The 65,610-nt window shown below is 50.4% G+C and overlaps 4 protein-coding genes across 5 annotated transcripts; 1 reads left to right on the top strand and 3 right to left on the bottom strand.

The window, feature by feature from the left end:
* Window positions 1–9,423: 9,423 nt before the first annotated feature.
* On the bottom strand, window positions 9,424–20,078 carry LOC102687563 (ras-related protein Rab-38). The gene is made up of 3 exons (XM_006632942.3): window positions 17,221–20,078; window positions 14,729–15,009; window positions 9,424–11,791 (listed from the first exon to the last, which is right to left on the bottom strand). The coding sequence occupies exons 1-3, from the start codon at window positions 17,420–17,422 to the stop codon at window positions 11,630–11,632; spliced, it is 645 nt and encodes a 214-aa protein (XP_006633005.2). The 5' UTR covers window positions 17,423–20,078; the 3' UTR covers window positions 9,424–11,629.
* Window positions 20,079–20,193: 115 nt separating this feature from the next.
* rab39bb (RAB39B, member RAS oncogene family b) lies at window positions 20,194–27,684 on the top strand. The gene is made up of 3 exons (XM_006632862.3): window positions 20,194–20,588; window positions 21,859–22,083; window positions 23,898–27,684. Exons 2-3 carry the CDS (start codon window positions 21,869–21,871, stop codon window positions 24,322–24,324), a joined length of 642 nt encoding a protein of 213 aa, XP_006632925.1. The 5' UTR covers window positions 20,194–20,588; window positions 21,859–21,868; the 3' UTR covers window positions 24,325–27,684.
* A 3,345-nt stretch (window positions 27,685–31,029) lies between these two features.
* On the bottom strand, window positions 31,030–36,121 carry vbp1 (von Hippel-Lindau binding protein 1). The gene is made up of 6 exons (XM_006632861.3): window positions 36,011–36,121; window positions 34,034–34,158; window positions 33,550–33,616; window positions 33,344–33,442; window positions 32,656–32,794; window positions 31,030–31,633 (listed from the first exon to the last, which is right to left on the bottom strand). Exons 1-6 carry the CDS (start codon window positions 36,089–36,091, stop codon window positions 31,557–31,559), a joined length of 588 nt encoding a protein of 195 aa, XP_006632924.1. The 5' UTR covers window positions 36,092–36,121; the 3' UTR covers window positions 31,030–31,556.
* A 2,139-nt stretch (window positions 36,122–38,260) lies between these two features.
* On the bottom strand, window positions 38,261–45,257 carry prss23 (serine protease 23). 2 transcript variants are annotated; one of them, XM_015351780.2, is made up of 2 exons: window positions 44,117–45,257; window positions 38,261–40,662 (listed from the first exon to the last, which is right to left on the bottom strand). In XM_015351780.2, the coding sequence occupies exon 2, from the start codon at window positions 40,645–40,647 to the stop codon at window positions 39,481–39,483; it is 1,167 nt and encodes a 388-aa protein (XP_015207266.1). In that variant the 5' UTR covers window positions 40,648–40,662; window positions 44,117–45,257; the 3' UTR covers window positions 38,261–39,480. The 2 variants fall into 2 exon arrangements, with proteins under 2 accessions (XP_015207266.1, XP_015207265.2); XM_015351779.2 differs by lacking the exon at window positions 44,117–45,257 and adding an exon at window positions 41,611–44,109.
* Window positions 45,258–65,610: the final 20,353 nt, after the last annotated feature.

Below are 65,610 nucleotides of genomic sequence, written 5' to 3'. Positions count from 1 at the left end.
GGGAAGAGGACCACCATCACCACATGAAGCAACGACCTGGTTTTCCTTAAGGCAACAGATTCCGACCCCTGCTCTGGGGAGCTCTTGTCTTCTGGTTTTTCCTTCAGCCACGTCTTCAATCACAGGTCTGAGGCGTGGGGCAGAACGGAGGCCCAGGGGTGAGCTTTGCCACCTCGCCCCGCTGGGGCCCGGGGTGCTGTCCGTGTGGAGTTGGTATGTTGTCCCCAGTTCATCTGGGTTTCCTCCCGCAGTCCTAATGCTGGTAGGGTAAATGGTTTCTGGGAACACTGGACCTGGTGTGAGTGTGTGTGCCCAGGATAGGCACCTGCTCCCCCCTGGCCCAGGAATTTAATTAGCCGTTCTTGAAAGTGATGTGACGTGGATTTGAGGGATTTCTTAAACTTTCTTTAGCTCTTGAAAGGTCAAAGGGGATTTGTAATGGGTATCAGCCCTGTAACGTCAGCCCTGAGTTTTACACAGCTTAGACAGAAATTAGAGGAGCGAAGCAGAACAGCTCATTCTCCACAGAACTGCCACATATCACCTTCAATCATGTTGAATGTTGTAACCAAGACGTGTTCATGACTTAATGAATCGCTGCTCCTGCAATAATTAAAATCACATCTTTTTGAATAGCAGAGGTTCTCAATCAAGTCATTTTCATAACTGTGACTCGGCTCGAACACCAAACACTGGGCACTTGTTTCTTTGTGAAATCCCATATCATGAGCTCAGTGCTTTACTCCTCAAAGGAAGTATGCTTCTCAATCGATCAACAAACCTATCTGCTTGCTGTCTAGAATACAAATAACATTATCTGCATACTTCATGAGCTATTGATGTGAAGCTGTTGTCTATTCATTGTGTATTACTACATGTTAGATGAATCAGTGGCAAGCTCACTCAGAGATGCGAGTAGAGCTCCGCCTAGTGTCCTTATTTGGAAGTATCTCCATGGCAACTGGAGCAGGAGCAGTGTTGGTATGTGTCCATGGTAACGCCAGCTGCATTCTGCTACACCAGCCTGTTCTTAAGGAGCAAAGCGGAATAATTAACTAGTCATCCAGTATCAGATCGGAGACAAAGCACATACTGGCTGTTCAGAATATATTGAAACATCTGAAAAAAATATATACGTAAGCATATAAATGTATAGCAGTAAAACTACTAATAGCCCCCCAGTTCATATTTCAACATGGTTAACATAAAAGAATGAAAGAATTCTTTGTTTAACCCCTTTATTTATAATGTTGCTCTGGCCAGGATCTAGTAGTATAATGAAAACAGAAATTTCAGTCTATGTTTGTGAAGGTTTTCTCACCAATATCCCGTGAGAGTGGAGGGAGAGGACTGGACCAGCGAGTTCACTTAGAACTGGTGAACCCCGTGCGCAAGGCACACCCTCCCCAGTAAAAGAAATGGCCCGAAGGGAAAGACTGGTGGCCAGCACAACGTTTCACTGCTGCGCGCTTCTCGCTGGGATCTGGTTCACGCGCCGAGACCTTGCCGGGCCCTGCTCCTGCCCGTCTCTCCCTGCACCCCCCCACTCCCCCTCTCTGCTCCCAGCAGGCGGCCCGGACCCCTGCCTGATCCCCCTTCTCCACTCACCAGCGTCACTGGACCACCCCGGGGATCAGACTGCCCACCTTCCACACCTGCACATGGGTCATCCACTTAAACCCCATTTATTTCTTTGTTAGCTTTTATCCAAAGTGACCTCTACTGGCGTTTACTCACTAATTTTCAGAGGTGGGCATTTGTATATTGGGCTGGCATCGCAGCCTTGCAGCCCTGGGGACCTGGGTTCAATTCCAGAACTGTCTGTGTGGAGTTTGCATGTTCCTCTCATGTTTGCCTGGGTTTTCTCCAGAAGCTCTTGTTCCACCCCCACCCCCCCCCAGTCTAAAGACATGCTGGTGGGTTAACTGGCTTCTGGGAAAACCGGCCCTGGTGCGAGTGTATTTGTGTGTCTGCCCTGCGCTATACAAACTTGTTGTTCACTCTTGTGAAGCCAGCTTTGTCCAACACAGGGTCGTGGAGGGGAGCCAGAGTCTATACTGGCAAGCAGCGGGCACAAGGCAGGGTACCCCCTGGACAGGACGCCCGTCCATCACAGGGCAGACCGACACCAACACACACGCCAGTCTTCCCAAAACCCAGTGAACCTACCAGTACGTCTCTGGACTGTGGGTGGAAACAGGAGCACCGGGAGGAGACATCCAAACTCCACACACACAGCGCCCCAGGAAGAGAGCCCAGGGCCCAGCACTGCGAAGCAACAGTGCTAACCACTGTGCCACCAGGCCCCCTCATTCATAGAGCCATGAAGGCTTATTATATGACTACACTCCTGATGAACTGCAGGTGCCTTACAAGCACATTCTGCAGCAGAACACACACTGAGGTCCTGTGGTATTCCAGTATTACGTTAAACTTCACACACTCAAACCCTGGGCCAGTTGTTCTGTTGTTCTCATAAGCTTTCCACAGGGAGGCCCCTTGTTACAATATTATTTACAGCAGGAGTCCCCAGTTACTGGCTGCTTATAGGCGTTTATTAGCGGCAGTTACAGCAGAGGAGAAACAGACAGCCTATGGAGTCAAGAGCCTTCCGACGCGGAGGGCAAACATGAATACTGAGGGACAAGCCGTTTCTGTCTTCCCCAGAGCTAGTCCAGGTCCGAAAATCACAGGAGGCCCTTCAAGAATCAGGGACAAGAGACTCACGGACACATATCCCTCCTCAAGGCGCGGGCAGCAGAGAACGAAAGGCGGGATCTTAAGCCCGTTAAGAAAAAAAAACTTCTGATGAACGCACGCACGAACGCAACAGAGCCCATTATCTGAGGTGCTCGCAGGGTGGGGTCGCTGGACCCTCCCGAGACACTGAGCATCCGGCCCGTCGCGGACTCTCAGCAGAGCTGCGATCAGTCCCGACTACACGTGGTCAGTGAGGGTCTCCTCTTCCGGCCCCACGGCGCCGGGCAGGCGGCAGTCGGGGCAGATGTAACGTAGCACGCAGACGTAGGCGCTGCCCGACAGCGCCACGGTGACCACCAGCAGCGCCAGGCCCAAGAGCGAGTGTCCGGCGCCGTCCTGTCGCGGGGCGGGCAGGCCCCCCTCCCCGGCCGGAGGACCCGTGGCTGCGTTTTGCCCTGAAAGAGAGAGGCTCTCAGTCCAAACCGAGCGCAGCTAGGTCTCCGTCCCTCACAGCCTGGATTGTCTGCGTCTCTACAGCTCTTTAACTCCTTGACAGCAGGAAGCCCGTGGAAAGTCCTGTCTCTGTCCCTTTGTACCAGGAATGGGCTGAACTACCTCTTTAAGAGCTGAGGTCGGATGTGACCCAACCGCCCAGGACTGGAGAGGTGAAGGCCTCAATCTTCTGTGCGTTAAAATAAGTGGGGGGAGGGGAAATGAAATGATGTTTTACTGGATAGGAGAAATGTGACCTTAGGCCATATTTTTGTTTTTAACTCAGATCCAAAATGTCCATTTTCCTAATTCACACCTGTCAAAGTGTGCAGGTGTGCAGTTCAAGGAACTGCGGTTGCCGCTACTATTTAAATCACTGTGGTGAAGAAATGTGGTTGAGCGGATGTAGAAAAAACCTGAGACTCGACTGTTCCTGGCTGTGAGGTCTTACCGTTCCCATGTCCGAACAGAACCAGCAGCAGGAGGAAACACGGGGTTGCTCGCGGGCTCAGGAGCATCTCGGGGGCTAAGTTTTATCCTGGAATGAAAAAAAAAAGGTTTTTTTTTTTCCCGGTCCGCGATCCTTGAGCGCACCCTAGTGGACACCCGAGCAACGAGCGCTTCCTTTGCGCATTTGGATTAGACGCGCCGCTCTCACGGGACCGGACCGCTGTGAACCACAACACAGCTCCCCTCCCCAGCGTCCATTTTCAGCGAGTTCGCTGCTGCGCTGGAAAGCACAGCCAATAAAACAGATGGGCCACTACACACCCATCAAGTAAGAGTGCGTTGCTTAATAATAACAACAACTTTTATTCATAAAGAACGCTTAAACTGTAATTCGTCATTGGAAATAAAAGTCGCTCCCAGCGGTGATATTAAACGTATATTGTATAAGCGCAATGCTGGTTTTTACGTATATAAGTATAATACTAGTGTTATAGTGTAAATTGGGTTTATAAGTATAAATGATTTATAAAAATAAAGTTATTTATTTAAAAAGTACCTGATTCTTCAGATGACTTCACCCCCAGTGCAGTTTTCCACTGGGAATCGTAGGTCTTGATGTGGGAGTCGCCCAAGTTCAAAGACAGATTTCCTTCAGTTCGGAACTCTCAGTCTCTGATTCTCCTTTCCTTCGATATCACAAACAACAACAACTTGATTTTTGTTATATTTTGGTTATTATATTATCATCCCTTTCTGTCAGCTTCGCAATTAAAACAGTTATTGGAATCTTGTGACAAAGAGCAACACCCATCAAGAAAAAGAAATTCGCTCCTTTTCCGCGCTTGTGCCTCAAGACGCACAGAAAGGGCTTTTCAGAGACTCCAAAAAGAAGATTTCTCAAATGCATTTCAAGTACGGCACTTGGAGCGATAAGTAGCGTCGCTACGCCATAATTTCGCCAAGTGCGCGAGACCATGGGTGCTATATTTGGCTCTCGAGGGACGCACCCTTTAGACGCCGGTGCTCGCGCTGGTTCTACAGGCGCGCGGCTGCGCTGCAGCCCGGACCCCGCGCGCGGGATGTCCGTCCGACCGCCTGCAGAGTTACGCTGATGAACAGAAAGAAGGGAGTTTTACGCCTTGTCTTCATAAAACCATTTTTTTAAACAATTCTACAGCAGGACTATAAAAATCGTCCTTATGGAAGCTCATAAGTCCTTCTAATAAAGGAATTTTCAAGTTCTTTTCAAACAGCAGGGCCCTAGGCCGGTGTTCGAAAGAGACGACGTGATGTTGTGGTAAAAATCAACTAAATATCACCCTGCAACTCACAACTGGTAACGCGCTGAAGCTCAGCAGGTGTGAGCCTGGCCAGTACCTGGATGGGAGATTCCTGGGGAAAACTAAGGCTGCTGCTGGAAGAGGTGTTAGTGGGGCCAGCAGGGGGCGCTCACCCTGCGGTCCATGTGGGTCCTAATGCCCCAGTATAGCGACGGGGACACTATACTGTAAACAAGTGCCGGCCTTCGGATGAGATGTAAAACCGAGGTCCTGACCCTTTGTGGTCATGAAAAATCCCAGGGCGTTTCTCGAGAAGAGTAGGGGTGTTACCCCAGTGTCCTGGCCAGTGTCTTTACCCGTCATGGCCTCCTAATAATCCCCATCTCTGAACTGTCACATCATCCAGGTGGGGCTGCACACTGGTGTTGGTGGAGGGGAGTCCCCGTTACCGTTGAGTGGAGTAAAGCGCTTTGAGTGGATAGTCCAGAAAAGCGCTGTACAAGTGTAATTATTATTATTAGGTTGTTACTTCGTGTGGCCTTCTGTTTCGATCAAACGTGTTTCAACACCCAGCCTGTTCTATATTTTTATGATGTGTCAAGAGTCCATGGCAAACAGTTGTCTGCCGGTACATCTAATTGAGCTAATTCCGATACGGAAACAACCCCCCCCCCCCCCCGGGCTGGTGCGCGGGCGCTCAGCTCCAACAAGAGGTTAACGAGACACCGCGAGGAAGACTGCAATTAGTGACGCGGATTCGTCCGCCCCGCGCTCGCGAAGGGACAGGCGTTTGAACGCCTGCCAAGAAAACCGCTTTCCTGGGTGAACATCCGATGTTTGCGCATTCGCTCCTTCATTAGGATGTCGTTCCCTCCCCCCTCAGTACTGTTTTTTTTTTAAATAAAAAACAGATGACTCTCCTCCTTCAGAGACAGCCGAAGTTAAAACGTCGAGAGGCTCTCGTGAGACACGGGCGAGCTGCACCGCGCCAGCGTGGCGGAAAAAACAGACGCGTGTGTCATCGAAACGACGGTTTTAACACCACGAAGCGCTGGTCCGGTGCAATCAGTCTCGTCACTCTGATGTCGGGGCCCTTATCTGTATCAGCAGGGCCGGATTTTGGTGTTCGTAGGCACTTTCACTCCGAAATGTGCATGAAGAGGGGTGAACGTCAATTGAATGACGTCGATTGACGATGCACTTTCGTCTATTCTCATGCTAAAACCACGTGATGGATGGAGCGAGTCGGGCGACCTTCATTTCGGTCCTCCTGGTTTCTGGAACAGCCGCTAGACAGCGTGAGACTGTTGATCTGGAGCACCTGGAGTCGATCGCAGGCGTGCTGTTTCAGCAAGTTTTTCGTTAAGTCACTATTAGTGTTTCCCTCCTTCGAAGGCCCTAAAAAAACTTCATAGGCCCTAATGGGAAAGCCCGCACTGTGTCCTAAAAACATGAACAGCGCCGCGTTAAGGAGTCCTGGATCATCGCGGCTCCAAGCACAGCTCAAGGTGTCTGCAGCCCTAGACCCTGCAGATGGGGTGACCGTGATGAGGCGCATTTCATGCTCTGATTACAGACACATCGGGTGGGTCCTGGGAAGGCTACGAAGTGGACAAGGGGCACTGTCCCACCCTCCAGTTTACCCCTGCGAGGCTGTGCGTGTGGACGCGGTTAGGACGCGGTGTGGGTTTCTGTGAGGTGCTCCGGTTTCCTCCCACATCCTCGGTGAGATTGTCCCCTCTTAGCCGGCCCTTTCCGGTGCTATTTCATGCCCGGGAAGGCAAGAGAGTGTTCCTCCCAGTCCAACTGGCAGCGGGTGCTGGGAGTTAACACGAATATCTCACGTCTGCGGCCTTCCACGTGCTCTGGAAGTCCAGTAATCCCCACAGCTAGTAAATGCGACGCTGCCCTCTTCTGGCCAGTCCAGGTAATGCACCACGGACTCGATTGCTGCTGTCCGGCAAACATCTGGAGACTGACCCTACCCAATCAGTCCAAAGTAATTTAAGATTTTTTCCCCTTGTTTGCGTTACATGATTTGCTTTTTAATGTTACGTTTTTGATTTTTTTCATCGTATGTGATTTGCTATTGGCATATGCAAAGTATGTATTTGACGCTTTTATTAGCAAAGGAACAAGTAATAGGTTTATTCCATGCTGAAAAAAAGAAGAAAGAGAACACAACGTTTCGGCCGTGGAGCCTTCTTCACCTGAAGAAGCAGCAGCCTACGCATGCTGACGCAGCTACCCACCTGAGCTTTTATTAGCAGACCATTCTTGTAATTAAATACAATGAATTGGTTAGCACTGTAATGCGACTATAACAATTCAGTGTTTAGTCTTGTGGGAAATAATGAATTTCCAAATTAGGTGTCTTTAGGCATCGAAAATAGAATACTGATTTCGTGGGTTTCATACGAGTTTAAAAGCATCATGAAGGATCAGACAAGATCTTCGGAACTTAATATTTTAATACCTTTGCAGTTTTAATCTCATGGCGCCTCACTCGATATTACCCTTGGGGCGATGCATTTACTCCAACCTCTGAAACACGTAAGTGCACGTTCTTCTGGTATGTTTTGCACAAGTCCGCTGAATATTTAAAGACAAGGTAAAAGCTCCGTGAAGTTGCCCCCCTTCAGACAGCACAAAGGTTGGAACCCACCTCATTCGTTAGTGCTAAGCTTGTGCCGGTTTGTGTCGTTGAAAGTAGCGTCTGCGCTGCTTTCATTCTCGAGATATAGAGCCTTGTTTCTCCGGTGATCACGTGACCATGCACGGTGACTTTGACCTCCAGTGACCCCGTCTGCCGAGTTCAAGCGCTCTGTTACAGTTTAGCTCGTACCCGTAATATTTTAAAGTCAATCAATATCCATTAACATATGAGCCTCCTTAGATGTGAATAATACCAACACACGACACATGCCAACAAGTTAACCATCTATGACATAAACCTGTGATTGTAATGTATGTAAAATCACCGTTTGTAAGATCTATGGTTTTTATTTTCTCAGGCACGTTTTCCTTTCTTTCCCTACCGTGACACGCTGTTGCCAAACGCGTAACTGTGGGATACCATCGCGACAAGACCTTCGCAGTATGTCATAATAGGGACCCCATGTATTTCGCGGCAGTGTATATCACGACTGGCGCCTTGCTTCCAGGCCACCCTGGCACCGCTGTCGCAACAAAGGTCTCATATCAGGACATAAACCCAGATAGGACGTGTCGCGATATAGATATAGGGTCAGCATATCCTGTCAGGGTATGTCCTATCGCAACATATGCACTCTATGTCGCGACATGGGGCAGGGGAATTTTGTCAGGGTATGTCATATCGCGATATGCGGGCTCCATGTCGCGACATGGGGGTGGGCATTTTTGGCTGGGCGTGTCATATCGCGATATAGGGCCTTTCATGTCGCGACATGGGGCAGGGCATTTTTGCCGGGGTATGTCATATCGCGATATGCGGGCTCCATGTCGCGACATGGGAGGGTGGGCATTTTGGCTGGGCATGTCATATCGCGATATGCGGGATCCATGTCGCGACATGGGGGCGGGGGCGTTTTGTCGGGGTATGTCATATCGCGATATAGGGACTTAATGTCGCAACAGTGGCCATGACTGTGATGCGCCAGTCGCAATGGGTATCGCGATGTGATCGTGATGCGCGCACTCCTATCGTGACGTGCTATCGGAGTCGTGAACACGCTGTGGATGCCATGACGTTCTTTGTCTGCTATTCAGTTTTGACCTCAGTACGACTTCTCTTAGATTGATTAGCAATTGCAAACGAAAGGATGTGTTACTGTATATCCAGCGTGCTCATACAGCACACACGGTTACCCGGGGCTACAGTATTTGGACCAAGAAGAACATCGATCACCTGTGTATCTACATGTTCTCGGAACTTCCGCTGTGGCGCTTTGCCCAATCAGAGTGTCGATTCTCACTCTTCACCCAATCGCGGCCCGACCTGTTCGGGGGTTTAGCCAATCACGGGTCTGAGAGCTGTTCAAGCCAGCAGCGCCAGGTGGATCGGCTTGTTTACTGTCAATGAGAATCTATTATTAAAACGCTTTACTTATTTGCAAAATAACTGCATCAGCTTATTTTTTAACGTCTTTATTGATTCACCATGTCCCGCACTCTTCGAAATACATTTTTTATTTGCAATATAACTGTCTCCGCTGCTTTCTGTGATGAATACATGGTATTTGAACATTTTAATCGTATATTTAAGGTAGGGGAAACACCTTCTGCTTGAATAGAAATGTAAAGTCTATGATCATTATATTATTATGCTCGTGCTTTCAATTTTGTTTTTTATTTTTAAATTATATCGATCTTGAAACTAATACCTAAAAATGTGAATATGAGCTCTCGTGTTGTACGAGCGGTAATTTGGAAACTGGTGTCGCTTCACCAGTGAAAGGAGTACACCAGCAATACATTTTCGAGAACATGGTTAAAAATTAAAAGAAAACACCTAACCCAATGAACTAACATAGTAACGCCTCCCTAAATGTAAGACTGTTTATTCGCGTAAAGGCTGCAAAATCTGGGGTCAACTGATCAAAAGATCACAACTGAAAGGTCTGGTGGTCGTGACTTTGCTGTTAAAAAAACACGGCGCTATATCTCGGAAACGAAAGCAGCACAAATGCTACTTACAGCGACACAAACGTAGCACTAACGAATGAGGTGGGTTTCATCGCTTGTGCTGTCTGTAAGGGGGGCAACTTCACGGAGCTCAAGGTAAAGCCTGCATGGTATTTTAAATACAATATTTCGGACGGATTTTAAATCTTGCGTTTTGCAATAAAATATTGATTTCAGAGTAAGTCGTAAAACTACTGAACAATCTAAAAGCAGGCATACGAAATACTTAGAACTGTTACCGGCCACAAGTGAAAATGAGCTCGTGCAGCTTTTCTTAAAAAACGTGAAACGCACAGTCAGCTATTAAAATGTAGCGGGTTATTAATAGCTGTGGGAGTAGAAGATAACTTCGTTCTATTGCATTTGAATGTAGGTGATCTAAATCTTGGGCAGACTTCAGCTGCACCCCAGGGGTGAGACAAAGCAGGCTGGACGTGCAGGGTGCCGCTTGGCGCTTCTTGACTGGCAGGGCAGCTGCAGAAATTGTTAATCTGAAGACAACGGGCTCAGGAGCTGTGGCGTGACACTCGGCCAGCCCTCCTCCTCTGCGGGATCAAAGCAGGGACCCGGAGACGAGGCGTTGCAGAGCTCGCCCGGTGTTGCTGTCTGCAGCGGTATGCCAGGACATCCTCGTCAGCGGCTGCCCGGGTGAAGGCCGCATCAAGGCTAATCAGCGGCGGTGGAGTTACAATCCCATTCCGGGAGAGTCTGACAGCTGCCAGCGGTGAGTAGGGGCGCTGGCGGCTCCCGCCCGCCGAGATCAAAGGCCTGAAGCCGCTCAGAGCCTCCCGCGGGCCTGCAAGACGCCCCCGACGAGAGCTGCCCCACCACCAGCGCGGCAAATCACAGCCCTTCTTTTTAACTGCTCAAGTCACAGAGCCCTCAAAAACCCCAGGCCTCCCAGGCTCCTCGATATCCTTCATCGATACTTGAATCAGTGCATGCCCAGATATCCCTAATCAATATTTCAGTGCATACCCAGGCATCTCTAATTAATATGTAAATGCATACTCAGACATCCCTAATCAATATTTCACTGTGCACCTGACATCCCTAATCAATATCTTATTGCATACCCAAGGTATTCCTAATCAATCTATAGTGCACAGTCAGACATCCCCAATTAATATTTCATTGCATACCCAGGTATTCGTAATCAATATTTTACCCAAAGTCATATGGAAGCACAAATAAACTTTCCCATCCACAGAGCTAGCCCACTCAGAGAAAACAGATTGAGGGAATCAATATGACATTAATTGGCATTAATAATATAAGAGATTGGTTTGAATAAGACATTAGTTTGGTCCCAAAAGCTTTGAGAGATTACTTACAATACAGGTATTCAACGTACAGCATTTATTTTCCAGCAAATAGGTGTGAATACATTTGAACACTGTGTAGTTTTTATTATAGCTATGCTATGGAAGTATCCAGTAGTCCTTGATCTAAATGTTTACCACAATGATATCCATAAACGTTGAGAAACCTTAATGTAAACCAGCATTTTCTTTGCTAAATCAATGTTCAGGTCATCTAGGTATATAAAACGTGGAAGGCTCTTCTGGGGAGCGCAGATGCAGAAATTCTAAGCCTTGCTGTACACTTGCTTTGGTACAAAAATCAACATAATAGACCTGAGCCCTTCAGCATTGCCATTAAGAACCCATCGAGCTACTCCACCACAGAATCTGTCTATCGGGGTGCAATATCTCCCAAGCAGTCAATCACCCGCACCAGTCCAGGCAGTGCTGCGGCCACTGGGACATTATGCACATACGTCTCTTTGCAGTGCCAGAGCAGACAGGTTTGCAGCACTGTACACTTGGCCCTCTTTAGTAGGCTGGGTTCCACTTCCCTCATTTTGGATTCTAATACTAATCTGACCTCTGGGCTGAAGTCTTTCATGGGCTCAAGACAGCCTGTTTCAGTTTCCCGGAAAGACTCCTCTCCAGGAACGGTGTAAGGAGCGAATGACTTTTTTTTTGTGCGTTCCCGCGGTCCGGGCAGCCGGGAATGTTGCCCCCCAGGTCTTGAGCTCTTTAAGGCTTGAAGCAGGTGGCACAGCCGCTGGACTCGCGCTTGGCGTTGTTGTTGAGGCCCGGCAGGACCAGTCCCGGGTCCGGGTCTGTGCCGGAGCTCTCCTCGTTGGCCAGGATATTCTCCACCAGGCAACGCGCCGCCGCCTCGATGTTGCTGTTCTCCTGGAAGACACAGGAAGCGGAAGTGAGGATACAAAAAAAAACTCCACAGCAGTTTGGTCATTCCACCCTTTATCAGCACCAGGCTCTTCAGTGTCTGGCAATGGGCAATTCTTGCTTGTTACTTCCTTCAGAATGCACACACATAGACAAGCATGTGGAGCTGAACATCTATAAAACAGGCAGAAAGATTTTGCTTTCCACTTCAGGAGAGCTATTTGTACAGAAGCCCAGAGCTTGTATAGAACCTGAAGTGGCACAAACAGCTTTGCAACAGGGGTCTTAACCTAACCCTGTGCAGTCCAGAGCACTGCCCCCACCTGCTCTCTGCAGTCCAGCCTCTGCAGACAGGAAGACAAACTGTAGCTGGTAATTGCATTGCAGTGCAGTAAAACACGGAGCAGGTTATGTGGGAACAGCTGGTTCTGTGTCATTTTGGGGGACGGGCTGTTTGAAGTGGCAGGCAAACTATTCAGCTACGTCACAGACTGTGACTGCGAAATTCCCCAACCCTGTTTCACCATACCCACACACACAACCCCACCAATCGCACTTGCCCTGAGAGCATTTTGCCGATTTAATTAGAGCCTCCCTGTGACTGGGATGAAGGCCAGCGAGTTTATTTACTCCTGCTTGAATAGAGCAGTGGAGTACAATTTTACAATTTGATCTTGGCTGCCATTCACATGCCTGTCCTACATTCTCTTTAATTAATTCAGCAAAAAAAAAAAAGAAACAGTTTCATGGCTGAGCACTGCAGGGGGCTTGGGTTCAATACTGGACCTGGGGTACCGTCTGTATGGAGTTTGTATGTTCTCCCCACATTAGCGTAGGTTTCCTCCCACAGTCCAAACACATGGTGGTAAGTGAATTGGTCCTGGGAAAATCGGCCCTGTGGGAGTGTGTGTGAGCTTGTATCTGTGTGTTCCCTGCGATGGACTAGCGTCCCACCCAGGGTGTGTCCTGCCTTGTTTCCCCCGCAAACCTGAACTGGATGAAACGGTTAGCCCATGCATGGATGGAAGAAACAGTTTTAGAAAACAGCGGTGCACTTTTACTCCGATCTAGCACCCTGCAGCAGTGAACGAAATCTCAGGACATGAAAGAAGGGTGATGAAACACTGATGACCGCTGCAGCGGTCTTGTTAAAGCATGTGCACGGTTTGAGAATACGATGCCTGTGCCTTTTGCATTAAAGTGGTTATTCAGGGTGTGTCCTGCTTCAATCAGCTAAGATTAACACAGCCCCTCATTGAAACCGAGTGGCTTTGAAGTGTCATCTAACAGGCACGCATGACGCTAGGAGCAGATGTCCCACACATGGTGACGCTTTGCATCAGGTCTCATGACCACAAAACGGTTCTCCCCTCCACCTAGTTTTTGGCCACACACCGATCCCATGTGGAACCGGCATTTCTTCTAAAGCCCCGAAGCTCCAGCAATGACCCCTCAGTGCCCAACTCTGGAGGCAACGTGGGGAGGACTGACCAGCTCCACAGACAGGACAGAACCCAGAGGAGGCATCGGCAGAGCTGTCGATCAGCCACTGCAGACGTCCGTCAGGTCTGAGAGAGCCCTATCCCGGCCCTACCCCTGCGGCGCTGTGCCATCAGTGCCCTGGCACACTGGTGACACGACCCAGCCCCGAGCTCGCTTTCTGGGCCGCAGAGCTTAACGTGCACTTTGGGTCACAAGCCGGCTTTTTGAAGCCCCCTGTGTAACTACCTGGGCGAGGAAAGTGCCGTGCCGATGGCTTGATCTGTTGTCTGCTCCACATTTCAACTTAAATGTTATTTTAAAAAACACCTGGAGGAAGGGAGGGGGCAGCCTCTGAATCCCAAAGGAGAAATTCTAAAGCCCTTCTCCGTGGCTGAGCCCCTCAGGAATGCACAGGGAAAATTCCCAGCGTCACGGGAAGGCATGAGGAGAAACCTTCACCAGCCTGGGCTTCTCCTGTACTGTGACCAAAGCAATATACTGTCCGCTAGGGGATATCATTTGTTTTACACCACAAAAAAATCAGTGTAACACAATACAATATTTCAGAACATAAAATAATTCTTTTCAATTTTAAAGGATTCTCCAGTTCTATTTTCATTACACCTTGCACAGAGGCATCTTCCCGATGGGAGTACTGCGTTCTGTCTCTAATTTCAACCCTGGCTTGTTCTATGCATGTGTAAATGCACATGCCTTTCAATTTGCCATTCACTGCCATGCCGATGGGCACAATTGTCATTTTAAACTGTTGCAGCATAGTTTGCAACGCGAGTAAAAAGGCCACTCGTAATGTTTCAATGCAGGTGAGAAGTCATGAAAGATTAATAATTGTATTAGTAATTGATCATCATTAGATATTTCCAAATTTAAACAAACAGCATTTCGGGGTAGCAGCAGCTGACACCCCGCGGATATTGTCATCTTACAGAGATGATGAGAGACTACATGACTACAGCGGCAGTGAATGTAAGGGTAGTGCTATATATTACTAATAGCATTATAGTTTTTAACAACCAGAGGCTAGGACTAGCACAGCAGCTGGAGGGAATCTGTGTCTCAAACTTGAATGTGCCGATTAAAAAAAACGATCCCTTCTGTTGCACATCGAGAGGGTCCCTGGTTCGCTACGAGGGGGATCAGATTCCAGTATGGACAGCCCTCACAGGGCAGAGCACTGACAGAGCCGACCCAGCGGGCTTCTTGGGAACCGACAATGGAACACGGACCAGCAGGGGGCGGCGCGTCTCCAGCTGTGTAGAGGAGGCCATCCCAGCCGCGGGGAAGCTGACGTCCCGGGTTCTTTCCAGAAAGAAAGGTTGACATCCTGGGCTCAGCCAGCTACTAACAGCCTAATGGCCTGGACGGGTGGAACAGCCTAACCTTTGCTATATCCTCGCGGGAAAGGATTAGGGTCGGGGTGCACGTTGGGGTGGCCCCTACCTTGGCGGAGGTCTCGTACCAGCCCACGAACCCGTTGTCCTTGCAGAACGCATCCAGCCTGGGCAGCTGCGGGCTCAGGCCCTCGCGCGATTGGTCCGCCTTGTTGGCCAACAGGACGGCGGGAACGGGCTTGCCGCCGGCCAGGGTCACCTTGGAGTCCAGGTCGCCCTTCCACTTGAGCACCGTGTCGAAGGTGGACACCCTAGTGACGTCGAACACCACGAACGCCCCCACGGCCTCGCGGTAGTACACCCGCGTCATGTTGCCATAGCGCTCCTGACCTGCAGGGGAAGAGAGGCTCAGTGTTGTGCCACGCCCACAGCCACGCCTACCACACCCTCTCCCACGCCCACCCCACTCGCAGGGGCTGGAGCACTGCCTGCTTCTAATCGCCCACTGTCAACTGCACAACAATTTCTTTCTACTGATGAGGAAAGGCAGAGATGTTGAAACAACCTTTTTTTTCTGGAAATAAAAAACTCTTAGGTCAATTCATTTCTGATTCTGCTTCCCAGGAGCTCTGAAGTGATCAGAACAATGCGTCAGCGTTTCCTCATCACCAGTAATCAAGAGAATGAGGCCAAACATACAGTGTGGCCACAGTGCAAAAGACATACAGTCTGTATCAGGGCCAATACAGCCAGGAAACGCTTTCTAATGATCTTCGGAGCTTGGAGCACTCTCTCAAATTCCAGTTCTAAAAGCTTTATTGGTCTGATCAAGGAATCGCTGTTTACAGTAAAAGCGTTATGATTATACACTTAAAACAACCAATGTTACTATTTGAGAGGCTCACAGTCCTCAGGCTGTGGCAGGAGATCACATACTGAGCTGCAGCTCTCTTGATCTTCCTCCCCCAGTAGGAGTGGGAAATGCTCTGATCCTGGCAGGAAAGGGGATTCTGGGAATAGATTAGTTATTTTGGGGGAAGAATGTTTGTCTAATCCTGGAGAACTGGAGCACTCCTTGCAGTCTGCCTCTGCCTGTGGCCCGACTGTGGTCACTGAGCCCATACTTTGTCAGGGTGTTTCTCCTTATTATCTCTCACCCTGGTTAGTCACTCAGCCGGCATGTCATTTTCATTTCAGCGTCCTGTGGCATTCTGAAGTTTGTTGTCTCCGTGTGTGTGTGTGTGTGTGTGTGTGTGTGTGTGTCACAGAGGGCGAATGAATGTCGTTCGACTTGTGCTGTGCTTTCTCTCTCTCTGTGTGTGTTTTAAGGCAGAATCCTCACACGAGACACTGGGAAAAGAAATGGTAGGGAACTGCTGGCACCACACATCCACCTCATGTGATCACAATCCGAGCACAAGACCAGGCTCTTGCAGATTAACCCGAGAGACGCGCTCCTGCTCCGAGTTCTCCGTGGAAGCAGAAGACAAAGAAACAAAGAGAGGGCAGAGGTCGCGAACCAGGCTAAGAAATGTGTAACACCAACAGCACAAGACAAGAATGTGTGTCTTGTGACTATAAAACCAGTCTTCATACTAAAGGCACTGTTAAACACAGCCCAGGCCAGTGCTGCAATAAAGCCACACTGCAAAAGGAATATGCCCTTCTAAGTTTGTAATAAAAATCTGACTATCTATCGTCCTGCCAGTTGAAAATGTAACTCAGGGTACTCAGAGTCTCTGCCCTGTCCAACCCCACCCTCAGTTACTGGGTTTCCAATGTGAGAAGAGCAGGCAGCTCAAAATCTGGATTTAAATCCAGGCTTATTTCTGGTGGAAAGGCACTTTAGTGCAGATCATTACAAACTAGGTTCCGGACCACAGGAGACTACCCTTTCGGTTCTGTTAGTCAGCACTGTAAAATGCAGTCTTAGAATTGAGGCTTTGAGGAAGTTTGAGGAAATCGAGGTCGTGAGTCACCGGATTAAGGCATGCCGTCTCGTGTTGCTGCTGCCTTTGGTTTTGACTCTTTTGATTTTTAGGCACTTTGAGGTGATGATTCGTGAAAGGCGCTGTACAAAAAGCGTGCGTGATTGATGTCAATAGGCAGATTTAGCTCAGCGAATTAGCTTTCTATGCCTTTCAGACTCGTGATAAATGTTATAAACGCAGGACCTTTGATCTGATAAGAAATTACAGGATATCCCGAACTAACACAGAAGGCGATAACACAACCGGATTTACGCACGATTCATCTTGTGCATCGATCTTTTCAAGAACATTTGATCGCGTCGACTGTTAATATACCTAATACTCGAGTAAGACAATCACCGGTGGTCCTGTTGCGAAAGACGACTTTGTTGGCACTATACCCCCAAATTCCACAGAACTGGCTGGCGGGGGTTTATTGGGGAGGGTCTAGGGGAGACAGGATAGTTAACTTTTTTTTTTTGGGTGACGGTAGCTCGCTTCATCCCCAAAAGTAGCAAATAACGCAAGACGACCACCTGAGGTCAAAACGAGGACGTATATCAGCACGCTGGACTGTAATGCCGGAGCGGGGAGGAAACACGAGGTTAAGAAGCAGTAAGAGTCGCCTCACCTGCAATATCCCAGAGCTGGAGTCTGATCACCGTGTGGTCGTCCCAGCTGATGACTTTGAGCGCGAAGTCGACGCCGATGGTGGCCCTGTAGTGCTGGGAGAAAATCTGGTGCACGTAGCGCTTGATGATCGACGTCTTTCCGACCCCGAGGTCTCCGATCACGAGAACCTTGAACAGGAATTCCTTCTGCGGCTGGTCCATGATCGCTCACCCCTGGCACCTCTTCTGCGCGGGTTAACGTGGAGCAATATCGCCCCAGGCCGGTTTGGTTTCGCAGGTGGGCTGGCGTCAGTTTAAATGCATCTCATGAAGTCACCTTCGCAAGTTTCGAGCAACTTTCGCCTGGTTTTAATTCTCCAGGCACAGATAACGGAACGCGGCGCGTATTTCCAATTCCAGCGTATTCGAGAGTAAATGAAAACTATAACACGGCTGATGTTTATTTCTCCTTTACGTCGGAGGTGTTTATCTGATGGATTTTGCCACAGTTCTTACTTTTTTTAGATTCCTTCGGTCTTTATGACATAAAGTTCTTAACAAATATTTTTCTTGCTTCCATAATGGTACCCGATGTAATCTGCGTATCTGTTTCGTTTATTTTGGAAAATTTAAATTTAAATGTTATTAGGGCTGCTCTCTTTTAGGGCTGCTCTCCCACCGGTATCTAAAACTCTCCTCTGCCAACTGCCACTGTCAGAGGCTCAGCTGCTCAATAGCTCTCCAATACGGCCCCACCCAATTTGGTGTTGAAATGCATGGTGGGAGTTGTAGTTTTGTTTCAGAAAGTCAGCACGGGTAAAACGGAAAACGTACTTCAATACCCAGCATCCACCACAAAGGGCGTGCTTACATCTGGGTTTTTTTTACAACCACGTGTTATGTAAACATCTGGACGAGGAGCCAGGATTCGTCAGGTTTATTTAAACTGCTGGACTGAGAAACTTCAGCACTGAATTGAAGATGTTGTTCAGACTGCGCTTTAAAATTGAGATTATCGTTTAGAACTGCAACACATTCACAGTCACTAGTAAATATGCCAATGTAAAAATCTTCTTTTGCAGCAGCCGCACTGACACTGTATTGAACAGACATGACCGAGGTAGATGCATTTTGCTGATTAATATTTCTCATCAACAGGGAGTCAGATGGGAAAGTCACAGGCTGGTACAGGAGATGCCTCTGCTGGAGAAAATTCAGGAAGAACCCCTGTGACCCCTAGAGTTCCTGCTGTACCCCTGTGACTCCCGGTGAACCCCTGGGGCTGCTGTAGTACCCCTGGGACTACCGGTGTAGCCCTTGGGCTGCTGCTGTACCCCTGTGACTCCCGGTGTACCCCTGGGGCTGCTGCAATACCCCTGGGACTACTGGTGTACCCCTGGGGCTGCTGCTGTAGATTCACCCCAGTCCTCCTGCAGAGCCGGGACAAGCATGAGCCCGTTCTCTGGGCTCTGAGCCCCGGCTGCCACACGTCCCAGCTCCTCCCACGCGTGTTCAGTGCAGCTGCAGTCTGGGGGCTGGGACAGCCGCAGCACAGCGGCCCGGATCTGTTCCTGAGCAGCAGGAGGACTGGAATGGGCTCCCATCAGGAGGAGCTCCCGGGACTTGATCAGTGTAGCGCCTTGCAGTCAGGATACCCTCAGTCACTGCTGGGGGGGTCCTGTAGAGACGGGACACTTCTGCCCAGATGTCACGCTTGGACTTCTCATTGATCTTGGTGAAGTGTCGTAGCCCATGGGGTGCCAGATCTCCCCCGACCATCCACAGACTGTGCTGAGCTGCAATGTCTCGGCAGGCTGTGAGCTCCACAGAGGGCAAGCAACATTCTGCCGATTGGGCCCGGCGTCCAGCGTACCCACGACAGGAAGGCGTGAAACTCTTGATAAATGGGGTGAATGGGTTCCTTTCTTTGTTTTTCCTTCTTTATCACCAGGCCTGACATTCAGCAGACGAGATCGCCTCATCCCCAGCACCCACTCAGCTCTCTCTCACTGGCACGGCGACTTAGTGCTTGTAAAAACAGCACCGCGGGGCACTCAGCCCTGAAAGATCAGAGTGCGCGAATCGACAACAAAACATGTTCATGAACAGCCACACATAACTGCATAAAGAGCACGGTGATTTTATGTTGATGCTCAGTATTCTGCAAAGCTGCAGAAACCAAGCAGGTGAAAGGAAGATGAAGGCAGGTCTGAGTGGTGTAAGAGACAGACCCTGCATTGGGGGAACAGGCTTTCCAACGACGTGATGGAGGCCCAGGCTCTGGGCTCCAGACTCACATGGGGAAGCTGCTGATGCACCCTAGATGTACTGTACCATTTCACTCCCATTTACTGTAGTAAAATGCTCAGTTTTTACTACAAAAATACATTGCTTTGGATAGAAACAATGCCTCGATGTATTAGTGATAAGGCTGGCCTTTAAGTGCCAGAGGCATGAGAAGTTGAACATGAGAAAAACTATTAAAATTTACATTTAGACGGATATCAAAATGCCAGCTCCTGTTAGACCCTCACTGATAAGGAAATTGGAGTGCATGCTCACATCTGATTGTCTCTGTATGCTTTGAACTATCAGATTTGAACTAAATTTGCATGTTAATAGAGTTTTAATTAGAATTAATTCCAGTGCTAGGAGGCAACGCTACTCAATGATTGGTGCTCTGTCTCAAATCTGAGCAGGATTTACTTTAATTTATTAAAGTATTAATTTCAATGTTTTTTTAGCCAATTACTTGTAAAGAAATGTCTGTGGTTAACATTAATTTAAACGAAATTAATGTAATTTGGATGAGACTTGGGGTCAATATATTTGCCCAGGATAAAAAAAAACAGGAAATACCGTTTTCAGAAGGTTGGTAACTTTTATCATGATATTTACGGTAACTGCTTTGCGCATGTTGTGTAGGCGTTCCACAGGAAGTGCGTATTCCGCTTCTATTAGGAGTATTATGGCGCTGGTGCTGATGCTGGATGAGTCAGGCTATATGATGCTGTCGCTGCTGCCATTTCATCAGCAATTTTTCCCAAACATCTCTCCATCTTTAAACATGGGAAAACTGGGATAAAATATTCCAGGTACGGGAAGAGAACGCAGTTTGTTTTACATTGTGAAGAATACATCTCTAAATTCTGAAATAGTTTTTTTTTCCCCCAACAAAATAAAGCTAGCTGGCTGGAGGGCGAGCGTATTTTTCCCTTACGAGAGGTCGCTGTAAGAGTAACTGGATTTTTTTTTCCATTAAACATTTCGGGATAAGCTTTTATGCTTTCCTTTGGACTTCCTAATCTGTGTGCATTTTCCGAGAGGACGTCTGTTCTGGACGATGGAATCTGCAGGCTACACACTCTGAGAAGCTTAACCGTGCACGGTAATTATGTGTAATTATTACATCGTCTCTTATTTTAATGCTTTCGTTGCCACCGTTTAAAGTTAAGAGTGTTGTCACAAGGGGCCTTGTATGTAGTTTCACGGTGTATTAAAAATACTCCCCCAGGTTCTTTGTATTTAAATACACGGTATTTTATAACAAAGCTCTATTATTTTATGTGAAGAAAAGTAGGCGGTAGTTCCGTGGTGTTCAGCAGATTTCGTTCTTGACGTTGTGTAACGTGAGCCCCAATACTACCAAAACTAACATGAGTAATATCGTTGGGAAATTATGCAAAGCTTAAAAATCTTGTGTCCACAGACATTTCGTGCTGCCGATATTTGCAAAATGGAGGCTGTTCTGACCTTGGGGCTCTCCGAGACACATTATCTGTGTGTTTGGAGGCTGAAGGAGCTGTGTCCTGCTCGCATGCGGCCACTACAGCGTCCTCTCTCGCATTTCCAGTTCGGTATCAGCGCACAATAGAGCGGAGACACGATCATCTGGGAGCTGAGCAGAGCATTTACACGTCGTGCGAGTGGCGCTCGTCGTTATTTTCGGGCGAGAAACGACGAGCAGCTTAAGCCATTTCCGCGCCACTTAAACTGGAGGCAAAATGAAGCAAACCCCCCCCCAGAACAAAAAGGGAAAAGGGGGTGTATTTAAAATATCCACACAGCTGTGTTTTCGAATGAGCCACGCGAGGCCTCCAGCATCGGGCAGTAGCTCAATTTTCCTTGGGAGTTTCACACACAGTTGCAAGTTTTCCTTCTTGTAAAAAAAAAAAGCGTCTTTCCTGGATTTAATCGCGTAGTATCCTGGCGCCTGACTGTGGGTCTTGATTGGAACCCCCGCCGAAAAAAAATAATGTAAGTGCTATAACAAAACGTGCACAAGCAAACGGGACTGTATTTCATTTACAAGGTTTAGTGAAGAAACCTCTGCGTTGTGTAGCTGATTTTAATTTATTTGTATTTTTCTTCCGTCGTGCTAAAGCAAAAGCGTACACACGATGTCTGGGGCCGTCTAAAAGTGTCAACAGAGCGCCGTAATCAGCACGGAACAGCACTGGAGTCCAGCACTTTGGCAGTACTGCTGTGCAAACAAAGAATCGCCGTGTTTTTGCTCCAGCCGCCCCTCGTTTAAATTCAGAAGCACCTCTCTCTTTGCTTATAAAAAAAAAAGCCGAGGGTAGGGGGCGGAGGTGGGCTCTGTTGACACTTTTACCGGGCAGCTGAGCACTGCGGGTTTGGTTTGCTCTGTGTGACAGGCTGGACAACATGGAGGCTATATGGCTGTATCAGTTCCGGCTGATCGTGATCGGAGACTCCACCGTGGGGAAGTCGTGTCTGATTCGGCGGTTCACCGAGGGACGGTTCGCTCAGGTCTCTGACCCGACGGTTGGCGTGGACTTCTTTTCTCGCCTGGTGGAGATCGAGCCGGGGAAGCGCATCAAGCTACAGATCTGGGATACCGCCGGCCAGGAGCGATTCAGGTACCGGGAGAAGGGGCGTGTTTCTTGCGTGCGTCTCTTCGCCTGCTTTGAGTTTTGTGTATCAAAAAAGTTGCTAAAAAAAGGTGGTCTGTGGTGCTACATACCCCACTTACCAAATTCTTATATGATTTTAAGCCCCCCCCCCCAAAAAAAAGAACTTGTACGTGTTCTTGCGCGTACCCACAAAATAACTCCGGCAAGCCGGCAAAATGCGTTTGGAAGAGTTTTTCCCCTAAAAAGACGCATTTCACGGTCGCGTTTATAAATCCGGCGACTAGATTTTGTCTCCAAAAAATACAGTAGATTACCTCACCCGTATTTCCGCCGGTCCTCAGCGTCAGCTGATGTGGGCAGGAATTCGTAAATGAAAAGCCGGCGTTTGGAGACAGTGGGGTGATTACGCCCCAAGAATAAATCTTGGCGTCTGTGCGCTAATTAGGACAATGACATCAAACAGCGACAGGCAGAGAACCCGGGGGCGTGATGATGACGTCCGCGGTCGTTTTTATAAGAAATAGAAATACCTATTCAACGGTGCATGGTATAATCGTCTGAGTATTTTTTTTCTTTTAAAACACGAGGTTTCGTTTTAAGGAGCAAAAAAAAAAAGTATTGATTCGTTTTCAGCCCGATTATGCCGGCGATGAGTCCAGCCATTTTTAATACCGGAATCAGTCAGCGTAAAAAAATAGTTTTTTTTTCTCAACTTGAGTAACTGTTACAGTGAGATTTAATTAGCCTGTTCTGAAACACCCTCAAATTTCAGGCTGTCACACTTTACCATGAAGAGGTATTTCCATAAAGTAAGGATAAATCACAAAACCATTCCAGTGGCAAACGCGGTGTTGCCTCAGTGACTCCAGTACTCTCTCCCTTCTGTTATTCCGAAGATTACTCCGTTCAGCCTTTGCAGCGGTTACAGCAGTGCAGATGAAGAAGTTATTCCACCAAGGGCAATATTCTTTGTCGAGTCTCCTGCTTCAGTTCGATATTTAGGGTCACAGCCTGACCCTATATTCCAATAGTCAGCCGTGCTTCGAAAATGACACCTCGGGGCGCACAGAGACCGCCCGCAGAGGCAGAAATACGATGTGAAAACTGAGGAATTCTGCAGTTTTGCGGGCTACTTTTCATAGTTCTATTTATCATGGCTACTGTATATCACCCTGCAACTCACCACTGGCAGCCCACTGGAGCTCAGGGGGTGTGAGCCTGGCCAGTACCTGGATGGGAGACCTCCTGGGAAAAACTAAGGCTGCTGCTGGAAGAGGTGTTAGTGGGGCCAGCAGGGGGCGCTCACCCTGCGGTCCATGTGGGTCCTAATGCCCCAGTATAGTGACGGGGACACTACACTGTAAACAGGCGCCGTCCTTCAGTTGAGACTTAAAACCGCGTTCCTGACTCTCTGTGGTCATGAAAAGTCCCAGGGCGTTTCTTGAGAAGAGCAGGGGTGTTTCCCCAGTGTCCTGGCCAAAATTCACCCCAGGTCTTTACCCATCATGGCCTCCTCATAACCCCCATCCCTGAACTGGCTTCATCCCTCTGTTCTCCTCCCCACTGAGAGCTGGTGTGTGGGGAGCGGACTGGTGCATCATCCAGGTGGGGCTGCACACTGGTGGTGGTGGAGGGGATCCCCATGGCCTGTAAAGCGCTCTGAGAGGAGTTTCCGCTGCCCAAGTGTACAGGTTATTATTTATTATATCACCATCCTTACAGCAGGGCGTTACTTAGGCTCCTAAAGCTGTGCGAGCCGCTCGTGTTTCTCCTGCTGTCCTGCTGACCCCAAGCCCCTCTCCCTCCCCCCCCCCCCGCAGGTCCATCACCAGGGCCTACTACCGCAACTCGGTGGGCGGGCTGCTGCTCTTCGACATCACCAACCGGCGCTCCTTCCAGAACGTGCACGAGTGGCTGGAGGAGGCGCGCAGCCACGTGCAGCCGCTGCAGATCGTCTTCGTGCTGGTGGGGCACAAGTGCGACCTGGAGGCCCAGCGGCAGGTGGGCCGGCAGGAGGCGGAGAAGCTGGCGGGGGCCTACGGCATGCGCTACGTGGAGACGTCGGCCCGCGACGCCATCAACGTGGAGAAGGCCTTCACCGAGCTGACGCGCGACATCTTCGAGCTGGTCAAGCGCGGCGACATCACCATCCAGGAGGGCTGGGAGGGGGTGAAGAGTGGCTTCGTGCCCAACGTGGTGCACTCGTCCGAGGAGGTGATGAAGAGCGACCGCCGGTGTCTCTGCTGATCTGCCGAGCCCCTCCCCTCCCCCCCCACTAAGCTGACCTCTCGGGCCCCCCCCTCCCCGCTCTCCCCCTCTTCCTGAGGGGCCGCAGGCCTGCAAGACAAGGCCCGCGTGGCTGACCCACTCTCCCAGTGCCCCCCAGTGTGGTGTTTTCCTTGCTTCAGCCAGACAGGCTGGGGGCTGCTTGCCCTCTCTCTCCCCCCCTCCCCCACCGAGACCCTCTGATGACTCGAAAGCTGCCTCCCTCCCCCGCGCCCACCGCGGAACATCGTTCACCTGCCCGTGCCTGCGCCGCCACACAGACTCCCATCGGCGCGGACCGCTCCCAGTGCCAACCCCGGCCCCCGCGGCCCGGCCTCGCCTCTCTCCCGGTGCGGCAGGCCTCTCGCTCGCCGGGCTTCTGGGAGGCAGAGGCCCGTGACGGAGAGGGTGAGACTCCCAGCGGGACACCTAAGAGGGCCGGGACCCCCCTCCCCCCCCCCTGCCAACGTGTTGGGCCACTTGGATCCCCCCCCCCCCCGGTGAGGGGGGAGAGGGGCCAGGCGTGGTGATCGTGAGCCGATCGAGGGCGCCAGTCTCTCGCCACCCACGCGCACCGGCGCAAACTCAAGACACCAGCCATTACAAAGCACAGGCCGCCCCCCCCCGACAGTGTAAGAACTTGGGAGACCAACCAGGACTTGTGACCACACCCGTCTTGCAGTTTGAGCGGCAGACAGTGCTGGCGGTGAACCGCGCTCACCCGGAGACTGCAGCCAGTTTTTAAAAGAAAATGAAAACCGACGGTCACCATTTGGGGGGAATCTCACCGGGACGCGAAGAGCCGTGCTTGTTCTCCTGCCTCTGCCTCTGCAGCTGTTGAACACTCATTTCTAGGTTGTTGGTTTTTTTTTCTTCTGGGCTTTTAAGTGGGCTTTGAGTTGGTCATCCGCATGGTACACAACCCCAGCGAGCCAGGAGCGCTGGGTGGCAAGGGGGGGGAGCAGTCGGACCCCCCCCGCAGGCCTGAGGTGAGCGCAGAGCAGGGGAGACCCACGGGCGCCGGCCAGAGGCAGCCTGCTCGCGGCACGGCCCGTGATCAGAAGAGAAATGGAAACGCTGAAAACAAACGTTAAAAGAGGCAAAGGGATTGGTCGGGGAGGTGTGGGTCTGTCTCCACCCCCCCCCCCCCCCCCACCGGAATCCACTTGGATTTTTGGGGGTGCTCAGCCGCCCCCCCAGCCCTCAGAAAAGGCCCACTTTACTCTCCATGCTCTGCGTTGACCCCAGGTCTCCACTGTGGACTGAGTGAACCCGACACAACCTGCCCCTGCCCCTGCCCCTGCCCCTGCCCGTGTGTGTGTGTGTGTGTGTGTGTGTGTGTGTGTGTGTGTGTGTGTGTGTGTGTGTGTGTGTGTGTGTGTGTGTGTGAGACAGCTTAATTAACACAGGTTTCCCAGGTTTGACACCCGTTTGTCACCCAAATCCTCTTTTGAACGAGGAGCAGACTGAGGTGTTCACACGTTTCTGATTTCTTTACTCCTGCTTTTGTTTTGTGTCTGTGTTTTTAATGAAGGCTTTTTAAAAAAAAAAAACATTCTCACAGCAGGTGGCAAGAAAGAGAAACCTCAGCCCACTAAACGAGAAAGATCTCGCTGGAAACCCGCCTGAAAGGACTGGAGCGAGACTACTGTTCTCCTTTTTAAAGAACAATGGCATGGAATGTGAACGCAAAAGAACCGTGAAAGAAAAGGCAAATTTCCTTTTCATCCTCGACGCGTGCACGAATGCCCTAAGACCGATTTGCCTTTTCAAGCCACTCGGCCAGAGGCTGTCGGCTTCTGACAGCCCTCATCTCACGGCGAGCCGCTGTTCTGTAAGGCTCACACCCTGTGCTCGTCTCAGGATCCTTTCGAAAACTTTTCAAAACGTTTTTTTTTTTAAGCGCATTACGAAGTACAGAAACGCATTACCCATTTCCTTTCTTTTTGTCATTTGGAAAAACAAATAGTTCTGCTGATTTAGAGAATATTCCCATCTGTTTGGAAATCTAATACCTCCCCCCCCCCCATTTTACGACTAATGTTAGAGGCATTTTCAAAATCTTTTACCCAGAAAAAAGATCCGTAAATGTGTTAAGTGTGCCTGTGGGTATTTCTGTGCCCTGTTCCACTCTACAGCAGACGCGAGACTGCACTCTTATATAAGAATAAAGATGTGCCCCATACCGGTTGCATGTATATCAACTAATAAACTTCAAATCGCCTTCAAATCAGACATTCCCACATCCTGTTTCTCACCGAGGAATTCCATCTGGGAGTGCGTCTGCCACCCAGTATCAGTGCAGTCTCCCTTGGCCATAACTAACCCAGTGCGCCAACAGGCTGGTGCAGCACTTTCCACCCTCTGCCTGCTCTCTAGCTGAGCCCCTTTCTTGAACTAGTCCTTGTGTGTCTGCGGAGCTGCACAGCTGCCTGCAACAAGGTCCTGAGGATGCCTGAGCAAGCAGGACACGACCAACATACCGACAGCCCTCTGTGGCCTGTTCCCACACGACCCGAAGACAAGAACACAGTCCGCAGAAGCGCCAAGAACTGGCGCCGACGGGCTCTGACCCGGCTGGGCCAAGGGGTGGCTGTAATACCCGAGAGCCATCCTTCTGAAGTACAGATCATAACCGTGCAAGACTGATCAGCTTTGGTGGTGGAGGAGGAGAGGGGCAGAGAGAGAGAGGTTAGGGTTCAAATGAAGGCTTGGGCTGGACTGGGGCTGGCAGGAATCTCTCCCAGAGGTCCTCGCCTCCATTTGGGAGGGGGAAGAAGGAGAAGATAGAATCTGCTTTTTTTTTTTTCTCCCCTCTACAGCCTCGGGCTCGGTGCCGGTTAGCAGGGCCCATGCTTTTGCATCACAGAAATAAGGCAAATTCTGGACTAGACTGGACTCAACACCACACAGCTGAGCCAGGAACTGAGAAAAAAGGAGTTTTATATGTTCATACCCCTTCCTTTAGTCTGAGCAGCACTCTTCTCTGCAACAGCTTTCTTAATTTCCCAGTGGCTTCTGTGTACTTTCTCACAGCCTGGCATCGCTGAGCTTTACCTATAAGATGCTGTGCTATACAGGACTGGGCTCCAACTTGGCTTCCTACAGCAACAGCACGGGTCTGAAATAATGTCAATCGAGAACTTCTGCTTCTCTGCTCTCTTTTTCGTTTGCTGTGTCCTAAGCTGTAGGTCCTGAAATGTGAATTTTCAACTCGAGCTGTTCAGTGTATGTAGCGGTCAAGGGTTTGGAAAAAGTACCTGTATCTAGCAAAAGAACTGAAAACTACTAAAAAAAATGTGACTTGTAAACCCTTTTTTCTGGTTAAAACAAAAAAATGTGTCACGTGTTTTAATTCCACGTTTTAATTCCGCCTAGCGTGGTAAGGCTTATTAGATGGGTTGTTATTTGAAGAAACTGTTCATCTTCAAGGCCTGAACTCTCTTACTGAAACCCATACAGGTCTGCAGTGTCAGCTGCTGCTGTAATTGAAAGGGGGCTGAACTAAAAATCATTGTTTAAAGGAAGCTGAAATCTAGGGCACTTATCTTGATTAGTTTTTCACAATGTCCTAGCATAAACAATTAACAAACAACCAATTGACAAATTACAGTTTTCAAGTTGTGGAAAACTAGCATGGCCCACATTATTATCCAGACTAATATGATCGCATACTCCTCAAGGTTTAGCGTTGTAAAGCATTCAAGTACAACCCATACAAGTACAACACAAACACAAACAAGAATCTAACTCTATACAAGAAGTATAATTTCTGTTGAGCCTGATGGTCATGTCGCTAACATTCCAACACCTATTAAACAAGATATATATATAGCAGTTACTCTCTACCCAGAAACAGAAAGGTTTTCTGAACTGCCTAGCCTTTAGAACTCATCGACTTGCATATTCAGCCCGGCCCACGAGTTTGCTTAAGTACCAAACTAAACCACTAGATGGCAGCAAAGAACAAGTCAGTACTACCCACTCGGGGCTTTGTGCACTTTGGGAAATGAACTCCCAGGGCTGTCCAGTCCTGGACTTGGAGGGCTAATGAATTAATTGCTTACATTTATATAGTGCTTTTCTGGACACGCCACTCAAAGCACTTTACAGGTAATGGGGACTCCCCTCCATCACCACCAATGTGCAGCATCAACCTGCAGACTGGCTAGCCTGTCTGCAGATGTTCTAGGTATCTTTAAAGCAGCACTCATAGGTCGTAGTGTTTGCATTGGTCCAATTACACCAGCAATTAAGCAGACTTGATTAAGCAGACTTAAGCAGATTAAGCAGACTCATTCTTGAATTACAAAGAAAACCTGAAACACACACACTGGACTCACCATAATCATGGACCCTGCCCTAGTCTCTACACAGGACAATGTCAATTGAGCAGTTCTTGCTAGAGAAACAAGTTCACCCAGAGGTCCTTAGGTGTGGTTCTGTAGGCAGCTGAGCTGGTTATCTCACAACAGGACAGGGACTGGCCTTGACCAAACCCCAGAACCAAAACCACAGATGGGTGGAGCTGTAGAAATCATTATTATTTATATTCATGTTGCTGGGCCGCACAGTGGCTAGCATTGCTGGGTTCGATTCCTGGAGTGCAATGTGTGTGGGGTTTGTATGTTCTCCCCCCTGTTCACGTGGGTTTCCTCCGGAGGCTCCAGGTTGCTCCCACAGCCCAAACACATCCCGGGAGAGGTTAACTGGCACCTGGAAAATTGGTCATGGTGTGAGCATGTGTGTTTCTTCTGTACGGCCTAGCGTCCTGCCCTGTCCTTGCCAGGACAGACTCCGGCTCTCCTGTGATCGCCCCCCCCGCTGGATAAAGTCGTGAGATGACCGAATGGATTAAAGTTGCTGATTTTCCAATCTTTTAAGTTCCTGTTTCTCAGAGTTCATTCCCGCCCCCCCCCCCTCCAGCCCATCTTAAACTGACCACATTCTGCACAATGGTGTGATGAACAGCCTCTCCAGGCCAAGGGGTTAAATGCAGGCTGGCTGAGAGGGGCTGACTGGTGAAAATATGGCTTCTGGGATACCCTGGGAATTTTTTTTACATTCGGTGCGACCTTAAAAAAAAAACAAGCTGAATGTGCGGCCAAGTGTGATTAAAAACAGGGATATTCTTCCAGCACAGCAATACATCCTGTCACGACAGACGAGCTTCGAACCCACAAAGTGATCCAATTCTTGGACTATTAAGACATGAATCACAGGAGTGTCGAGGGCCGTTCTTCATCTTGTGAAAAACCCTAAATCACAGTGCAATGGAAATGTGGCCAGATTCATTTTCTTGGTGTGGTTTAAACCTAAAATTACAAGAAAAAATGGACAAAAAAAAAACAAATTGCATTGAGCCAGAGGTCAGCAGTAAGTTCCCTCAGGGCGCAGGCTTATACTATAAGCTCTGATTTGCAAAACCGACTGCACTGTGTCATAAACTGACCAATTTTATCTTAAATTGTGGGTCACATGAAAATTATGGACACAAGCTGAACCCTGAGCTCTGCTTTAAAGTGCTACATCCCATGATTTTGTCTTTTGCTGTATTATGGTTTACGTTTCCGTTACAGTTGAAACATGTGTCTATACAGTCCAGTTGTGCTAGAGTCTGGATTTAAAGGCTAGTATCAGGGCTCTATAGACCTGCCCAAAAGACTAATAACTGGCTCACTGCCTTCAGAGGTCAGACAGAGTTTGGCTTACCCAACCAGGACCTCCTCTTCTTCCAGTAGTCCCCCAGACTTTTCAGACAGATTTCTAATCACATCAGCAAGGCACACATCACCCCCATATGTGCACATCACAAGGTGAACAGCTCAGTGGGAGCTGCCTGTTGGCCACCACAGTGACTGACTCAGTGGGCGGAGTCTGTAGGGCACCAAGATGGCCGGCTGAGTGGGCGGAGCCTGCAAGGCACCAAGGTGGCCGGCTGAGTGGGCGGAGCCTGTAGGGCGCCAAGGTGGCCGGCTGAGTGGGCGGAGCCTGTAGCGCGCCAAGGTGGCCGGCTGAGTGGGCGGAGCCTGTAGCTCATCACTTCCTCATTCTCCCTGCAGGGGGACAGGAGCCACTACTGTGTAGCAAAATGTAAGCCATCGGAGGCTCCAATTTAAGCGAGTGGTAATGGTAATTTTTAGTATAACCAAAACCATTTTTTTTATTTTAGACTTCTGAATTAACCACCATGTGAAACCAGGCAAAATTCCAGTGATTGTTCATATTTTGAAACAACCTGCAACCTGGATGACTTTTTCCAGGCTCTACCACAACACAGTCTGAACAGACTACTAATAAATCCTTTAAAAACAACCCTTTGCCGTCGTGCTCTATATCCTGCTGTAAAGGATGTTACATAGGCGTGATGGCATTGCACATTACACACTGCACACTTGACAATCCACACACAGAAATCCCTCCTGCTCTTCCGCTGCCTCTACCTTCATTCCGCAAAACAAGCTCCCCTTTGCCGCTGGCCTTCAGAGGAGCGCCCAGCAGCACTGCGCTTCAGTAACTTACCATTAGAGCTACTGAAACCTTTTTGTTTCAATATAATATCGTGCAACGCTGCGTCTATGGGATGTCATCATACACACAGCCCAGCGATCCAACACACACGTTCACTCTTCTACACGAAACACACCCACAAACACAGCAGATCCGTCAGCTCATCATATCGGCCACTTCTATTTGAATCTTGTATTTAATAATACAGACAAATAAATACCACAAACGAACAGGCGGCCGTTCTCATGTCTGCACAGGAGAGGGGGTGAACTAGAACTGGAACATTTTTCCCAGGAGGGGGCGACGAGGGACAGAGGCTGTGGGTGGAGGAGGGAGGAGGGAGGAGGGATGCGACTGGCTTGGGCAGCGCTCGCCGCCGAGGCCGGATCAGAACCCTGACCGGCCCGGCTCGCTGGTTCATTCGGGCAAGGTGAGTCCACACAAAGACGCGCGTCGGCCCCATCGCACCCGAGTCTCTGCGGACCCGCTCCAGCGCCAGAGAGCAGCCACTCCCACGCCACCTCCCAGTCGGCTGCTTTTTGGGGAAGAACGAAAAAGAAGAACTGTACCAGGGTGACCTATCTGCAGTCTCTCCGAATAAAAATAAAAAAATAGCTCGGCGACTTTTGTTTTCCGTTTTTTTTCAAAGAAAAAAAAATAAAAAAAAGAGGTTTGGGCGGGCTCCTCGTGGGGCGTGGCAGGTTTTAAGACTTGTCGGTGCTTTTCGAGCTGTTGTCCTTGCTCCTCCTCTTCACATCCCAGTTGTACACGCGCGCCATGTCTGGGGAAGCCGAGGTTAAGGAAACTCCGCGGTCGTCCACTCCGAGGGGCCTGCTGGACGGAAACACCTGGACCCCCCGCAACACCGGAGCTGCACACCCCTCAGTAGCTCTAGTGCACCCCAGAATTAACACCCAGCCGCTTGGTGGGAGGTTTAACACCCATTCAGACCCTTTGCTCTGCAGCAGATAACACTCAACACGCGGTGCTCATTAAGTGAAACGTACCACCAGAGCTGATGACTAATTTGAAGGTGCCACGTCAGAGAAGCTCTGTGTGAAAACTTCACAAAATCTGGACCCCCTCCTGTTCGCGGTATGCCCTTCCTGGGTTCTCTAATCTTCTTACATACTTCCCCTACCATCTCTACACTGATGTAGCCCAGATCTTTCTCTCGAGCCAAAAAAAGATCTTCCAAGCAAAAGAATGCCCCCGGCCTAGACTGAAGAAGGAATGGAAACGTATCTGGTGCACTAGCAAAGTAATAGTAGACTGCTTTTATAAAGTCACATATACATTTGCAGGAGTAAAGTATGACTAGTTGGTGGGGGAAGTCGATCTTGCTTTCCTCGCACATACGCTAATGTAAGATGAGGTACCAGACAGCTTAGTCTTGTTAGCTAGATCTCTAGGACCACAGGAAAACGTAACATCTCTCAGAGGTGGCCTCGAGGTCACCTTGCACTGGCAGCTTAGCGACCGCCAAGATCTAAAATCGGGTATCGATTTTTTTCCTTTTAAGGGATTTTTGCTTTTCAACGTAAAACGGCTGTGTGATGTCTCCTACCTAGATAAAAAGCATCGAAAACGACGTGCTATTTAGAGAAGCTTTCCGCGTTCCGAGGGATTAAATGGCTTTTGTAAGACGGCGAAATAAACTCTTTTGCTTTTGACTATCTCTTCACCTCGAGTCGCGCGCGGCCTAGTTACTTTCGCTCCTCAGAAGGAGCCTTTCCTGTTACCCCGGCCTTCCCTGGGGAGGTAGAGGAAGCATGGGCGCTGCTCTCCAGAGGACAAGGATACTGACTTCGGTGGTGGTGAACTGGTCCCGCAGGAAGTCCAGGTCCTCCTCCAGTGACTCCAGGTTGCGTGTGGCCGTGGCCAAGTTCTTCTCCAGCAGGGCCTGGGCTTCATCGATGTCATACTCCAACATCACATTGGCCTGGGGGAGACACTGCCGGTGACTTATGGCCCTTCCCCCCCGCCGCAAAATGCTCTTTGTGAGACAGAATGTCAAACCGTGCCCGCGCATCTGAGGCTGATCCAACAGTAAAAGGTTCTAAGGGACACGCAAATGCTGAAACATGGGAAAGGAGTACAGCATTTCGGATTATGTCAGGTGTGATAGAGAGTAAAGAGGCAGGACTGTAAAGAACAGGAGAATAAAGGAGAATCCTTCAAGCTGATTAACATACGTTTCTGTTAGTTTAGCTCCTCCCGGTCACCCCAGAGGAGACGCAGAGCTACCCCCGGTTGCCCCAAAAGGGGACGCAGTGCTACCCCTGGTCGCCCCAAAAGGGGACGCAGTGCTCCCCCTGGTCGCCCCAAAAGGGGACGCAGTGCTCCCCCTGGTCGCCCCAAAAGGGGATGCAGTGCTCCCCCTGGTCAACCTAAAGTTAACACTACAATATCTCTGCTCGTCAGGGTTGGAATAACCGTCAACTTAACGCAATTTACTAATGAGACGTAGCAGTATGGATTAAATACTTACGCCAAGCCACAAACAGACTTTATCTGTGGGGGGTACCAAGGCCTTGCAATACAGGTTATCAGCCAGCAGGAAGTGGGTTTCCAAAGGATCTGTGGTGTCCTAAGGCAGGTGGAAATAAAATCACAGTAAGCAGCTGCAAAACACACAAGAGGGGTGGAAAAGAAATTAGACCCGGTGGGCAGTGACCCCATGCGGCCGAGATGTACCTTTTTCTTCTGCATGTGTTTTAAAATTTCGAGTGTTTGCTTAATTTGGGGGATCTGGCTTTTCAATCTGAAAAGAGACAAAAACAGGAAAGCTGGGAGGTTAATGGGCAAGACCGTCTTCCATCACACCGGGACATCTGGAGGACGAGTCTCCGGACGCAGGACCGGGAGCCGTTTGACGGCGTTCCTTTACAAAGCCCTGAAAAAAATGGCTCTCTCTTCATGCGCCACTACATTCCGCGAGCTCTGTTCACGGCAGCAAACGCTTTCTACTCCCAGAAAACTCCCCGTTTCTCAAAACAGGCAGTTTTTTTAAATCCCACTTAATGATGAACAGCTTCAGGCTCCTCCTAATCACTTAACCTCAAGACTGACTGGAGCAACACAACCCTCTCCTGCGAGTATTCAGACCTACGGTTTAGCAAGACCTATAACCCCCATCACCCCCACGGGCGACGGGCGGCAGAGACGCCCTCGGGCTCACCTCAGCTTCTTCTGCGCCAGGTTGAGCTCCATGAACTTGTACTTCTGATACTGCTCATCCAGCTTCCTCAGCACAGCGTCAGCCGTCTCATTGCCAGGCTGCTTCATGAAGGCGTCCACATCCTCCTGCGAGAGAGAGGATCTGTGAAATCACCCCTCCTGATAGTTCATCGGGCAACTTTACTCGGCCGACTCTTTTATCCAAAGCATCATGTTTCTACCCTTTATTTACCACTGGGTATTTCACTGGGGCAGTCTGAGTGATGTACTTTGCTCAGGTGTACAGCAGCCAGTGCCCCTCCCATATATATGCCATATATGGACATCAGGGCGGTTACTCCTCCCACTTCCTGTCACCATGGTAACCCGTTGGCACACTAACCCTCATGTTTAAAACCACAAAGGCAAAATCTCTTCCATACTGGGTAACAGGAACTGAACTGTTTCGTTATCGGCTTTGTGAAATTGCTCGGGAATGCATTGATAAAGCCGGGCTTTCTGCTACATCAAGACTCCGGCAGCTATTTAATCCCGAGTGTAGGCCCGTCATGGCAGACGTGCCCTACTCTAGTAGAACAAGACTCCACTTGAACAAGACTCTTGTTCAAAGAGGCACTAGTGAACAAGAGCCCTCTGCCCAGGCGCAGTTCTAGTACAATACTGCAGGCTCCTTCCTGATTTGCTCTTGAATCCTGAACTGAATTCAGAACTAAGAGAACAAGAGGCAGATGGAGCTGGGACCAGGAAGGCAGCTGATCAGAAAGGTCAGGGATTTAATTAATTGTGCCGACATCGCCCCCAAGAACCACATTCAGGAAGACTCGGGTTCCAACCCTGGGCTCAGAAGCTTAACTGTTTTGAAGATGATACTAGCTCTGGGTCTGCGTCAGTCCCATTAATCAGCCCGGAAGACGTCTTTATTCGTCGTGTCTCCCAATATAAAAGCAGTCGGAGGCTTATCATGGCTCTGTAGAGTCTCCACTCAGGAGACAGTTGTTCTTGTGCCTGAACATGTTAAAAAAAAACGGTTTCACTAAGAAAATAATCTATGTAATGTTGGGCCAAAACGCTTTTTTTTCCCATAATTTGCCCTGTAAAAAAATCCAGATGACATTTACACAGAAACAACTCAGCAACGGGTCGAAAATTACACCAGTACGGGCAATAGCACAGAAACATAACGATAAAGACAAAGGGGTATGGAAGATGCCATCGCCACTTTTGGTAATGAACTATTGCAACATATGATTTGCTCTGATTTCTTAACCGGACCTCAAACGGACATTTCGTTTACGGTTCTCGGTCACGCCATCTAACGACAATGGAGCTAGTGAGGTTCTCGCTGTGGAGCAGACACGGGTCCACCTCCTTCTCCGCAAACGACAAGCGCGTCTCCACGACCCGAGGTCCTAACCCAGCACGCAGTGACTCATCTGCACCGCGCTGGAGCCCGCGGCCGGAAGGGCTCCTGAACTGAAATATTGACGCTGTCAAACCCGCACCCCAGCCGAACTGCTAAAAAATATATATATTTTCAATTAAATAATACAAAATACGCCGATCCAGCCCCCCTGATTATCTTATAATGTTGGTCGGAACTTGAACGTCCGAAGATTGTAGTTGAGACAAGACATTCAATCGACTTGCTTCCACGGTACAGCGGTAACCATTGGATACCATAAAATCTATGCTCTGGGTGTGGAGGTATGCTTAAAAATGCATTTGAGCTCTAAGGGTGCGGGCTGCTCAATGCCCCATTGTCGTCCGCCCGCAAGCGAGACCACCCTTTTCCTTGTAGTCTCAGATCCCGGTGCTTAGCTTTCATAGTCGAAATGTCTCCAACTGCCTTTTAAGGATGTGGATGGCTAGCTACTGTAATATCGGATTCTCCTTTCTGCACGGAGTTCTCCCAGCCCTTCATCATCAATAATTCTCCACATGTAAAAAGGCACAACAGACGTTGCCTTTGGCCTCTTACCACAAATACAGCCTCCGGGATGCCTAAGTGTTTTCGCTTGCCTGCTGCCACAGCATTGCTGCTCTCCGTGGTCGCCGCCATCTTGGACAGATTTCCCCTCACGCCATGCAGCGGCGCTGACGTTGTGCGTAGCGAACGTGGACCCCACCCATCACCTTTCCCCGCCTCCTCAGCCGCAACTGCAGCTCTGATTGGACGCCGGGGAGAACGGCTCGAGCGGGTAGGACCTATCGTAGAGAAACGCAGCCGGATATGGGCGAGTCCCCCGCAAGGCTTTCTGGAGAGTGTAGTTTAATCTTTCGTTTCTTTGTCCAAGGTGGGGGAACAAGTTAGGGCGGGGGGGATCCTGGTGTTGTAAATTTCAGGCTACTCCTGAAATAATGCTAATTTATTTTCGGGAGGAAATCGTTTAAAACACCGTCATCGTGAAATCTGACACTAAAAGCAAGGCTTTGAATTTAAACAGCTGAGCAGTTATCACAATCAAAATATGCAACCTAGCCTTTATGACAAGTAGTTAATCCCATGGATCCATTCATTTTCTAACTGCTTTAGGGGTGTCATGCCTATCCCAGCAAGCAACAGGCACAAGGCAGGATACACCCTGGACTGGACACCAGTCCATCATAGGGCAGACACACAGACACACACACCAGGGTCAGTTTTCCCAGAACAGAACAGAAAGTTAACCAACCAGCATGTCTTTCGATTGTGGAAGGAAACCAGAGAACCCAGAGCGCACCCATGTAATCATGGGGAGAACATACAAACTCCACACAGACAGCACCCTAGGATTTGAACCCAGGCCCCCTGCACTGCCAGGCTGCAATGCTGCCCCATCCAGCTGATGAATATTTATTTTTCCAAGTAGAGAAAAACTGTTTTAAATAAAAAATGATTAATCTGCCGCCGATTTTGATCGTGCGGCTTAGTTCAAAAACAGATGTTCCCTGGATCCTGGGTTGAGTTTCAGACGAGGGCACCTTCTGGGTGGAGTGTGCATGTCTTCGCATGTTCCCACGGGTTTCCTCTCGCTCTGCAAAGACATATGTGAGCTACGTTCATTATATTTGTTGTCCCCGCTGTGTGTGCGCGCACTGCAGTGGATTAGCGCCCCGTCCGGGGTGCGGGTGCCGTCCTGCGCCCTGTTTTCCCAGAATGGGCTCCCGGTTGGCGTGACCCTCGCCAGGAACAAGCAGCTTCCTGACAACGGGAGGCAGGAAACTCAGTGGCCAAGAAAATCTTGAGAGTGAAACAGCATATTATAAACATGCAATATATAAACAGAATATCGGGTGGAGTGGTGGCTCTGTGGCTCAGGATCTGCGCCTGTGACTGGAAAGTTGCCGGTTCAAATCCTGCAGCTGGCAGAGGAATCCTACTCCGTTGGGCCCCTGAGCAAGGCCCTTAACCCTAACTGCTCCAGGGGTGCTGTACAATGGCTGACCATGTGCTTTGACCCCCTGCTTCTCTCCCTGTCTGTGTCTCATGGAGAGCAAGCTGGGGTATGTGAAAAGATGAACTCCTAATGCAAGAAATTGTATATGGCCAATAAAGTGATCTTATCTGATATTAATAATAATCCTCATCATTAGTGTAATCCTTACAGTTCTATAGTGCTTTTTTGCAAAGTACGTTACAGGTAACGGGGAATCCCACTAACACCAGCAGTGAACAGAATCACCTGGACGATGTGACAGCAGCCATCATGATCATTTCTCAGTGGGGAGGAGAGCAGAGTGATGAAGCCAGTTCATGGGGATTATTAGGAGGCCGTGAGTGGTTAAGACCAGGGGAATGGCTGTTTGTCCTATAGGATCATGCTAGTTATCCCTGGGATCTAACTTCCTAATGTTATTTGTTTTCCCAATTCGTTTATGCATTTATATTCAAACTTTTCTTCTTGCATTATCTTAATTTATGAATTGATCTATAAGTAAGCTCATGGATATCAACCCCAGAAACTCAAGTCTTCTGCCACTTTGAGCACAGACAGCTGGCTCAAACGTAGCCGTCTCCTGAAGTGCTGTTCATCTTTTCTTTCCTTTTGTAGTTTTTTACAGCAAAAAAAAACAACAACCTGACTACAGGCTCAACACGCAGCATTGAAACAAAGCTGTTGTAAAGCTGCACGTTTCCTCTCAGGGAAAAGTGGGCTTTATCCTGATGGGGTTCCCGATCTCGGCTACTTTTCAAGGACATGAAGAAAAACCAAAACAAGACAAGACAGACAACACCCACACGGGGAGAAACAGTTAATCAAATATCCAGTTTATTCAAATATATAGAAGGCTTTCTCAAATAAAACTTAATGAAACGAAATGAAACGCAACCGGAATCCTGCTAACGGCAGTGCCCCGGCCGGGCCCTGGCAGAGGAACGCCGAGCCGTTGCGTGGCTGTCAGGGCTACACGCGCGGACAAGGAAGTGCTGTGTTACTGGGGGGGATGGCCGGGAGCAGGCTGGTCAGCATCAGCCTGTGCTCTGCAGAGAGCGGTGCTGTCAGGCACAGAGGCTGTGAGATTGTCCCACCAGTTAAACTCTCATTAAAGGCCCTTCAGCGCATTTCCCCTTATATTTACAGGGAGATCTGCTCCTCCCCCCCAAAAAAGCACACTGAGACGTTAGTTCCTTAAATCTTCCAACTTAGTGATTTCCTCAACCTGACCGGTTACCCTTATGAAACGGAGCGCCCTCCTCATGGTAAAACAAAATCACAGCTTCTTCTCTTATGAGAGTGCTCATGGGTGTGCAGGTCGTTTGAAAGAGACCTGACGGTAATCACAGGCTGGAGAGGAAGTATCTCAGTGGATCTGATTTAAAGGGTGCTCATGCGGTCCACGGCACAGGGATGCTGGAACTTTCAGCTGGAAGCTGGGAAGGTGGAGCTACGACTGCCCCCCCGGTCCTGTGGGAACGGAGCCTGGCCCGTCCTGTGCTAATGGGTCCATCACAGCCCGGGGGGCAGGGGGCAGGGGAATTCGCTGTTCGCGGGGGGAGGGGGAGATATCAGGAGAGGGACCGGTTTCGGGTCCTCTCAGACCGCGACAACAGACACAGTAAAATACACAAGGCAGGTAGGGCAAGCAAAAGTGCATCAACGAAGTATCGATTAAATTATCACAGCGCTCCTACGGTTTGCCGTAGGTCACGCACAAAGAGGTCCAGAGTGGTCTGTTAGCTTCCTTTCACGAAGACTCTTCTCTGCTGAGACAATCGCTATCAGTGAGTGCGGGCAAAGCAAGCCAAGAACCAGGAAGGGCGCCCAAGACAGACATTTCCCACTAAGAACAGACAAGATTCTTCTTTAGCCTTTGCATGCACGGGCTGCCCCCGCATAAAGGCTGTTTCTTTAGGAATTTACTACCTTGTTTTAATCACAAAGCATGAAACCGTTTAAAGAAGTTGAATGATATGGGACTAGGGCACCGGGACCCCCAGGCTACGGTCCCCAGCCCAGTCTCCTGCGCTCAGTCCTGAAGGCAGTCCAAGTGGTTCCCCTTCACCCAGTAACAGATCTGTGCAAACTTGAGAGGGGTGAACCGGACGGCGACGTTGAAGTCTCGGTTCTCCCCGTTGATCTCCAGCCACTGGTGTCCCGAGAAGACTCCGATCACCTTCCTCTCCCAGCGCTCCAGCGCGGCGTCCCAGACGCGGCCGTACACCCCCGAGCCGCTGGCGCCGGGCCGCGCGTCGCAGTGCTGGTAGATGAGGTCGTTGGACTCGTCCTCCACGGGGCAGAACCGGTACACCAGCTCTCCGGGCCGGTCGCTGTCGAACCCGGAGAAGTGGATCCGCTTGCCCGCGAGGTCCTGGGCGGAAGGGGCCACGGAGAGACGCATGTAGGGGCGCCGGTGGGGGGCGCGCAGCTCCAGGAGGGCGTAGTCGAAGTCCATGCTGGCCTCCTGGGGTCCCTGGATCCAGCCTTTCGGAACCCGGGTTCGCTTGACCCTCACCCAGCGCACCAGCGGCTTCCTCTCGGGCTGGGACCCGGGCGGGTGGCGCTCGGTTTTGGTGCTGTTCGAAGGGGGCATCAGAAAGCCCACTCTCAGCTTGCGGGCCCCCTTGACGTAATCCTTCCCATCATGCACGCAGTGGGCGGCGGTCAGCACATGGCGCTCCGACACCAGGACCCCGGTGCAGCCCGTGGAGATGCGCACGGCGGTGGAGAAGGGGTAGTCCAGCAGGAAGTTGTTGCCGCGGATATTGAAGCGGCCGTCGGCCCCGTAGATCTGACGCTTGCGCCTCCCGCGCGCAGCGGGGCGCCACCTCCTGGGGGGAGGCTGAATTGCGGGGCCGGGCTCCTCCTCTTCCTTGTCCTCCAGATCCACGGTGGTCAGGGTGCGCGTGCCGTCTGCGTACAACGTCTCGTAGGCCAGTCGCTCAGTCAGAAGCTCCCAGCTGGGTGACGCCTCCCCCTGCTGGTAGCAGGTGGTATTGCAGTGCGTGGTAAAGTCCAGCTGGGGGAGGGCGGAGAAGCTAGGCCGAGAGAGGGGAAGGGTAGCGTGGGGCACCAGGGCAGGGATGTGCCCTGGGTGGTGGGAGGAGGCCCGTAACGCGACGGAAGAGGGGAGGGAGAGCAGGAGGAAGAGGAAGCAGGAGAAAAAGGGAACGGCAGCTCTCGATTGAGGTAACATGTCGCGATGGTGCACCTGAAAAACAAGAAACGTGGGAAGAAAGTTGTTTTTGAACTAGAAAAGTGGCAGGCTTTTTTGAGAAAGGAAACAAAACCGTGAGACATTAAAAGATGTCCTGACCCTCGTGTGCGTCTTTTACCGTGTCCGATCCCCAAACGGTAGAAATCTTCTTCTATTCTAGTGTCAGGATTTGCAAGTTCAAAACCAAGCTGTGCCACTTGTCACTTGGGCCACTCGCACCTAAGTCTCACCAGGATGACCAGTGACCATGTGGCATCTTGACTTGATGGGACAATAATCCATGTGATGAGCCCAAAAGACTCACTTCCTCCTGAGGCTCTGTACGTCTGCGTTACTGTTACTTTCATCTTAGGTTACAAAAAAAGGTAACTCGAGTCTACAGGTTAAAAAAAAGGTCCTGGTTCTGTTATAGCAGACAAAGTAGAACAAAAAACGAGAACTCAAAGAAGTCAACAAAGATTAGAAGCTGTGTTTTACAGGTTTATTTAATGTATTTTTTTAACTCTCTCAACCACAAGGGGGCAGGCTCCCTATACTGTTCGTTTTCCCCCAAATAAAAACAACCACCGGAACCCATTTAAACCAGAGTTACAACTTAGATCACCAAGACTACAGAAGCGTGCTTGATTAATGGAGGGTTTTTAAAGCATGGAGACAAAAAAACAATATTAAATAAATGATCTTTTCAAGGCAGGGAAGAGATGACCAGGCAGGCAGCACAGACTTTCAGCACCGGCATTTTTCCAACAGATTACTTTGGTGGAGAAGAGTCTGGTTGTACTTAAAATCTATTTTTTTTCCCCTTTTCCCATTATCTGAGAGAGGGAGGGCAAGGTCACGGAGGAGACTGAACCTCTCAGAACCCCCTGTAATCGGAAACGACAGATTTTTCTCCTGTTGTTTTTTTTAAAAATAAACCACGGGCAGCTCTTGTTCACCTACCCCTTCCCGCCAGGTCCCGCTGGTGCAGTCCGATCTCACCTTCTGAGCGCGCAAGAGCGCAGACGCTTGCCCGGCAAAAACCATAAAAAACAACGCGCCACAGAAGAGACAGGTCTTCTTTGAAAGCAGGAGGGAGAAAGTGACGTTGGGACAGGGCCGCCAGGGGCACAGGCCGGGCTCAGGCAGGTAAGCCAGCAGAGAAAGGGTGTCACCATGGCGACAGGAGGTGATGGGGGGGGTGGAGGGGGAGAGTTCAGGTTTAATCTGGCAGCTCTGTGTCCCCACCCAGCTCTCTGTACAGGCAGCCCCTGGGTGAGGAGCAGGCCAGCCTCATTAGAGCATTAGAGCATGAGCTGTTCGGTGTGTGTGTGTGTGCGCAGAGGGGCGGGCGGGCGGAGAAATATGATAAGCTTTAAGAATAAGAGCCCTTAGGCTCTACTGGTGAACGAGAGAGCAGGTGTCTGTTCAGCCAGAGTACAAGCCGGGGCGAGGACAGGCTGTACGAGCCGCTGGGCAGGAGAGCCCCCCTCCCAGCCTGGCCAGGAATCTCACAATCTCTGGGGGGGCTCGTCAGGAGGGGGCGTGCGGGGGGGCGCCGTGACTGAAACAAGCCTTTCCTTTTTTCGCCCGCTCTGCTGCAAGGAGCCAGGGGGGGCTGGAGCTGTTTTGTTTTGACCATCTTACTTTGTTTCGTACGGGGGTTGGGGGGGGAAAGGGGCGAATGCCAGAACGTGCTCTCCGATCTGCGCTCAGAATTGAATCCTACGCCGTCACTCCGAAAGCTGTGCAGGTCCAACAAGGGCGACAGGAGACTGCAGACAGTCGAGGTGCTTTCCCCACACAGGGACCCCACAGGTGACGCTCACAGCTGCCTCGCAGGGTCCCGCGGATTCCTCTGGGCCTTCCTTCCTGCAGGGTACGGACCGCCCGGGAGCTGGCCCTCTCCGGCTCAGGAATTCTTTGATCTGGGATTCATGCCGGCGCTGGGTTTACAGTCAACAGCTCCACCCCAGCCCGAGCTTCCCCTCTGCCTCGCTACCCCAGTCTCATCCCGGGCGGCACCTCAGCCCCCGCAGGGCAGGACTGGTCTGTGCTGGTTTCCCAAGGCACCAGCTCTTCGGCATAAACCAACGCCATCCAGCCACCCATTTCACCCAGTACAGGGTGGCAGGGAGCCAGAGCCTGTCCCAGCAAGCACTGGGAGCAAGACAGAGTGCACCCTGGACATGGCAGGACATAGGGGAATAAGACATCAAAAAGTGCGGAATATTTCACAATTGCTTCCTTGTTTTGGGCAACGTCCTCTTGGAATGTAGAGTTTTTATACACTGCATTACGAATACACAAGCATCTCTTCTGCTTGAGCAGTTAAATATACATCAGGTAGGGAGCTGCGTCAGCATGCATAGGCTGCAAAGGAACAAGCTGAAGTTCGTTCACACACCTGAAGAAGGCTCCACAGCCGAATCGTTGTGTTAATTTTCTTCTCTTTTCAGAATGGAATAAACCTTTACTTTTTCTGTTACATACATATTTTTTTTCCGTACAAGAGCCTGAAAGCTTGGTAAAAACTGAAATGGATCACAGGACTGTGCAACCGGAGTCTTATTCCTGGGGAAAAGAGTCTCTCGCTCTCGCCCTGGTCCACAGGCTGGGCTCCACCTTTAGTGCCACTCTGCTGCTGTCTCAGCACCCAGAGGTGGGGAGAGGAGCATCCACTGAGCTGTCCTCTAGACTCGCATGGCTCCGGGACAGCTGGCCAGCCCGTTCACCTCTCCACCTCCCCTGACCTGAGCCCTCTCGAACCCCTCCCACACCTCGAGCAGGGGGTCAGGTGGATATTGCTTTGCGCAGCCCAGCCCTCTGGCATTCCCGGACCTGCGCTGGGTCACGGGTCGGGATCCTGGGCTCGGACCAGGGAGGTCCACAGAGGCCCACACCTGTGGGACCAGCAATCCCGCCCGACCCACGGGCACCGGAGAACAAACCGGGTGACCCGCGGATCGGCACCGCTGGTGCTGTTCCAGCTGTCTTTACAGCCGCCCCCCTTCCCGGCTGTCGCCATGAAGCAGGGACGTGTGAAAACACGAATCCCCCCCCCCCCAACGGCAGCGCCTGTGTTTACAGCGGCGCATCCGTACCGTGGCGGGTCTCGGGAAAAGCTTGCCATCGTAGATACAGCTTCACAAACCCACGTTTACAGAAGTCCACAAAACACCTCAAGTACGCCATAGCCCGTCAGTTAACTGCACGGTAGAGGAAATAAAAGTCTTATAGCGATATTTTTAACGCTTCTGCCACTCTCTCTGGTGAATGCACGGTAGTTCCCACTACATTCCAGCTGTGTTTGAAAATATCATCTCAGACGTGAGTTCAGAGAGGGACAGTTGTGCGGTTGTTTGGCATATTTGAGTTAATGACTCCTAAAAAAAATTGTGTAATGGATGGTTTGAAAATTGTGTTTAAAGGCTTACGCCTCTGTTCAATAAACATGCGAATCTTTTACCTGCTGGATCTCACAGTCCGCGAAAGTTAAGCCCAGATCTCGTTTTCCCCTCCGCCGAATGAACCGAGCTTGTCCCTCCAGATAACTCGCATTTCTGTGCGTGACAGGTACCCGCCGGGTCCCTGGGAACTGATGGCGTGCGGGGCTACGCGTGGCCGAGCCGCAGGGAGCTGTATCGCTGTCGGCGGCGGGGGGTCTGTCTCAGCCGCGTCTCCGCGCCTCCGTCTCGCTGCGCTACGTGTGCGGCTCCCCTCTGCTCGCTCGCGGGGCGAGAGCGCGTTCTGCCGACCCGAGACACCGACAGGACTCTCCGGAGGCGAACGCGGTGCGCGCTGTGAGCCTTGCGCGTGGTCCTAGTGCCCGCCTCCACTGGTGCCCAATGCACAGCACAACACGGCTAACACGACACATTGGCGCTAAGAGGCGATCTACGCTGGCTTCTATGCAGAGCAAGCATGGGAAAACACACGCAGGCGAGGCAGGTCTAAGGTTTTGCAGGGCACAGATACGTTTGGAGGCTTACAAAGCTACAATATCAGCTGAACAAGATATGACACACCATGAGACTTGTAAATAAAATCCGGATATATATATACACATGTGTGTGTTTATGCCAGTGTAGTCTCTTAAGTAGATTCGCAACATTACACTGTCACATTTGTTCTCGCTGAATAAAGCTGTTTTGTTTGCAAGCTCTGCTAGGGCAGACAACTGCAAATCTTCAAGAGTTCAGGGTTGCAGAGGCGGGAGGAGTACGTGGAGCTAATGGCGCTGAAATCTTGAACAACTTCGACTTTGCCGAGGAACTCGCTCTTTAACGTCAAAACTCGACTGCCCGAGCTGGATTTGTTCTTCTTAGGTCTAGGGACGATCCTCAACAAAATCTGTCCGCTTCATCTGATCGGCATTTCTTGGAGAGTTAGGCGTTCCAATGTTATGCTGTTACATTGATTTTACTTTCTTAGTTCAAGGTGGATTATTGATTAATTATTAATTTAATGCTTCAGGATACAGCAGGGAAAGCCCCTCTTGCGTATCCTAGTTCTGTACCTAATGTTATGGAAGTTTGTATATATTTATCCCCGTTGTTTTTTCCCCTGGAAGAGCAGCAGTCACCTGCAGGTGAGGGTCACTGTTGGGCCCCCACCTCTACTTTCCTGGGATATCTGGGTGTACAACAACAAAGCCCAACCCCCCCCCCCCCCACCCCCCGGGGTCACCCCAGCCCCTGACCTTGACCGCCCTGGGCCTGACGTGCCCCCTTACGGAGATGTGCAATTTTGGACCCCCTGCTCACCCGTTCATTCCCAGAGCTGCTGTGAAGCTGCGCGGCCAGCAGGGGGCAGTCTGAGCAGGGCCGACAGAGGGCGGGTTCATTCTCCCTCTCGGCCTCCATAACGCCCCCCTTGGGGTGACATGGCTGCTGGTACGATCATCTCAATCCATTTAAAAACAGATCTCCGGCTGCCGCGTCTGATCGGCTCTCGTCCTTTCCCGCCTTGCTCCTGAGCAGGACCAGGGGAGGCCACAGGGAGCTGCGCTGCTCCTTTAAGACGAGGGGACCAGTGCCCAGGTGCCCAGGCTGAGCAGAGGCCCAGAGCTGCACTGCCAATCTTTGCCACCCATTTGCAGTCCAGTGGAGGGGGCTGGAGGGGCGGCTCCGAGAGAACGTTCTGACGTTCTGACATAGTGGCCCCCCGACTTGAGAAAAAAGCCCCCCTGTTTCCCAGACAGAGAGAAATTGCCCTGTGCTCAACCAGCACAGACAATACCAGCCCTCTGCAGGTGGGACTGCATCTGCGGGCCCTTGGCAGCGCCAAGCTACCGGCCCCTGCTGTGTTTGTGCTGCCCTTTTTTTGTGCCGGGTGTTGTGCCATGTTTACATTAAGGCTGCCCTCCTGAAAGCGACAGGTCTCTGACCCAGAAGCTCACCATGTGTCTCACTGGGGGGATCATGTCATTAGCACTCCGCAGGCATCGCCTCACCCCCCCCGGACGCCTGTCTTCACGGCGTCGGTGGTGGGGGCCCTCACAGCATTAATTTTAGAAGGCAATCCATTATCTCACGTGTCAGCGAGGTGTGAACACTATCAGCAATTTCCTAGAATAACCCCGGCGCCGTGAGGTGTAAATCTGCAAGCCGTGCTCCTCCCTGGAAGAGCCCCGACACGGCGAGTGTGGAGGAGGCGGGGGGAAGCGTGAGCCCACGGCTCCCCAAGTCGCGGACAAGGGGACCCTCTCCACTCACGTGTCGTCAGGAACAGCCCCTTGCACGTCACGGCGAGGGGCAACCGGGACACAGAGAGCGGCCTGCGGTGGTTGGTCTTGTAGTGGAACAGCAGGCACTGAAGATCGGCGCTTCTTAACGCCATCGGGAGTTTTGGAGAGAAAAAAAAAACCCGCGAAGAATTACCGTGGTGTGAAAGAGGACGGGGCACCAACATCCAGGTGAAACGCAAAAGGAGGGTTAGAAAAAAAGTAAAAAAAGACTGGGGAGTAATTGATCACCCAGTCCCCCCACTGGGGTTGAGAACAGTGATTGAGAGGGAGGGAGTGTTCGGCCTTGTTATCAGCCCCCGGGCACGATTTCGGATTCCTTTTTAGAAGTCTGCTTTTTAGGGACTGCAATTATGAAGCCGAGTAAAAGCGGTGCAAAATATCCCCGGGGAACATAACTCGGAAAGAATCCGGATACTCGCAGTTACAAGGAGAGGATACAGGAGAGCGGTTGGCGCCGATTTTTTTCACGCGTGAGAGACGCGGCCGTGGAAAACGGGCGGGGCCTCGAGAGAACAGATTCATTCTGCTCGTCAGAGTGAAACAATTCCACGCCTCGGAGATACTGACTCGCGCCGATTTGGATAAAACCAGCAACAACAACCAAAAAAAATGTTATAAGAAGGGGAGCACTGTGCATTGAGAAATGAGCATTTTTCCACCTGAAGATATTTCTGTGGTGTAGTAAGAAATCCCGTGTCATCCAGAGTGCGTGACTCATCGGTGACTTGTCTGTCTTGTATGCAGAACAGAGGAATTCCCTTCAGCTTGTGAAGCCCATGTGCTCTCCCAGCAGCAGGCCCACAGATAAGGCTCAGGGGCTGTGCCCTCGGAGGCCTGCCATCTGTGGCAGTGATTATCTGTGCCACTGTCTGTGCTGTGCTGTCGTGAGGACTCCCAGCCTCTAAAGATCATCAGCTTTCAGTTTGTCAGGATCAGAGGCTGTGGCTGTCCTGCAGGTCGCTGGTCCTGGAACAAGAGAATGTGAAAACTCTCACTTCAAACAGAGCAGAGCACCTTTTAATGCGCTGCTGAGAGCTCTGTCCCACCCCCGAGCTGACTGAATCAGAGGCTGGTCAGTGGTTCATTACTAACAGCAGGAAACTCTTGCTGGTCAGATATTGGGAGCTGCGTTTCATAGCTGTGTCTCTAATGCCACACACACACACACACACACACACACACACACACACACACACACACACACACACACACACACAGAGCCCCCACAGCCTCTCCTTTCCCTGCTCATCCTGGGTCTCCTCCTGGGCCTACAGAGGGCATTTACAGTACTCTCAGAGCTGCATCCCAGCACTATGAGGTCACCTCCTTCCAGAGCAAGAGAGAAAAAGAAATAGTCTTGGAAAAAAAAACAAGGAGACGAAGGAGGATGAGTAATGGAATCGTTCTTATCAGATACAAGGTCTGAGGAAAGAGCACTGGAAGCTGGCCGATCCAGACGGTTTTATCCGAACTGGAAGTGGGGGGGGGGGGGAGGGGGGCAGGAGGAGAGGGAGGTCGGAGGAAGAGCCAGGGGCCACTGGAGGAAAGTGGGAAGGGGTGCAGGAGGAGAGGGAGGTGGAATGAAGAGCCAGGAGCCAGTGTAAGTGGGGCAGAGTCATCTGCAGCATCTTTATCCCAGTGTGTCTCCTCCTCTCTAGGAGCAGGCTGACGCGAATCCAGTCCTGGAGAATTCCGATCCAGTTAGTCTTAAAGGTCACGTCTTCCCAGAGATCTGGGAAAACCTGTAAACTCTAGTTGGGCCGAGCCAGTAATCTGTTCAACAGAGAGAACTGTGACTCACGAGGGCCCAAGACGCCTCAGGGTTTGGTTGCACATGATCAGTAAATTAATTTAACAAACCGACTGGCTAACTGAACGCAACGACATTGTTCCAGGTCTTTAGGAATCAGTGATTAAAACCTGCTAGTTAGGGCCCCCCACCATGACCAGGGTTGGGGTGAGGACTCTCTGTTGTCGCCCCAGAGGACCAGAGGATGTTCCCCATCCAGCAGATCTGTCCAGATCCTGGGGGCAGTGGTGCTTAGTTATGGCTTAATCAAATCAATTGAGTTGATTGGACCAATGTAACAGTTTTCCCAGGTCTTCAGCTGCTGCAAATTTATATAGGCCCTTAAAACCTGCTGGACTGTGCTCTGTGAGTTGTGAACTACTGCTTACTAATAGCCTGAACACACATGCACGCATGCTCACACGCACACACACACACACACACACACACACACACACACACACACACACTATAGTCCATCAAGCAGTGAGGGATACAAGTACAGACGATACACCTTCTGGATTCGGAAGAGTCAGAAGAAATGGAAGAGACTCTTCTCCATGGAGACAGAATTGCATGCCTGGCAGTGATGTGCTGCTTTCACCACTGTCCATTTCAAACAGGCAGGATTAAAACTGAGACCACGTCCTACTTCCTTCTCTCAATCAACACGCCCCGCCAGTGTGTCAGTCACCTGGAGACCTGGGACTGGACTGAAACCGAGCTCTGCAGAGGTCGTGCTTGACCTCACTGCTCAGTACTCACTGCTCTGTACCGCGCCCAGCGGGAAACAGGCCGTGGCTGGAGAGCAAACTGCAGGCTCGTGCACAATGGCTTGACCTCTCCCAGACAAGCCTCCAGTTGGACCTCCTGTTCTAGGCAAACGCCCCCTACTGGAATGTACTGGAATGACATGGAAAATGCTCGGCCCTGCTCACTGATAATAATGTAATGTAATGTTTCTTTATTAGCCCTATACAATTTCTTGCATTAGGAATTCGTCTTTTCGCATACCCCAGCTTTTTCTCCATGGAGACACAGACACACAGACAGGGAGAGAAGCTTGGGGTCAGAGCGCAGGGTCAGCCATTGTACAGCGCCCCTGGAGCAGTTAGGGTTAAGGGCCTTGCTCAGGGGCCCAACGGAGTAGGATTCCTCTGCCGGCCACGGGATTTGAACCAGCAACCTTCCAGTTACAGGCGCAGATCCTTAACCACAGAGCCACCACTGCCTCTGCAGATCCACAGCAATTCAGAACATTCATATTCACCTTCACAATAAAGTACAGAGTAAAGAGGCAGATTTCCACGAACACTTTTAAAAGAAATGAATGCAAGGCTTTCGTGACCCAGAGTTGTGATAAAGCAGTACCTACTGTAGAAGCATGCTTTCAAGCTGAAACACAGACCTAACCCAGGCGTTCGGAGTCTCTCTCCCCTGAAGCGGCTCTCAGCTTGCGGAGAACAACCTCCGCGCACTGGGGTGTCATCGGAGCAGCTCGTCGGCCAGTGCTCTCTGGCCCGGCCGGTGCGCGGCGGATCCGACACCCTCCCCGTGCTGGAGGACGGCAGGGGCACCTCTAGCCCCCCCCCGTGCTCCATCCTGAGCAACAGCTGCTCCGGAAGCCCCCAGGGCTGTGAGTCACAGAGCGGACAGCGCTCAGGTCCTGCAGAGGGGGAGTGCACAGGCACAGGCCGGAATGTCTCCAGATCAGACAGCTGCAGCACGGGCGGGGAGGAGGGGGCTGGGGAGGGATCCAGATGTGCCCACAGCAGTCTGACGCAGTAGAATATCACAGTTATTCAATTACGTCCTCTGGGCAGCTGAACGGACACGCCACACCACTTATCGCAGCGCTTCAAGGAAAGAGGGCTTTGTTCTGTACAGAACACCCTGTTCAGCATCTTTCCGGGAAACAAATAGCATGCAATCCCTCTCAGATGTTGTAGGCCGCAGGCTCTTGTATAAAATATACACATGGGCCAAATATTAGGAACCCCCCCCCGTGCCAAACAAACAGATGCATTGCTGGGTTGAGGAGCATGAACTACTGGTATGTGCAGCTCAATCCCACAATCCCAAAATCCCACAATCCCAGAAATGTTGATCACCTTGTGCTGGCAGCAGCCCATATCTGCTTTTCTTCTCAGTTCGTCCTCTGGCTAAACTCCACCACTGCTCCAACCACAGACCTCTTCAGCAGATTTGCCATCGGGCTCTCAGAGCAAAGGCTGCCTTCCTGCCCGTTTTGAGCCGCAGTTTCCTTTCGGCGCTGGTGTGTGTGCTGTCTCCTCTTCTCTTTCGATTCCTTACAGACAACCTGTGCTTCAACTCCACATGTTTGTTTTCATCGTGCCTTCTGTCCCACCAGGCCCCATACCATGACACTGCCTGACCAGACAGGGTTCGAACTCAGCTTGCTAACTGCTTCCTTTCCCTTCACTCTACACCGTACCCCAGGGCAGAGACGCCCCCCCATTGGGCAAACCAGACACGTAGGCCTCCCCCCCCCACCCCTGCACTACTGTGGGTCTCTCCTCACAACCCCCCGATCTCTGGAGGAGATCCTGTGAGCACAAGGGGGACGAGACTGGGCTGCAAATGTTCCCCGACCTCATGGGAACTCAAGTGCTACACCCAGCTCAAGCTGTTCCTGCAGCGTGACAGGAGCACGCAGGATCTGCTGGGGTTCCTCACTTGTGCACAGTCTGTACATACATTATGTATTTGACCAAATGTAACATTTCGGTAACTGTTCGAAATAGGGAACAAGCTCGACTTGAACGGCCCAGGGCTTGTTCAAGAATAAACAGCTCCAACAGTATGCAGCTGGCCTCTTACTTCCATCCCCAGCGCTGTGTGTATTAAACCATTAGGAGTAACAACAAGGCAGGCTTGGCAACCCAGACAGTATTTTCTTAATTAGAAGCTTTTCAAACAGCAGCATGTAGACAGCCTGGAAAACAGCAAGCGGAAAAAAAAAAAACCGGAGTCCCCGTGCCAAAAGGGAAAGGAGCCAGCGAATATGTGATCCAATCAAATCCACGAGGGTCACTCTCCCCAGATAATTGTAGGGTTTTGCTCATAAGTGAAATAGTTCTGCTTTTTCCACTCCAAACCACTGTTTTTTTATGGGCTCACTCCATCCTGTGTACAATCTCCTTGAAGCTCTTCCAAAGGGAAAAAATAAATAAAATCTTTTCACAGATATTAGAAGGGCCAGGGCCTGCAGATCACCTGAGAGGTCCGGCCCTACAGGAGGGTGAGACGAGCGAGTCTCCGGGTGATGCGCTCTGTTGTGTCAGAGCTGCGCAAGCCCCCTTGTGTGGCAGGAGCTGGATGGAGACCAGCAGGGATCTCTCGGGCGCGGAGGGCGGGGGGGGCGGGGCTGTGATTATGTGACCCACCGGGCCGAGGGAGGGTGGACGACGGCCGGACTGAGGCGCCACCGCCGAGACCAGCCCGCCGGAGCCGCATGCCCCTGCCTTCAGGCCTGCAGCACGTTCCCAGCTCGCCCAGCGGGTTTCGCAACTCGACTGTGGCCGCTCCCCAGTGGGCCGCGCCGTCTCCCGCCCCCCCCAAAGGCCCGGGTCCTGAGCTCAGCCAGGTGGGCCCTCCAGGTCCTGGGACTGTAGACCCCCATGATGCTCTGATCGCGTCAACCTCGATGAGCTTTTTAATTGGTTGAGGCTCCTGAGGCTGGCGGCAGTTCGGTCTGGGGGTCAGGTAAGAAAGAAATGGGGGGGGGGATGAGTTGGGAAACAAGCCTGCTGAGAGTAGAACTGCATCATTCCCCCAGCTCCCTCACGCCACCTACCGGACAGCAGCCCGGACCCTGTGCCAGCCCCGTGGCCCGCTATCCAGGGCACGGTGCCCCCTGCTTCTCTCTGCACACAGGCAAGTCTGCTGCGGAGGTCTCCCAGCGTCACAGGGTTAAAGGCTGCAGATTCAACAAGCAACAATGTCTCCTTTTGATTTCTTGATGGTCCGACTCCTCCTTATTGAAAGGCAATCAAAAGCCTCAATAAGATTGTGTTTACTGTAAGTGTTCACCAAACAAGCTGTGGAAAAAGAATTTCTGTTGTTTCCGAAATGTTTTAATGCCCAGGGAAAATAAAACCCACCACATGCGCTCTCACACACACACACACACAAACTCACAGAGAAGACAACAACGCTTTTTCGAAACCATAAACAAATGTGCAGTTTCACACAGAAATGAAAGACTGAAAAATGCAGATGCCATCTGGTCCAATCAGAGCTGCAGTAAACAGTTCCTGATTATCTGTTGCATTGATCACGCAAAGGGCCTGAAGTTATGGACACGAACATGTGTTCATCCGCACATGTGCAGCCAAAAAAGACACTTAAACAAAAAAACACAAAACACATTAGAACACAAAACCATATATCGGAACAATAACGATATAATAATCCATATCTATTAATAGCTAAGAGGAGGACTGGCCTGATGAATACAGGGAAAACTAGACTGCTGCTGTAAGTGATGTTGGTGGACAAGCAGGTGGCGCTCATCCTTCTGACTGGGGTGCTATTCCTCAGCTGAGGCATTAACCTCAGTACTCAATCCCCTGGGTTGTTCATTAGGGTAGGGGTGACCTGACCCCCACTGTGAAGCACTTTCTCCCCCTCTGTGCTTGATCTGCTGTGCGCAGGGGCTGCTGTACGGGGCTGTACTTTGAGTGAGGGATGGAGTGGGTGTCCCCTGTAGGTAAGACACTCTGGGATCCCTCGAGATATAAATTAAAGGATTTATTAATTGTAATAATGGAACGCTGGAACATTTTTTAAAGCAGCAAAACAGCAAATATGCATAAAGCCTGAGGCATAGGTGTACGCAGGGTATGCATGACAGCAGGGTTGCCTACCCAGAGTCATCCATTTTAAGGAAGACAATGGGACAATGGAGAACGGGACAAAGCGGAGAGCGTTGTTTGACCTGTCATGCCCGCGTTCAGTATGCTCAGGAGCTGAAGACAGATATCGGAGGAACTGTAAACTCCCAGATCAAATCCACTGCGCGAGGGATACACCCGTGGGACTGAGCACAGGGCCCAGAGGAGCTCGTCTGCCGGTCAGAGCACAGACAAAGGGCGGTGGAGACAGTTCTCCTCTTTCTCAGCACATTCCAGCCACCCAGGTCATGATGGGAAGGGGGCGGGGCGTGGGTGCCAGGTAACCCCACAGGAAGCCGCTCGGACGAAAAGAACCGAGCAGGACACACCTACCTGAGGGGAAGAGAGGCACACGAGAGCATGTAAAGGTTTATTCCACGCTCAAAAGGGAACACAACGGCCGGTTTTACGGGGAGGCCCTGGGGAGGGAGGGGTTCCATAGCATGCGCCACACACCGCCCCCCCCCCCATGTAAAAGATTCCTTGATCATTTTTCCGAGCAGTCTTGGCAGCGCGAGAACTCAAATGGGAATGATATTGAGGATTAGCATGGCCCCTGCGCGCTAGATGGGGAGCAATCTTCCAGTCAGGGAAGGGAGGCACAGGGACGACATGCAAACTGGTGAAACCGTCGCACAGTTTCGGGAGCGCCCCCAGATCTTTTCGATCTGCTCCCCGAAGAGCCAGACGTGCCTGCATGGCGGAGGCGGCCCTGCTCGCCGGCTCTCAGCAGCTGGCGGAGGTGGCGGAGGGAGGGGCTGGTTTCTGTCTGCGTGGGGGGTAAGGTAAGCCCCGACTAGAGGTCAGGAGGTCGGCTTCAACAGAGCTTAAATCAGCAGCAGTCCCTGCACTTCAAGGCTGAGTTATCGTCCTGACGAGAAATAAAGCCTCGCTCTAATTCATGGGTGTTTATGAAATCATAAATCTGATTAAAACAGCATGGAGAAGAGGGGGGGGCAGGCGCCCCCTGCGGAAGAGGATTAGTGAGGGAGGCGGGGGCGGGGGGAGAGTGTGGGTGTGTGTGTGTGTGTGTGTGTGTGTGTGGGGGGGGGGGGGGTTGGAGGGGGCGGCGTCTTGTCATCGCAGAGCGGCGGCAGAAATGTTTTCCTGAACGGAAGACCCCGAAGGGAATTCCAACTTCGCGCTCTCAGGGAATTTTCCACTCCGTCGTGAGTCAGGAATCAGCCGGACCCACGGGAGGCAGGACCGGAGGAGTCCGGAGAGCCATCCGGGCCCTCTCAGAGGCTCCACACAGTGACTTCTCTAGCGATTGCGAAGACCTAGAAGCTTTGTTTCAAACAAAAGAGCAGCTCAATACCAAGTCCTACAACTGGGGCTGCACTGCAGAGCTATACTGTAGGCTCTACTGCAGCAGTGCCGTACGTTGAGAAAAACTGTGACAGACCTCATCCATCCATTCCCGAACTGTATCATCCAATTCAGGATCTGGGGGGAGCAAGAGTGTATCCCAGCAAGCAACAGGTGCAAGGCAGGATACACCCTGGGTGGGACGTCAGTCTATCACAGGGCAGACAGGCACACACTCACTCACACCTGGGCCAATTTTCCCAGAAGCCAATTAACCTACCAGCGTGTTTTGGGGCTGTGGGAGGAAACCTGAGCACATGAACATGGGTAAAACATGCAATCTTCATGCAGATAACACCCTCGAGCTGTGAGGCAGATGTTAACCACTGGTGGAATTCTGTTCATCCAAAATATTCCTTCATTGCGCAATAAAAAGCCAGAAGAACTGAGTCAAATTAAAAGTCCGAGCTTCTCTGCTGTAGTGTTGGAGCTCCAGGGTTTCTGATATAACCAGGCAGCATCTATTCATTTGTTTCAAAATCTAGAGCATAGTAATATAAAGCAGACAACCAGACTTTGCTTGACTACTGAGATGCTCGATTATGAAACCCAGACAGATTTCTGGTTTAAACCTTCAGTGAAACCGAATAATACTTTCTTGCACGTTTGTAGTGCCTTATACACATACAGGAGGGGACCAACGTCACCCTCCACTGAAGGGCAGCCCCACTGAGACAAGCTAGAGAAGAGAGAAACTGTTTTATTTCTAGAAATAAGGGGGTACTTTAGGGAGGCCAGACTGTTTAAGTCCAGGGTGGAATTTAGCCAGGATTAACACCCCTACTCGTATAAAAAGTGTCAAGAGGCCTCTCATGACCCCATTAAATGTGCACACGTGTGTGTTTTGTGGATTTGTTTGGTATGCCTGCTGGGGGACCTCTTTTCAAGAAATCTCTTCCAATTAGGACCTCCCAGGGTTAAACAGACCATTTTATAGTGGCTACTAATTATTGTAAATCATCCTATTATTAGTTACAGCAATTTTAAAGCACAACTGCAGGTGAGCAGTTCCAGCACACGTGCTGTCAGGACAGCCTCCCTGTGCGAGAGTGTTCTGGGGTGCAGTCGCCAGATTCTGGGGCGTAAAGGGTCTACTTTTGTCTTGGGACCCCCACGCACTGGAGTTTCGCTGATGACTCTCCAGATCTCTGGGGACCCTGGCTGAGAACCACAGAATCACAATCAGAAACACTTCATTTGCCAGGTGTGTTACATGTACAAGGAATTTGGTCTGGTGTCTTGGTGCATGAACCAGAAACCATTTAACAATACATGTGCACTTCACACAGTGCGTACACAGTTCCCCAGACTTACACACATTACATCCCAGATTCGTGTGCTCTGGTTAAGAGGGGTGTTGGCCTTAGGGGAGAAGCTATTCAGGTGCTGGGGTGCTTTGAGTTTTGATTGACTGGTAGCGTCTCCCTGAGGTGATTTTTTTGACACAGATGGCATCCTGGATGAGAGGAGTCATCGGCAATCTTTTCTCCTGGCTTAGTCTGAGAATAAACAAGTCTTCAAAAAAGAGCAAATGACAGCCAATGGCTGTCTCTGCACAGAGAACAATGCTTTGCAATTTGCCTCTAGAAAGGAGCGACGCTTTGCCAAACTGAACAGGTACAGAAGGTGCGAGAATGCTCTCAGTGACGGCTCTATGAAACTGAATGGGAAAGTCCTGGGAAAACAGAGATTTCTCTGAGCTGATGCGGGAAATATAATCCCAGATCTGTGTTACAGATTTTCCAGGAAACGTGGTGTTGATGCAAGCAAAGGTCTTTGGGATCTTCAATCAGCTCTTACTCCCCGGGGAAAACGGTGCAGGTGGAACGATTCTGAACTCCCTCACCTGCGATTTAATCTCACCGCAGGCTAGGGAAAACACAGAACTGTCAGGCTAGCTGCCAGGTGAGGCCAGATCAGAACCAGCCCCTTTTCAAAAACAAATTTCACCCAAGCAATGGCAAAACGATAAATTTCATCCAGAGTCTATAGTGACCGCCCAGAGTTCACAGGACTCACTCACAGTTATGTAAGTTCCTCTGAGTGCAAAGCTCCATTGGCTTGGCTGTGTATTGCATTAAATTTAAAAATGACATCCAGATCCATCATGGGGCTTTCCCTCCCATCTTCAACTAAAAACAAAGATGGTTTTTCTTATTAATTACGAGTAATTATGCGGATCTGCTTCCTGTCCTGTGCGCAGGGGGTGCGAGGGGGACGAGAGGGGGCTTCTGGAGAGATCCGTTAGGGACAATTTGTTGCGTTTGTTGTCTTTTACGAGCCGCCAGAGCTCTGCTCAAAGCATTCGGACAGGAGAGTACTGCCAGTACCCCAAGGCACAGAGAGAGGGCTGTGAAAATATCAGCCTTTCTTTAATGAAAAAGAAAGAAGAGAGGGGGGTTTCGTGGCTGCTTTCCCTGTTGCATTCTTTCCTTCAGCAGGAATTTACTGAGGTCTGGCACGACCTTTTTTTTTTTCTTCCATTTTTCCCCTCCGCAGTGACAAGCCAGAATGTATTTCAGCCTGATGGTTGTGTGCTGGCACGTCGCTGGCTGACGACAGGCGGTTTCGCGCACAGCGAGCTGAGATCCCAGCAAACAAAGACAGAAAAGCAGCCTTTCATGGAGCCCAGAGCTCACTTTAACCCATCACCGACCGCAGCCACAGGTACAAAAGGCAGGGGGCGGATATTTCTCTCATCCTTTGCATGGCTGTGGAGCTGTAGAAATAGGCACTCAGAAGTGCAAATTAGCCAATCCTTGCCTGCCTCTTGATTTAACGATTGCACATTAACCTTAGTAGAAAAACCACTGTCCAAGAGAGGATAAGAAATAATAATTTGGTCGAGCTGGTCCAGACGGAGCCAGCTGGTCACAGTGACCAGGGATACTTGTCCCATGATCTGTGAAACACTGCTGAAAATGCACTTCATTCAGTGGACCCATTGTTTTTTAGTGGGTCTTAGCAAGACCCAGGCACAGCCTAAAACCCCTGGTACCCACCATTCCTTCCACGTTCTCAAGACCTCCTCATTCTGGTGCCGTGTTCATCTTCCACATGGAGGTGCTCTGCTGAACTCTAATGCTCATCTTCACATTATCTACATTACAGCTCTCTGTGGCAAGGATGGTCACCGCTCAGCTGCTGAGAGACACTCAGTCACATCATTCCCAGCTTCCCTTTGCCAGGTTGCTACTGTGCACTGGCCATCACTGGGCTGGGTAGCAGCTGGTTCCAGTAAGGTATTGGTAATCTGGACGATCTCCTCTTTTACCAACTGGTACTTCTCATGTCTGTGCCAAAAGACAGCTTACAGCTCAGGCCAACCCAGTCAGCTTGGCAAAAGTCACACCAGTGGCTGGCAGTTTGAGTCTAGGCATTGCTAGGATGGTTTTGTGGGTTTGACTGGATTCCAATGAGATTTCAGAGAGCAGCATGATGTTAGTCTCATGGCTGCGTCCACAAGTGAGCTGATACTCAATCCAGCAATTGAGTTGATTAGTTATTAATGAGCTAGATTCTTAATTTGAAGCCTCGCAGGGATACCCCAACACAAGGTGCATTCCAATCTGGGGTGAGGTTCTTTGCCAAAACCCTATGGGCTGCACGTGTGAGCAGGGTGTGCGCAGGAAAGGATTACAGTCCCTCTCATCCTCTCTTTCTCTCTTTTGATTGTGTAAAAATCAACATCCAGCTGAAAAGAAACAACATGAAGACTGACAAAACCCTCGCAAGACCAGACACATCCTGAAACCATTGCTGAAGCATGCACTGTTAGTACAATATAACAGAAAGAATAAACAGGGCCCCGGGTGCGGGCCAAGATGAATAAAAAAGTACGTCTTTTTGACAAACCAGAATCTATTTGAGAGAAAGTAGAAAAAACAAAAGCAATCTTTGTCGGTGATGTTCAGAGATGACGCAAACACAAACAAAACAGAGAGAGACTTCTGCACGAGTCCAAACCCACTCTGAAGTGAGCCTCAGTGAGGTGTCTGGCCCGGTCTTCGAGATGAAGTAACTGAAAACAACTTTAAACAGTTTGCTTTAATAAAAGAAATGAAGGGGGAACAGTAAATTTCAAGTGCTAGATTCTGAACACGCAGATTGTTCTGTTTCCCACACCGCCGCACAGCGCTGGCCAAGCCCAGCTCCGGGGGATTAGAGCAGATGGATTGAGGCAGCAGCTCTGTGACTCCCACATGCAATGGCTTAGACAAATACCAGCGAGCTCGGCCAAACTGCTGTCGCTCCGCTCAGCACCTGACGGGGCGGAAGGCGCTGGCTGTTTCCGCGTTCATCAGAGAGAGGGCAGCAGCGCCCTGAAGAGTGCAAACAGTTTTAGAGAATGTCCTACACCGACTGGCTGAAGGAACTGAGCCTTTTCAGTCTTGAACAGAGAGTCCTGTCAGCCAGCACCGAGAGAGACTTGGCCCGGGGCTTCTCACTGCTTGAGAATGGCAAAGCAAAAACCAGACAACACAAGTGGAAACGACAGGGACGTCTTTATGCACAGGCTTGTGGGAGTGTGGAACAACCTACCCCGCCATGACACCAAAGCCAATCCCTAGATTCCATTCAAGAAAAAGCTGCATGAGATCTTCAGATCAAATTAGTTAGCTACTAACTCACCAAAGGGGCTGAATGGGCCAAATGGCTTCCTCTCATTCCGTAACTGCTCTTGTGTTCTTATGATTTGCTGAATGCAGGGCATGCTGGGGGAGAAGGGGCTGAATTAGCGTCGTCTGCATGCTCTCTGACCTGCAGGGAGGGCTGAGGCGCTGTGTTGGAAAGCAGTGCTAAAAACGGGGTTACAGTAATACCAACAAATGCAATAGCCCTGTTTTCCCTACCAAATGACAGAAGAAGCCACTGCACGTCTGCCAGAGAAAAGCCATCACAGTCCACTACACCCAGCATGCTGAGCGAATCAGGTGAGCATAGCTCCGTACTCCGCAGGCTTATTAACAAAGGGGAGATTCATTGTGGGTGAGCGCTTTCCTCAACAAAACAAGAACATTTCAAGCCTTTCTCAGTTTCTGAGGAAGATAAAATCCCACTCTTCTAAAATTCACATTCATCATCAGGGCTCAGGTCTAGTGAAATACTTAATATCAGTGGAGCGTGGTCAGAGTATAACACCAAAAGTAAAGCACGTTATCGGAAATATACTGCGTTATGGTCGCAGGCATGCTGTTGTTATGAGCTTTAAAGGTTCTTTCTTTGCAGTCTGTTAGAGAAAGTACAAGGCTGCCAAAAGGGGGGCTGCCAGTATTGTATTTTCCAGAACTATAAAAAATAAAACTGTTCTAGCAATGCATTCAAAGATTAATGGGACACGTAAAAGCAGCGCAAAGCACAGATAAAAGAGGAACAAAATAAAACCGTTTCGAGTCTTGAAATGACTCCAGTCCCTGCACAGCCAGACAGTGATGAAATGTTTATTCTGAAGTGCTTATCTGCTGGACCGCGTTCAGGCCTCCGGAGAAACAGCCCCCCTCATCCGGAGCGCGGCTCCGTGTGCTCTCCTCCGCGGACACTCCTGCACAAACACTCATCGCATCCCCCGGTCCCGGCCGCCACGCAGCCCCACAACACGGGCCAGGACAGGGGGGGAGAGGGAAGGAGGCTGGAGCCCAGCTCCAGCGCGCTGCCGGCCTGCCCGTCAGACAGGCTCCACATCGCCTCTTTTCCAGCTGCTCCTTCCAGAACCTTCTCTCCACCTGCCAGACCCCCCTCCCCCCCCCCCAGCCAGCGCTGCCTGCTCCTCCTCCTCCTCCTCCTCCTCCTCCTCCTCCTCCCAGATACCGACAGGGCTCTCTGCGTCTTTATTGGTAGGCAGGCGTAAATATTTACAGGCATTCTTTGGCTCAGACACACTTGGCCGAGGAAACCCAGCCTGGACATCCGAATCAGAATAAGGCTTTTACAATACAGCTCCCCCCCACCACCACCACCACCATCCTCCAGCCAGACCCACCGTGCAAGCAGTGTGGTCTCGGATCAGGAACGAGTTGGAGTGCGAGATGGGGGGCAGGGAGATGCAGCCTCCAGCCTTGAACGCTTGTCCCGGCTCTCAGGTGCAAAGGCCTCGGCTCGCTTTTTCTCCCAGAGGTTTGATGCACGCCTACGTGCTCCGAGCGCCTGGAGTACCGCGAGCCCCCGCTGGGGGACGGAGCCGCCCGCGAGGCTGCGGCGCACTCACTGCGCTGCACGCGCAACCCCCTCCTGCCTCTCCGCGGACGGGGCCCGCACCCGCCGAGCGCAGGCGCAGGTGAAGAGGTGCCGAGCTCCCTTCCCTGCGGGAATCAGGCAGGCAGCCATCCAGCCAGGGCGCGGGCACCGGACAGATCCCAGCCATGCCACGTGTGTGGGAGGTGTAAGGTAAAATGCAAACACGGGGAGAAAATGCAATCTCCTCTCCTCTGTCTCAATAGCAAAAGCTACTTAAATGATGCAAACTCGGCTTTAAACAAAAATAACTTCTTTCTTATTTCTATGTGCTGCACAGAGGACCATGAGGACCGCACGGCTATGGCATAACGCAAGCAAGCACCGATTTTGCAGATGTGGAGCCCCAGTGCCCAGACGTCCCGCTGCTGAGATCTGAGGTCCAGGCCCTGGTAATCACCAGACCAGAGCTACTCTGCCAATCCTGAAACACGCACTGCCCGTGCCCGAGGGGGCAACGGGCATCAATTTAGTGAGAAGGTAAAGATGGTAGGGAATGTAGGATCGCTGTAAAGAAAAAAAAAATCAGTGCAAGAGAGGTGATGATCCCTAGACTACACGCTTCCTAAATAAAATCTGCAAGGACCGTGACTTTCCACAAAGACCCCCCAATCAGATGATCACCCACTGAAGAGAACCCCACCCACCCACCCTCACCTAAACTTCATAAAGTTAACGTTCCAATCCCTGTGCTTACGGCTTTGTGCTGTTATCACTGCTTTCTCACACATCCTCCATCACACCGCTAACAACAAAGAGTTTGTGATTAATGTGTGGAAAGTTCTGTCCCAATACCGGACGTTAACGTGCCAGCAACCTTGAGTGTCAAAGGGATATTTCCTCAGACGCAGATGGATTTCGAACAAGATCCAACACAAACGCACGGGCCAGCCTTTTAAGAGCACGCCGACGTCGTTTCCCAGACCGCTCTGCTTCTCCGGTTACGGGCCAACAGCTAACAAATCACAGCCAGCAACTGGTGCATTGTGCACTGCGCCGCGTTTTCAAGAATTGGTGCAATTTGCTTTCTGCCCGATAGTTGTCGAAAAGCACACGAAAAAAACAAAAACAATTGCAAAGTCACACATGCTGTAGCCTTTCCAACCTGTGTCTGAAACCCGATGTGCATGGATATGTTTCAACCCAGGTGTTCTCACTTTGTGCAAAAATAAAACATGCTGTTTAGGTTCCTGACAAATAGCCCTCTCTGCTGGTTCCAAAACACTTTAGAAACATATTACATTACCCTCAGTAAGCATAAGGCCCTCTAAATTAAATAAGACACATTAACATTCTTAAGCACTTAACACCGATCTTATTTCCAGTGTTTCAGTCCTTCCTTGGAGTGTCACAAGTGAACTTACAGCCTATTTAGGTGGTTCAGTACAGCTTCATAAGGTCGTAAGAGCACCAGAGGACTCCTACACAGATCTGGTACAGCGAGGGGTCTGTATGTGACTCAAACAGTACACACCTTCAAATTCATCATAAATGGGAGAGAAAAAAAGGAGACCGTTTTGCAAATTCCCTTTGCTGATTGTGGAAAAATACAGCAATGTTTAGCCAGAACCAGGAGCTGATTAATAGGTAAAAGAAGCATATTGTATGTAATGGCTCTCCAGACGCTCTGAATGTAGCCTTCAGTGGGCAGCACGCGCAGTCCGGCTTGCTCTGCAGTTTTAGCCCACTCTGGTTCAGATCACTTCAATGTCAACAGCTAATGTTCTGTCAGAGCTGTCAAGTCCACTTTGGTCAATACAGGTGGTTTGCCAAATGGCTCTCCCAGCTAGCCCTTAACACGAGAGAAACCTCACGCCCGTGCCTTGCACACACACTGGACCACACACACTATACTGCATACACATGCTATACAATAAACAAACCAAAACTACAAACATGTTATAGAAAACACACTAAACAAGACACACAATGGGCCACACACACGATATACAAAACACACACTATACAAGACCACACACACACAAACTATACAATACACACACTAGACCACACATGCTATAAAATATACACACTGTCCCACAAACACACTTGTATACCATACACACAATATATCACATACTACACAACAGACACTAGACTACACACGCATCCTGCATACCACAACCAAATATTCCATTCTGCTTTCAGCGTTTGATCACACCCTACCTGTCACCCCCACCTCATCAAACTCAGCCTGAACTCCGACAGCTGCTGGTTTCAAAGGCTTCCTTGTTCCAGAGCAGAAAAACTTTTTAAAAAAAACAAGAAGGAAAATAAGAAGAAATCTGTGGTGTCGCTTTTGGCTTTTTAAAACCATTTCCCCATATGACAGGCAGATGGTCCCTGTCCCAAGCCAAGCTGCGATCCCTCAGAATAACGAGGCTTCAGAACGAAAGGCCCTGTTTACCAGGAGCGGTATCTCAGACTCTCGACTCTGCATCGAGTTGTTTTTTCGCGCCGACTGGTTTGGCACACGGAGAGGTGAAAGAAAAACATTCACTTCTCGCAGCTGGGGCGTATTGATAGCGCCAGTTATAATTGCCTTTGACTTCCACGCGCGCCCCCCTGTGATAGGAGCCATCTATTGATAAGGCGCTTATCAACGCTCAGCTGTAAATCATCTGGCTGTGGAGATAAGCGGCCCAGTGATGGGCCAGAGGGCGATTTCTAATTCACCACGATAACGGAAATGGAGGAGGCACGAACACACACACACTTTCTGTACAGTCAAGGAGACGGAAGAGCACGGGCCACCGTCTGGAAGCCTTTCAAAATCATGTTGTCCAGAAATAAAGGACTTTAGACCATGAGAAACTAAAAAAGAGGTGCCTTTTCATCGCAGATTTGGGTTTCTGGACGTTTCTTCCAACATCTTAAGGGACGCATACGTAATATCAGAAGCATTACTTACATGGCACAGAATGCATATCTGTGAACGCAGCCAGTCAGTTAATTTCCACTAATAATTCCCGGGCAGACACCGATGGCTATAAATCTGCAGAGTTTGTGCAACAGCGTCACAGTTTACTGATCCTGGAGCCTCAGTGGGTTGATGCTTCTTAAAGGATCCTGGTAAATTCAGCCGTCAAAACACTCCCTGAAGCTTCTGCTCCCGACTTTCTGCGTTTCGACATTTTTGTGGCCTAAGAGCGGCATCCACGCCAGCTTTCAGCAGGAGCCTCTGGGCTGTGTTTGTGCCGGCTCGGTTTTGTGGTTGGTGTTGTGCTGCACACAAGCACTGTCTGTGCCAGGGCCGCTCGGTTCAGTAGGATAGGGGCATGAGTGCTGTCTGCTTTTTAAACCACGTCTGCCGGAGATTTGCATATACCGCCGGAGGCCAGCAGTGAAACTCCGGAGCCGGACCCTCGCCATCGCGGAGCAGATCGTGAGGAGAGTAAAACCGAGCCCGGTGTGGGCCTGCCGGGACAGAACGCTCTGCCGGAGCTGGGACAGCAAGCGCGCACACACACACACACACACCCCCGCTCTCATTTTGCTTCGCTGCTCTGGGAAACTAGAGCAGCGCACAGGGATGGCCTATGAGGTCAGCCTTCAGTTCCGTAACCTAAAGCAGGCCCATCTACTTCCTAATAGCGCAGTCACCCCCAACAGGGGCAGAAAACGAAGATCAACTGCGAGGTCTTTCAGCGGGCTGCGACCTTCAGTGACATCGCTAGCATGGGAGAGGAACGTCCGGCCATTTTGCAGGTCTTCCCGGATTTTACACACATTACGCTCGCAACACACACACACACTCCACAGACCAGCAAATACAGCCGGGGTCATTTTTATTTTCCTCCAGACGCCGATTTTAACATTGGCGACCGAAGAGGACACGCAGGGCTCGTCTTCCTCCACAGCCGCCCCAGATCGGGGTCGCGGGGCAGAGAGGGGCCAGCGGAGCTGTGCATGACGTACAGACCGCTTGAAAATGACAGGAATGTTTGCTCAAGAAGCAGGCCATAATGTGCTTAAGTCAGCATAAGCCTTTTATGCACAGAAAGCAGTAGCTGCTGTGAAATCCGATAGAAGAGAAACACGACGTTCTGCAGGTAAGCGCCAGGCTGCTGTCGGGTGACGTACTGTTCAGCACATCTGCCGAGCCCGGCCCGTCCCCTTCAGACTAATAACAAGCTTCCATTGCCTTATTTCCGGTGCTGGGCCGCTCTTCTGGGCTTAATAAGATTCATTCTGTGTTCTTTTGTCAGCGTTGGTTTTAAGCTTTTTGGAAGCTGCTGGCTTAGGGTAATAGTCCATCGTTACGTCTTTGTTTTGTTTTGTTTAAAAAAAAAACGAAGCTGGAAGTTAAGCAATTAAAACAAAAACCGAGGTTGAGAAAACATGGATTTGGCCTTATCCTCCCCCCCACCTGTAACCAATTTGCATTAAAATTAGCGGCTTTTGCCACGTGACGCGCAGAATTAAAAAATTGAAGGCAGATGTCTGACTGCGCGCCTGAGCGTAATATTGGCCGGGAAAGGGGTGAAAACATCAAGTGCTGAAAACGCCCCAAGTTTCTGTGTTTTTTTTTTTTTTGGTGAGCCTTCCAATTTGTTTTCTAGTAATTACATGGGTTTTTTTTCTGGGGGCGGGGGCGAGAAAAAAATCAATTGAATGTGTGTAAGGCGGCCGTGGGTTTTAGTCACTCGCCCTGACAAGAAAAACGAATCGGACAGGGCAGCCCGTTCATGAGCTGTGAGGTCTCACACGTGCCCAGTATTCGATGCTGCTGTTTTTGTAGGACCCCCCATCATCCACATAATGCAAATTCCACCAGGTACTGGTTATATATTCAGTTACCTAGCTTGTACCCTAATCCCAGGGAATCCGCAGTCCTCTGGTTTTTAGCTATTTTATGTCAGCCGTTAATTGAACACATTTTAACATACTTAAAATAACACAGAACTCGT

Source organism: Lepisosteus oculatus, chromosome 8, assembly GCF_040954835.1.
Source record: "Lepisosteus oculatus isolate fLepOcu1 chromosome 8, fLepOcu1.hap2, whole genome shotgun sequence".
Lineage (NCBI taxonomy): Eukaryota > Metazoa > Chordata > Actinopteri > Semionotiformes > Lepisosteidae > Lepisosteus > Lepisosteus oculatus.
This window is presented reverse-complemented; position numbering and strand designations above follow the sequence as displayed.

What these genes read in the sequence shown, in the direction of transcription:
- vbp1 (XM_006632861.3), bottom strand. Translation starts at nt 36,091, where the DNA reads ATGGCGGCGACCACGGAGAGCAGCAATGCTGTGGCAGCAGGCAAGCGA. An exon ending in TCCCGGAGGCTGTATTTGTG is followed by an intron (nt 34,159 to 36,010) that starts GTAAGAGGCCAA and finishes TCTCTCTCGCAG; the next exon opens with GAGGATGTGGACGCCTTCAT. An exon ending in GTTCACCACCACCGAAGTCA is followed by an intron (nt 31,634 to 32,655) that starts GTATCCTTGTCC and finishes CGGCTTCCCCAG; the next exon opens with ACATGGCGCGCGTGTACAAC.
- prss23 (XM_015351779.2), bottom strand. Translation starts at nt 41,694, where the DNA reads ATGGTTTTTGCCGGGCAAGCGTCTGCGCTCTTGCGCGCTCAGAAGGTG. An exon ending in GCGGGACCTGGCGGGAAGGG is followed by an intron (nt 40,663 to 41,610) that starts GTAGGTGAACAA and finishes CTTGTTTTTCAG; the next exon opens with GTGCACCATCGCGACATGTT.
- rab39bb (XM_006632862.3), top strand. Translation starts at nt 21,869, where the DNA reads ATGGAGGCTATATGGCTGTATCAGTTCCGGCTGATCGTGATCGGAGAC. An exon ending in GCCGGCCAGGAGCGATTCAG is followed by an intron (nt 22,084 to 23,897) that starts GTACCGGGAGAA and finishes CCCCCCCCGCAG; the next exon opens with GTCCATCACCAGGGCCTACT.
- LOC102687563 (XM_006632942.3), bottom strand. Translation starts at nt 17,422, where the DNA reads ATGGACCAGCCGCAGAAGGAATTCCTGTTCAAGGTTCTCGTGATCGGA. An exon ending in CCAGCTCTGGGATATTGCAG is followed by an intron (nt 15,010 to 17,220) that starts GTGAGGCGACTC and finishes CTTCCCCTGCAG; the next exon opens with GTCAGGAGCGCTATGGCAAC. An exon ending in GGTACGAGACCTCCGCCAAG is followed by an intron (nt 11,792 to 14,728) that starts GTAGGGGCCACC and finishes TGTGTCTTCCAG; the next exon opens with GAGAACAGCAACATCGAGGC.